This window comes from Equus caballus, chromosome 1 (genome assembly GCF_041296265.1).
Source record: "Equus caballus isolate H_3958 breed thoroughbred chromosome 1, TB-T2T, whole genome shotgun sequence".
Classification (NCBI taxonomy): Eukaryota; Metazoa; Chordata; class Mammalia; order Perissodactyla; family Equidae; genus Equus; species Equus caballus.
Window position 1 is genome coordinate 136,346,340 of NC_091684.1, and position 72,089 is coordinate 136,418,428.

Sequence of the window (72,089 nt, forward strand, 5' to 3'; positions counted from 1 at the left end):
CTGATTCACTTCACCCCCTGTGTGTCACACTCTGGGAACCAGCCACAGCATGTCCCCCTCAGAGACATCAGCACCAGTCAGCCAGCGAGCCTCCTCCGAGCTTGAAGTCTCAGCTCCGCAGAGTTTCTTCTCCAGGCCCCTGGGTTCTAACAACCCCAATCTCTTTCTTTGTTCCCTCCCCAAGGGCGGTAGCTGCTTTTATGTAGTTACTATCTCTGTGTGTCCTCAATGACTCCTTTCTGCCTTCCCAGCCCTCCAACCCTTTTGAATCAATTCTCTATATTAAAATCTCTCTGTAAAAATAACTGTGGGAGCTGTTTTCTGACTGACTGCCATGGATGGCATAGGGAAAAGTAACCCCCATCCCCTGTGAGCCTATCACAGTCAGAGCTTTAGGTAAAACCCATGTGGCTTTAGGTATTCATTTATTCATTCAACAAACGTGTTTATACCATAATCCCTATGTAGTATATGTATTATGAAGGATTTCATTTTATACATATATGCACACACATACATAAATACTTTTTATACTTTTTTAGATCTGCATAGAACATAACTAGGAGATACACAAAAAGTGGATGACTGTGATCCATTCCAGGAATTAGGAATTGGAAGTATTAAGTTGGAAAGAATATTTTTCACATAGCCTTCTGCGTTTTTACAACAAGCCACTGTTACTCTCATATTTTGAAAAATGGACTAACATTCCCATATTCAGTGCCACCTGAGTGCCAGGCGGAGGGAAGCCCTGCAGGTAAACACCTGTCGTGCCTCAGTCATCCTCTCCCTGCCCAGCCCAGACCAGCAGTGCCCCGTATCTGGGTCTCCCCATCTCCTTGTCTACAGATTCAGAGGAACATTCTTGGAAGATCAGGAGCCGACGGGAGAATCTCCAGACGGTGGGAGCAGCCCCCGGGCAGCATGGTGAGACCACACTGAAAGAGTGGGACGAGGAAACACTAAGATAGGGGATCCTTGGTGACGTCATGTGCGTGGGATAGAAACCTAGAAGCAAAGAAAGTTGGCTAGGAAGGGACCTTACAGTGGGTAGAGGACACTTGGGTTGCACCTCTGCAGGCAACCCCAAAACCTCGTCACTCCCACACCTTGTGGAGTAGCCACACTGTGTGAGCAGAGGTGACTCAGCTCAGCTCTAGGGGTGGGCCTGGGCATTCCAAACCAACTGCTGCCATCCTACCAACAAGCCCCCTGCCTTGGGGACTGGTCCGGTAACTTAGACTTAAGCCAGTCAGCTGGAAATCCTGGATTTTCATTCGGTGACTGTGAGAAGTAGCACTCTTTCCAGGTGAGATGGTGGCAATACCTAACTTCCCCAGGGCAGGCTCTGACCCACCAGAACCAGTGCAGGCTCAATCAGGACAAACATGGATCTGAGCCATCAGTTTGGCAACTGTGCTTAATGCCTTAGATAGCCTGCCTTCCTCTCCCTGGCTGTGAAGCATGTGGAACTGTGGTTGCAGTTGCTGCTGGCAGCTCTTTTGTGACATGAAGCAAGCCACTCGAAGATTAAAAGGCTACCCAGGAGAAGACTGAAAGAGGAGCACTGGTCAGACTGTGCCAAGGCCTACACCCCTTTACTGTTTAATCCTGTTTGTGTGAGGTTTCTAGACCTCGTGACTGACAGGTCTTTTGGTTGGTCAGTTGGTCAGCTTTGCATCCTCTCATCTATTTCCTCACTCTACACACGGTTAAACTAAGGTCCAGGGCAGGGAAGCGCCTCCTCTAAACTCTTGCAGCACCAGGACCCCCATCTTTTCTCTGTCAGACCAGCGTGCTTATAATAAACCATAAAACCTCTTATACCACACTGTCGACAGCAACAGGGATGCAGTAAACATTTGTTGAATGAATTAATTACTGGACATGAACGGGATCAGAGGGAAGTGCTGGCAGGAACAGGGAGGAGCAAGGGTTTGGAACGAAGGAGCGATGACATGGAGGGGGACAACGAGGAGAAACGCCCCAGGGTTTCTTCTATTTCAGTCACAGGACACACTTGCAGCACAAAAGGCTTCAGGATACTCTAGGCTTTCTGTGGATAAATCCCCACTTCCTACCATGTTCAGAAACAATAAATGTCCAGGCACGGAGAGCTTTGAAGTTAATTATAAAAAGGATGGAAAGGGGTCCACAAAGACCTGAGAGTGCCAGATCCAGTCAGGGCCTTGTGGTTGGGGACGGGGCGGGGGCCAGGGTGCTGCGCCCTAATGCCCCTCCGAACAAGAGGATTGGAAAGACTGTCGCAGCGCCATCAGAACACGCCGTCGTCCTAGCCTCTGAATTCACGTGCCTTTAGGAAGCACAGGGCCTGTTCCTGGTGGTGGAAGATGCGGGTGGACTGTCACAGAGCCCTGGGGTCCAGGCTGCCCACTGCTCAGTGGCTTTGTGATATCTGGCAAGATAATATCTTCGTCCCAGAAACTTACTTTTCCTTAGATGTAAAATGGAAATAAAACAGGCCCACTCTAGCTTATCTTAGGGCCGGATGTTTCAACATTCAGAAACGTTGGACTTTAGAAAAGTTGTATGGCGCATAACAGTATGTTATGTAACACCCAGCAGGCTCTGGGGAATGCTCTGTAATCAAACACTAATACTTCTAAAGGGAAACATAAATATTTACAGTAAACGGGATAATTAAGACCATAGATAACCTCACGTCACTTCAGTCCAGGATTTGCCACCGAGTGAATTACAAAAATCTTTTGGTTGTCAGAGCGTTTTGGATTTTTGGAGTCAGGAGTGAGGGATCAAGGACCTGACCAGCGCCTACGTCATCAGCCTGTCGAGACTTGAATGAGATAGAGCCCCCACCTAGCCCCCAGGGGCCACGTTTCATCAGGCGAGAACAGGCAAGGCAAGTGCACAGTCAGTGGCAGCGGGCTGCCTCAGGCCGGCTTCCTCTGTCTCCACAATAGGGGGTTTCCGGAGTTCCCAGGGCTTCCTAGAAACCCAAGTTGGGACCCCTTCAGAGCCCACACAGGGGGACGGCGTGCTCACTGGAATAGGTTCTCAGGCTGATAGCTCTGAGCTGAGACAGCCCAGCGCTCCCGCCGTGAAAGCCTGCCTCAGCTACCGCTCCTGCAAGCTCCCCCGTGAACCTGAGGCCGGGGAGGCGACCCTAGACAGGACGGAAGGGGAAGCCGCTGGCTCTGCTCTCTGCCTCTTACTAGCTCCATGGCCATTATGAACCAGAGAGAGAAGAACCCACTTTCATCCCCCTCCTAAAACACACTGGCAATCCTCTTGGCAGTGCCCTCCACTCTGTTCTGCCTCCGATGGCATGGGTGGCACTGAGAGGAGAGAGCACTCAGCTCTAGGCCCGGCTGCTGGAATTACCCATTGTTTTTAACGTCGGACAGTCCAGTGCTCTGCTGCCGTAATTCACACTACCCTGTGCTCTGTTCCAGTGGAGCATCTCTTCTGCACGTGTTCATTGCTCAGCCGTTTGGCAGTTGTACTCCCTTCAACGGCCCGGCCCCTGGGTTTCCCTGTAGAAGTGTAGCCCCCTCCAGGTGCATCTGTCCAGCTAGGGTAGAGCAGAACTCTCCCCTCCATTGTTTTGCATACTATGCTTCTCTTCATCCAACCTCATGATTGGGCCCTGAGCATGATGCGCGTCCACAGTAACGCCCCAAGCTGCCATTCCCCTGCAGATGTCTAATCGTGCTATATGGAAATATCATGGTGGCACAGCTAATGGGGACCCATTTTAAGTTTGAGGGCGAAGGTCCTCCATCACACAGCAGGTCAGGATAAGGACGACACAGCAGAGGGAATGCAGTGAGCCTTCGGGAGCTGCAGCCTCACACAGGCACAGTGCCCGGTGCAGGGTAGACGTGAGAGCCCTCAGAGAGGTTACCTAAGGCTGCTCTTTGAGCCAGAGCGTGCACAGACTAGAACTCTCTGCACTCAACGCTGAGGCCCATCAGCTGCCCAGGGCAGCTCTGTGAGCAGGGCTGGGACGAGGGGGAGGCAGGTGAGGCACAGAGGGAGCAAAAGTCAAGGAGGCTCTCCCTCTCTGGGCCCCTGCTCATGCACGGCCCTGGGGGAGAACGCCTCCTCAAGCTTTGCACCTGGGCCACTGTGTTTGCCTCGCCCTGTCCCAGCCCAGCGTGGGAGACAGGGACCAGGCAGGGCTCCCAGCTAAAGGGACAGTCCCCTTGTCCACGAGGTCCAAGGTTATCCCAGCTCTGAGTTGGGGGAAGTGCTGACTGAGACTGGAGCCTATTTTCCCTTGAGGTATCTGTGGGTCTAAATCCAGCATACTAGTCATTCACAGCATTCGGTCATTCACAGCATTCGGTCATTCACAGCAAGCCCTTTGGTGTCTTTACGATGTCCTGTGTCAATTAACAGGAGACAAAAACCAATGTAGCTATTTTAAACAGAAAGGGATTTAATTCGAGGATTAAAAAATGATAACAGGAGGGGCTGGAGAAGCTGCAGGCTTCCAGGGACGTCTCCCGACACCACAGACTGACCACCAGGGGCGCTGCTGCCTCGGACCCAGCCAGGCAGGCAGAGAATCAGGGGCTCAGTGTGTTCAAGGACACAGCCCATCGCTCCAGTGCTGGGATCAGGAGCCAGAATCACAAAGCCATCACCACTGCTTTTCTCAGCTCCAATAAGGCAGGAGCTTGGATGCTGAAACACTGGCAGGTGGGCCAGCCCCACACCTCCCGACCTTGTTTGCCCACAGAACTCAGCTGAGAGCAATAGGAAGGTGGCCTTGGCCTCACTTCTGCTTCCAAATCTCAGCTTGATGGCATCTAATTGGCAGAACTAAACTCACCAGCAGGACTGTAGCTGCAAGGGAGTCTGAGAAATGTCACTGTCACATTTCTGAACTTTGGAGTTCAGGAAGGCACCCTGGACGGAGGTGAGAATGGACACCGAGGGCCAGTGGAGGATGCCCAACTCGAGCCCCAGTTAAAAGGCCCCACAGGGGCGCAAGTGAGGAGAAGCGAGGAGAACTCAACCACAGCCTTAGAGTCGAGGATATGCTGCTGAGCACAGGCTAACCCGGGCAGGGACCCCTCCTGGGGAGCTCTGCCTTCACCGCTGCTCACCCTGCCGAGCCAGGCCAAGGTGACTCGCTGACAGTCCCCTGAGCACCCACAGGAGAACAAGGCAGCCAGAGCAGCAGGAGACTAAATCACGCCTCCCTTTGCTGGATCCCAGACTCTGGAATCTCCAGAGACTGAAACTGTCAGTATGTGATGAGTCTCCGGAATCCCCCCCCCCGGAATTTTTAGCATCACTGCTGCAGCTGCGTCTGGAATCTCCACTTAGTGAATGCGTCTGCCTCGAATTCTGTGCCTCGTTTCACCTGAGTGCTTTTCCAGTATCTCCAGCACCAAGGTTTGGAAACAAGTTGACAACTGGTCTAATCATTTGGTGGCGTGTGTACGGCGTCCTGGCTGCAGCTGGAGTTCCCCGGCCCCTTTACAATCTAGCTCAGTGCAGCCGCAACCCCGAATCCTTGCCTCATGGGTGTGCAGGCACTCCCCCAAGAATTCGCCGGGTTCCCGGGTCGGGGCCTAAGACCCCAGCACTACCTCTGCCTGCAGCCGCCCTCCCCCAGCCCGCAGCCCCACACCTCTTCCCAGGCCGCACAAACCAGCTCCCCAGAGCGGCAGACTGGAGAGATGTCCTAACATGGTCCTGAGGACACTGCGTGACAAACACCCCAGAGCCACCTCTCATTCTTTTGTTTTTTAACTTAGAAAAGTGGCAAAGTAGTACAGAGCCGCACTGATTCCTAAAGCCCCTTCCACTTCCCCCACCACGTTTCTGGTGGGCTCTGCCCCCCCACAAAGCAGCCCAGCCTCTCACCGTCTCACCAGCCACTCTGTCCTCCGGCCTCTCTGTCTGTATTTTTTGTCTTCTTTCTATTTTTTTCCTACTCCCCCTTCTCAGGAGCAAAAGTTAACATTTTTTCATTTTCTCCAGCAGATCAGCTTGTTACCTGGGGGTCCAGCTCACAACTCTGCCTTCAGAGTCTCTCTCTCGAGGCCACTGGCTCATCAAGGAAACTGCTCAAAGATGGAGCCTATGCCACAGGGAATTTTGGTGCCAGTCATTAGGGCAGTAAATGTTTCGAGTCATTACATGTGTGTACAAATTTATACATGTATATAAATATTTTACCTACAGCTATAAACTCATGAATCTCAACGTCTTTGTATACAGACAAACCCCACCTAAGCAGTTCTTTGGGTCAATGATTTAACTGATTTGCTAATACTCAGATCTTCATAAGGCTGTAGAATGACTTGCCCTCCCCTCTGCGGTTCCCGTCCTCGCCCTCCCCTTACATTTCCACAGGTGCAGCTTCCAGCCCAGGTGTGCCACACAACACGGTAGGTGTAAGTTAACAGTCATCATCATGAGAAGCCAGCAGCACAGCAGTTCCTGGCTCCATGTGTGTTCTCAGGAGCACAGAGGCTGTGTCTCATAAGGGCTGTGAGAGCCGGCCTCTCACTGGCTTGGACTTGTGCTTTCTTCTAGATGAGTTGGTCAAGATGGGGACGTTAGGGGCTGGCCCAGTGGTGCAGCAGTTACGTTCATGCACTCCACTTCAGCCGCCTGGGGTTCGCTGGTTCAGATCCGGGGCATGGACCTATACACCGCTTTTCAAGCCATGCTGTGGCAGTGTCCCACGTATAAAGGAGAGGAAGATGGAAAGAGATGTAAGCTCAGAGCCAATCTTCCTCAGCAAAAAGAGGAGGGTTGGTGGGAGATGTTAACTAAGGATGTTAGCTAATCTTCCTCAAAAAAGAAAAAAGAAAAGATAGGGATGTTAAATGAATCAAGCAGATGTATGTCGATGCTGTGAAGAAAGGTACCAGTACTCCATGTCTTCACAAATAGTGCCCCAAATCTCCTGTCCTCAGGTGTACATCTCTGCCAGGATCTCACAACCTCAGCGTATTTGGGCCAGATAATTTGGGCTGTCCTGTGTATTGTGGGATGTTTAGCAGCATCCCTGGCCACTACTCACTTGATGCCAGCAGCATCAAGACAACCAAAAATGTCTCCAGACATTGCCAAATGTCCCCTGGGAAGAAAATTGGCCTCTAGTTGAGGAACAGTGCTCTGTGTCTCCATAGATACACATTGTGTACACAAAAATGTATACGTACATACAAACAATTAAATATTTATATGTCCTTATTCTAAGTTGGCATCTGGTATAAACTTTTCATTCAATCAGCATACGCACAAAACAGAAATGTGACATATTTTCTTCCTTTCTCTTAAAAATTAATGTCATCTGTGATAATAGTGACATTTGCGAAGATTAAATAAATATAATCATCTTACGTCTTTCTGTAAAGTTGGCCTTTACCTTAACCAGGAGAAGGGGTCTTTTGGATCCTTAATTTATCCCCCATGGTCCTTCCTACTGTGACTCCAGACCCCTTGAGCTCTGAGAACCCAGGTGGACGAATCCAGCGTCCAGTACCATCTACATTTGTCTCTCCCTGGCCGCAACATCCCAGAGATCCCTGTGCAAACCAATTCAAAATGGAAAAGAAGACAAGTTGAAGTCCAGTACATCCCCAATTACACACGATTACTTTCTAAATCAGCCCCAGTGCAGTGTATTAGTCAGGACAGGATGGGCTCCAGTGCAATAACAAATACCCATCTTATAGATGAGGAAAGTGAGGCTCAAAGATTAAGACTTCTCTAAACTGCAACAACTAAGTGACAGAACTGGGACTAGAATCTGGGTACCCTGACTCCAAAATTGGTTCTTCCTGGTCCACTGCAAGAGCTTCCGAACCCTCAGGGAGCAGAGAACATCACTGATGCCACGCACGGCAGGATGGTCATGCTTCCCACACCTCTGCAGCTTTCGTCAAAGGTGATTTGCCTCAAGAAAGATTAGGATTATTATATCAAGAATGTGAAATGCAATGAGAAAAGAAACAGTCAACCCTTTTCATTTCAAAATAGATTTTGATACTCACAGGAGAGACAAGTTCTTGAAAGCTAAGGCTTTTGATTTGCGGGAACTGTTTTTTAAGTTCTAAATGCTTAATTTTTATCATCAGAAGGAAAACTCTGAAGGAATCAAGGCATAAAGTGTAGATTGGAAGAAGGGTAGATGGAAGGCAGACTGCCATACTGTCCGAGATGAGCTATGGATGTGCAAGGCGGGGCAGAGACAGCAGGAGGGGCCCTGCTGATGTGCGAGGCTGGGAGAAGGAGCCACGTTCCTGAGTCCTCTTGAGGTTCAGATCTCAGTGGGAGAGGGCGTAACAGAAGCAGAGTCTGAGAAATGAGAAGGGAGAGGCCTTGGGATGACAGCAAACCTCAGAGAGGGACACTTGTCTGGTGAAGGAGCCCAGACTCTCTGGGTCCCCCTCCCCCCAGGCTGATGCAGAGACTGGATGGGCATTTCCATAGCTACAGAGAGTAGAGGGGCCTCCCAGGGCACTCTTCACAACAGGAGAGGATCAGATAATGACACAGTCATGTCTCAGCTCATGTCAACAAGGAAGGGGACAACTGTCCAAAGACCAGGCTAGATGGCAAATTTCAGCAGACACCAGTGGGAATAGATGCTGACAAGTGTGCCTCACTGGAGCAAGGATGAGCAATGGATGACAGTAAGGATGGAGAACAACATATCCAGTAAATATCCAGAGCCTCATTTTAATTGGACTAGCCGGTGTCACATGCCCAAGCCCACTGAACCCATCACTGTGGCTGGTGGCTGGAGGAGCACATATTCTGATTGGACGAGGCTTGGGTTATAGGATCCACTCCAAGAGCTGAGGTTGAGTCTCCACCAGACCTTGTGGACCGAAGAGGGAAGCAGTGGAATCCTAAATAAAATTGGGGCTGTAATTAGAAGGGAAAATGGATCCTAGGGAGATGGACAAGTGTCCATGAAAGAAGGTATTTGGAAAAGTCTCAGAGGGGATGCAAATATTATGGTTGCTTAGCAAGCATGCATTCTCATTGTCCTCCTCAGGTTCATATTGTCCCTAATCAGAAGGGGAGCAGGTGCTTCACTCCATTTTCCATCGCAACACCGAGAGATAGAGTGGGGAAAAATATCTATCTGTCAGATTTGCCCAGAGGAAAAGTTATGTTCCTCCACAGGCCGACTTCCCTTTTAAGCTGAGCCAGCTGAGGACAGACGCATCCTGTGTGACTGTGGGCTGTGACACCAGCCTGCCCGGCTTTGCACACGAAGCCTTTGGTTAGGAAACCTGGACTGGAGGCCTGCTTCGGTCAGTGCTGAAGCTGCCACGGTGTGATTTTGGGGACGCCTGCTCTACAACCCCAAGAGGAAAGAAAAAGGGCAAGAAGGCAGAGCCCACATCTCCCTCTCCAGATTGCCTGGCTCACGCCCTTTCATCACCCAGCCAGTGTCCTAATCACTGAGGCTCAGGGAGATGAGCAAAGTAAACTAAGGACACACCACTGGCACCAGAACTAGGCTCTGAACCCACAGTTATGCAGTTCTCTTTCCACAGCTGCTATTGCCCGGGGCGTCATCCAGCCCCTGAATGTCAACCCTACTCAGTTTTATGAAACGCTGCGGAGGCGCCCCCTCACTCCACAGCAGGCACATGCAGATGAGGAAAAAGAAGCTAGGGCAGGCTACCCATGGTCACACAACTGAGTAGTGGAGACAGGTGGTCCCAGGAGAACCCCATGCTTCTCCTGACTCGTGGCCCAGGGCTCTGTCCTCTGTCCATGCTTGTCCAGCATGCCTGGCACTGCATCCCGAGTGGGCAAAACATCCAGGGCACTGGTCTGGAAGCAGACATGAAGCCATGAGCCAGGTGTTTGGCATTTCTATGCCCTCCTCACAGTGTCTGAGCCCAGGGCTTTCACACAGAAGTCTGAATGGCTGTCTTCTTGGAAGACTGAACCTGGTCTACCCTCTTGCTACCTATCACGTGGTCCATGGACCAGCACCATTAGTATCACCTGGGCCCTTTTAGAAATGCAACGTCTCAGGCCCTTCCCAGGATCAAGATCCTCAGGGGCTTCTGGCACATATTTAAGTTTGAGAATTGCTGGTCTACATACCTTCTGAGCACTGGGACATTTTCCTGCACTTTGCTGCTGCCATAAATACCCTCACTACCTCCTAAGGGGTTTACATTTGGGGGCTCCCAAAATACACCTGGCCCTTGTGTCCGCGAAGGTGCTACTGGCTCCCCAGTTTCCAAGGAGGTGAGTTAGGAAGGCCGTGGCCTTTGTTCCATCAACAGCCAGAGGAGGAGGTTCGCGGAGGCCTCTCGGATGTTCCTGCTTCCGTTCCTCCCTCATCTCCTGGCACATGCTGCCTGCTTGCCTCTCCCCTTCAAGACTGTGTGCGTAACAAACCCACACGTGAACCCATAAAGGGAAGTTGGGGAGGGAGGCCTGCCTTGCCAGGGCCCAGCCTCCGCGTTTTTATGGATCAGAGGAGATCTGCTTCCCCACTTTCGCTGTGGCGCTTCCCCGCCAGGGCAATTTGATTATTTTTTTAAATAGATGTCAGCCCTTATTTTCTGATAAATGGTAAAATACTGGTTTCTCTTCTTTTTCCTCTTTCTTAACTGAGTTCCTAACAACTGGTACATGCATTTATAGAGAAAAGCAGGTGTCAGTCATACTAAATCTTGGTGAAAAATAAGAAATAAAATAGAAAAACTTTCATCTTCTCACTAGTTAGCACAAAACTGTCATGGTGAGAATACCTTCTATCCTCAGCAGAGGAACGTTCCATCCCCGCCATGAGTCCATGAGGATGTGCGCAGACGTGTGTTGACATTACTTGGTGGGGGGTGGGCGGTGGGAGGAGGCAGCCCCGTTTGACCATATGTGCTATCACCAAAAAAATTAAAATTAATAGCAAAGCAAAACAAAGCAGGGTGCCCCTCATCGTTTCTTTATTTTTTGTTGATGGGATTTAACATCAAATACTGCTGACCCAGCTGAAATCTGCAGAATTTGAAGTCGACATCAGATCCACATGCGCCATATTTTTGACTTGCAAATGCCTTCCAAGAATAGCTGGAGTGTCCTTATCGAGCCGGCTTGCGAGGCATCCGCGCTGCGCGCCGTCTGCTCCGGCGCTGTATAATTCATGGACTTGCCTGACGAAGTTAGTGAGGGATCGAAACCGTGACCGGCCTGTGACCCCCAGCTGAAACTTCCATTCTTTTAAAACGAACAAGAGAAAGCTGAAACCTGCCCACCACTCAGCCCTGTCCTGCAAGGACGCCCAATCTGCCTTCCTTTTAGCCAGGTCCCAGGGCCATCTGTCCTCACGGACTCTGGGGCCATCGGATTCAGGGACAGAAGACTTAGTCCCATCTTAGTCTCGTCCTACGCGGGGCCATGATTTGCCATCTCTGCTGACGATGGGCCAGCTCAGAAAACAAGCCTGCAGGCCCACGGTATCTGGAGTTGAGTTTCATTGTTAGCAAGAAGGACATGCCCAGGCATGATCATTGTCCCCATGGTTACCATGAGCTCTTCCAGCCAGGCAGGCCTGGCCTGAGCATCTCATTTAAGACATACAGCCAAGTAGGAATTATTATCCCATTGTACAGAGGAGGAAACTGTGGAACAGAGGCTGGCCTAAAGGCACACAGATAATGACAAGAAAGGCCTGGATTCAAACCCAGTTCTGCTGGGCTCCAAAGCCTGTATTTTAGTCAGTGGTCCCCGAAGAGGGTGCTGGACAGCCCCCAGGCTGGGCATAGCCAGTGGTACATGGGGAGAAAGCACACAAATGTTATTTACATTTTAAAATCTCATTTCGAAACATCTGTATTTATACATTTTCCTTCTTTATACAATATATTATTATATTTGAATGTGCATAATGAATAAACAAATACGCACACATATACCAGTGACCGCGTGATCTATTCTTTTCCTGAGAGTGAGGCAGAAGTTGAAAACTGTGGAGATGGCCTCTCTTGGCTGCTCCCCGTACTGACCCTGCCAGCGCTCCAAAAAGGGGCTCCAGGCAGCCCTAGCCAGCCCTCTCTCCTCAGGACCCTTTCTGAGAGCCTCATCTGAGACTCCATTAGCATCACGCTGACATCTGCAGCCTCCCCACCCGGCCTGGCAAATGAAGAAATTGAAGCATAGGAAATCCGAAGACCACTTCTAGTTTGCAGTGCGCCCTCGTCCGGCCAGCGTGGTGCCTCCCTGGGCCTCAGCTCCTCATCTGTTGGCAGGAAGGGCTTTATTACGGCGCCTTGCACCCTCAGGAGCTGTGGTCCTGAGTCGGGAGCCCGAGGCTCCATTACCAGGGGGAAATGTGCCCCCCTTGTGCCCAGTTTCATAAGCCTGATCCAACTGTAGGACAGGGAGGCATGCTCCTGCTGCCGTCCCTCCAGCCAGCTGTGTCCTCTTGACTGTGACGCCTCCTTTTCTGGGCCTCCATGCTTTCACCCACGTGGGGAGCGGCCCGGGTGCTGCTGCAGGTCATCCAGTTAATCTAACGAGCTAGGATCACGAACACCTTGGAAAGTCAGAGAACTTTCTAAATAAGCCTCATATGGCTCCACTCCGGTCATCATTTGTCCAGCGTGGCGGGATGACAGGGCTCCCATTCTTTAGAAGATAGTCACCGAGCGCCTTCAGTGTAGACACAGACTAAACATCCACAGTCTTGGCGTGGCGGGGGGGGGGGGTCCCACTGTAGCGATGGAGACAGAACAGAAGCAGGAAACAATCTTAATAAGGATCCTGCTGGAGATCCGTGCTTGGGAGATCATAAAAGAGGGCCTGGGGAAGGAGGCCGGCAGGAGCTGGGTGGTCATGATAAGAAAGTCCCCTGCGTAAAAATCAGGTTCAGAGCATTCCTAGCAGAAGCCCGGAGGAGAGAACGCCCTTGGTTTACTCAGTGGGACAGAAAAGGGCCAAGAGTAGTTGGAGCAGAGGGAACAGCACAGCAGGGGAGGCCGGGGAAAGGGACGGGAACAGATATATCCACAGATGGTCCTGCGCTGCATTTGCCATGGGGGGAGGAAACTCTGTGCCCCCTCCTCACCTCTCCCCAGGGGATAATTCAGTGCAAAGAAGAAAACCCACAGCTCTGAGGACTCCTGCCTCAGACAGGCCCAAACTCGGCTTTGAGAGGTCTGCTTGGTTTGAGCCCTTGCCACTTAAGACTGAAGGTTGGGGGAACTCGCTGCAAGCTCAGCTCCTGTGGACAAGCCCCCACCCCAGCTCCTGATGGCTGACTTGGGCTGCACCCCGTCTCCCTCCCCCAGCTTTCTCCTCCATCACAACTGGGGTCTGGCAGCTGACACTTTGGTGATTGGGACATGACAGCCACTTCTCCATGGCTGGGCTCTGCTCCCCTCGGCAACCGCCCGCTCCGCCTTGGCTGTGCAGCCGGGAGCTCATCTCTCAGGACTCCTCCCCAGGGCTCCTCCCAGCTCAGGGCAAGCCCAGGGAGGCCAACGCCTTCTTCTCCACTGAGCTCCTTGCCTCCCTCTGGGCATCTGGAGGCGCCAGGGAAGCTGGCCTCGGCTCTCAGGATTAACAGTCTGGAGGCGGGCCAGGGGCACACTTGGAGTGCCATTTTCACAGCTGCCACCCACAGCTAGCGACACAAAGACAAACAGGCCCCCGTGTGCCCCTCAGCTAGATCCAGGCCCCTGCATACACTGGGCCAGGGAGAGGCAGGCTTCCTCCTGGATGGGAGGGCCTGCTTGTAGCTGGGCATAGGGGGCCACCCCCGGAGATGCCCCGGGAAATGAGCGAGCTGATGAGAGCCAATGCTGCTTCAGCCTGTGCACCCCTATGTGCCAGGTTCCAGGCGCTCGACACTCCTAACTCGTCACCTCCCCCGAACTTCACACTGTGAGCCTGAGACTGGGGGTTGTTACCATCCCCATTTTGTAGATGAGGAAGCTGAGGGTCTGAGAGATGAACTAAGAGCCCGAGGTCACTATGCGAGGAAGTGGCAGTTGGGGGATCGACCGCCTGCCTGCTCAGCGCCCCATGCTGCCTCTACTCCATGCCTGCCTTCTCCAGGCCTTGAGTCCTTGCTGACTGTCCCCCTGGGCCAAGCCCTGGTCAGCTGCAGGGCGCGCACACAAGGACAGGATTTCTATAGTCCATGGACTTAGAGCTGAATCACAGAGACAAGACAGCCCCAGGAGATGATTCTAGAATAACAGACTATAGGACTGAATAAGGGAGAAAAGCACAGTGAATGTGGCAGTCATACAGGGTTTGGCCCTGAGCCCCCCCGCACCTCAGTTGCCTCCTCTGTAGAATGAGCCCTCACAGGGCGTCCCTGAGGATCCCGGCAGCACCTGCACAGCGCTCAGCAAGGAGTGGGTGTTTTCTGAATGCTCCCTTGCTCCCTTCGTCCCCTTCTTTTCTTTTTCAAGCCCTGAGAACAAGTGCAGTAAGACCTTGGGAAGGGAAACCCTCCATGGGGCCTTCCTGGAGGAGCTGGGCCCCGGCCTCCACTGGCCCTTTGCCTCTGATCTCAGCACACATGAAGGCATAATTATTTGCCAAGTGTGTCCCTGTTCTGAGCTTCAGTTTTCTCATCTGGAAAACAGGGAAAATCATAACTACTTTGTAGAAAGTCATGCACGTAAATGTGACCAGCAGAGTGTCATGGAATAGAACTGGGAGTTAGGAGCTCAGAGATTTGGGCTCCAGGCAGAGCTCTGCTGCTACGGTGTAACCCCGGGAGGTCATGTCTCGTCTCTAAGACTTCATTTTCTCTTCTGTAAAATGGGAATATTCAGTCACTGGGTGAGTCAGCAGCCTCTCTGGGATCCCTGCTTCCTCTGGGGTTAAGCAGCCTGCTGGTAGATCTCCAAGGTTCCCTCTTGAGTCTAAAGCCCCCCAAGGCTTGGGTTCTAAGCTAGGGCCCACCTTGTCCCCATGTCCTCCCCACCAGCATGCCAGCCAAGACCCTGCAGCCGAGGGGAACAGTGTTCATGTCCAGGGTGGGGAAGGAAATGCCTCTGGGCTGTATGCTCTTCCCAGATGGCCTTTGAGAGAAACAAGAGGAGAGACAGAGAGCAAAGAGGAAGAAATTCACCGTGAAAAAAATCACAAGACGGGTATCAAATTCTCCCAGCTAGCTGATGGCAGGGCAGCCTGTCACCTACAGAGGTGCCTTAGAGCACTTCCTGCCTGGGCCAGGGGTAGGGCTGGCCAGGATGCTGGTGGAGACCAGCCCCAGCCATGTACGGTGCTCTGACCACACACCTGCTCACAGGTAAGGTGAGTATTATTTCTGACCAATGGTCAGGGGCCGCTGGCAGGTGACAAAGCCTGGTGAGGAGCCACAAAAGGGCCCTGGACTCCAAAGCATGGAAAGTCTCCCCACCCTTGGGTTTCTCACTTCCTGGGGTACGTTACTCAATAACCGCCACCCCCAACTCAGTGGCCAGCTAAACCCCATCCTTCCTAGAAGACAGGGGTCTGCTACTCACATGCCTTCCACGGGGCTTCAGGGGGGTGAGGTTCATGGCTTGGGGTGCCCAGCTTTGAGAACCTCCTGCTACCCGGGGGCTCCTCAGAGCAGGGGGGCTGGAGAATCGCAGCGGAATCTCCCTGGTCTGCAGAAGGGAGATCTGTTTCCTAGGGAGCTTCGTCCAGTGCACCCTCCCCAGCATCCCTGCCAGGACGGTCCAGCAGGAGGAGGGGAAAGGCCGCAGAAGGACAGCAGCAGAGGGCTGGGCAGGAGCCAGCTGGGGCGGCAGGGGACAGACCAGGGGCAGAGCCAGCCGATGGGGCTGCACGCCCCAGCCCGACTCCCGTCTCTCTCTCTCCCCTTCCTCCCTTCCTTCCCCTCCTCCACAGACATTAACTGAGCACCTGCTGTGTGCCAGCCCTGTCCGAGTCACTGCGCACACGGCATAAGTGAGACAGGCGTGGCTCCCTCGTGCTCGCACTGCAGGCTCCAGCCGCTCTCCTGCTGAAGCAGAGAGACCTGCAGAGCGTAACAGCAGAAAGGGCTCCTGAGCTCATGAGCCCGACCACCACCCCCATTTCACAGATATGGTCACTGAGGGCCAGGAAGGAGCCTGGCTCATGGGCACGCCTCTTGGGACCAAGCCTCCTGCCTTCCAGGGCTGAGAGGGTGCGTGGACTCCATCCAGTGGATGTCCCTGGGGCACATGCGTGCATCCAGCACTGTGTCAGACTGTGGGGACATGTGATGAGTCAGGCCTGATCTGCGGGTGGGGGTGCACACACACAGAGCTGACTCACTTAGCTGGCTGGTGCAGGGCCTGAGGAGGGCGTGGGCAGAGAAGCCGGGCACCCTTGCCTGGGGGCTGCCCCAGCCAAACTCGAGGGCTGCCCAACAACCTTTCACACTGTCGAGGGCACCAGCCACCAGAGGCCGGGGACCATTCACTCACTTCCCCCCACTGCATGTTGATGTGGAGCCGGGAGCTGCTGGGGCTGGGGCTGGCCTCTGCTTGTGAATCATTGGCTCCTGAGTTGAGAGAGTGTGAAAGAGGAGGAGGCTGGGACCCAAGACCCTTGCCTGAGCTGCTGGGCTTGTCCACTCTCTGCCCCTGCCTGGCTCTCTCCCACCTGTTCCCTGGTACCCTCACAGCAGCACCATCCGGGGCTTCAGTTATTCAGGGACCAAAGGAATAGAACACAACAGTGGAATTCCAGAACTGCAGGGCAAAAGAAGGGGCTCAGGATACCGCAAGTCTTGCAAGATCATCCCTCACATGAGCATCCCAGAGTTGAGGCCCAGAGAGGTACAGCAACTTGTCCAAAATCATACAGCAAGAAGAGGCAGCACTCTGCCTGGTGCCCACGTCTCTGCAATCATCTCAGACTCCATCCACTCTTCCAAGCGAGTGGCCCCCCCGCTGGTTCCACTCCCGGACTGGATGTCCAGGCCTGGTGTTCCCACAACTCCGAGAGAGCGCCTGGTGGGGGGTGTGGTGCAGAGGGGAGGAGGAGAAAACAGAAAGTGCCAGCTGATTCATATTCTAAATGTCATGTTATTCCAGGCGCATTCTCGCTTTGCCACCACCTTCATCCACCCCCCAGCTTGCCATCTTGAGGACCGGCTGCAGAGCGGCTTGGTGGGGGGAGGGCTGCAAGACCGTGGTCTAGGGGGGCTGCGTTTCTGCCCTGCCCCCTGAATGAGCCATCGGGTGAGCACTGTGTCGGGAGCCCGGAGACCTGGGTCCCAACCCTGGCTCTGGAATTGGTTGCTGTGGGACGCAGAGCCTGTCTGTCCTTCCTCTGTAAACTCTCCTATGCAAAATGGGGGTGGGGGCCTGTGGTCCCCAAGACCAGCTGCATATCAGTATTGCCTCAAAACCAAACCAAACAAAACAAAACAGATCCTTGGGCTGCACCCTGGAGATGCGGAGTCGGAGGCGAGTGTAGGAATCTGTATTTAAAGCTCCACCCTGGTGATTCTGGGGCAACCAGTCAACCGAGGGCTCTTGGAAAGCTCCAGCTGTGTGTTTCCATTCAGAGTCTAATTCGTCTTCAGTACTCATTCACCTCCTCCAAGATGCCCTCCTTGATCTATCCACTCTGTCGGCCACCTCCAGTCCTTGTCACTCCTGGCCCTGCCTTCCTCATGCTCACCTGCTGCTCCCAAAAGGCATCTAGTCACTCGTGTGCGTGTGCGCACATGTGTGTGTCCTACGTGAGCTCCGCAAGGCCACCCTCCCACGCAGCCTAGAGGAAGCCCCTGAGCACCGGAGCCAGCTAGCCCCAAGTTCAAAGCTGGACTCTGGGCCCAAGGTTGGGTGCCCCTGGGGAAGTGACCTTACCTCTCCAAGCCTCCATCTCCACACCTCTTAGATGACCCAGACAGACATGACCTCACTGGGCCAAGGCGGGGGTCCCCTGAGGTGAAGTGTGAGGGCACCCGGCGGGGAGGGAGGAGGCCAGAGGCTGAGAAATGACGGCGGGGTCAGCGGCAGCATGCTCCCAGAGGGCCCCCGACTCCCTGGTTGCTGTGGGAGCTTTGGACGCCTGCCACCCCACATGGACCTGTAGGCGGAGGACTTGGGCAGGCGTGGGTCCTCAGCAAAGAAAGGTGTCGCTCAGGTCCCTGCAGGACCTGCCAAGTGACCCCAGGTATCATCCCCACAGGAAACAGAATTCCCCCCAGATGGTTCAACTGAAGAGACAGGAATGGAGGGACCATTGACATAGGTGGGCGGGGTTAAGGGAATCCAAAGGAAGTGAGTCCCCTAGAGACCAGTGATGGCAGGCAGCTGTCAGCACCCCAAACCTACAGAGGTAGGGGCAGGGGCATTGCCAGAGCCCGGTGGAGCTGCAGCCATGGAAGAGGGGCCGCCCCCAAGAGCGGCAGCCACAGAGGCGGGAGCCGTTCCCAGAGCGGGGCCACACAGCAGGGAGAAGCAGGGAAGAAACAGCCTGCATCTCTCCTCCCCCACTCCCATCTCATTCTGGTACCTTCCATTGGCCAAACCCAGGCGGCAGCCAGAGGCATCAGCAGCCCCCAGGTCCGCTCCTGGGGCTCAGAGCGGGGCAGATGAGACAGAGAGTTTTGCCTGGCAGGTTGCAGGAAGGGGGGAAACAGAGACTCATCAGCGTCGCAGGCAGCCTGGCAGGCCCCCAGCGCCTCCACGCTCCCCCTTCTCCACTCTGCAGGCGGGGGAGGGGAGGGCACCCCACATCCATCAAGGACACTGCTTTAGCTCCATCTCTGCCACAAACACACAGGGTGACATCAGGAAGTCACCTCTCCTCTCCGGGCCTCAGTCTCCTCACGTGTAAACTGTAGGGGCTAAATAGCTGTCCTGGGCTGCCCCTTCCAGTCCTCACCTGAGATCTTCCTCCCCTGCCTTTTCTAGAAGGGAGAGAGCCCCACTCAACAGGAAAGCGGGCTTGGAGAAGAAGGAAGCTTAGCAAATGGAAAATTAATTCTGGGCGGTAAAGAGCAGAGGCTGTTGTTTGTGATGTATGACTTACTCTTTGTGTCAAACTGTGTACTGTGAATATCAGTGGGATGGCAAGAAAACCGAGATCTATTACTTAGAGTTTAATCTGTTCTCCGTGTTGGAGCAGGGAGAGGGAGGGGGGAAGAGGACTACAGCTTTAATCACAGGCCCAGCTCGAGATGTCAAGCTGCTCTCGGGCGTGTTAGTAAAATGATGTCGTATTACAGGCTTCCCAGACAGCACCCCACACTGCAGCTTTATCTGCCAAGCCGTAAATTAGCACACCTACTTTACGCTCTTCAGGTAAAACCAGTAATTTAGCTGAAAAATACTCACACACGCACACGGAGCTTGGGAGGGGGGAATGCTTAGGAGAGGGGGCTGCTCCCCTTGAGCAAGGAAGAGCTAGGAATGTGCAAACCGGGATGAAAATGACACCTCGGCTGCGCCTCCCGTCATCCACGCGTGGGCTCCCTGTGCAAGCCCCGAGCCGGCCCACCTTCCTTTCTACCTGCCTCGGTGCCTCCCGTCTCTACCGCCCCTTTTCACCATGAACCGTAAATTACATGCTGACACCTTTAATTTGTGCAAAGTATGCCTGGCTGCGCCTGGCACCAGCAGCCGGCTGCTATAATAAGGTCAATCTATATTCATTGTCGCAGCACTTGATGGGCCAGATAACACAGGGAGGCAGCGCTGTGGTGGCTTCTCCAGGCTGGGGGGGCGGGGTGGGGGTGCCCGCTGCCGCTCATGGCGGGCTGGCACCAGTTGGTTCATCACTTATGCATGGCATGAGCGATGTTATGATTTAGCTAATCACCATCAGTTATTCATCCTACTGCTGCCTGGAGACCACCACTGTGCATGCCTGCCTGAGGAGCCGGAGAGGAAGTCCCCCACCCTTGAATGCCTAGAAAGACCACCCGGTAAGTGTGACTGTCCTTTCTGGGTAGAGGCCCAGGAGATTTATGGCCCAGGATTTTGGACCCCAGCCTTGTGGAGGAGCACTAACGTGGTGTGTCTGCATCCTGAGGCCCAGCCGGGGACTGGCATCTCTGTGCTGTCCTGGGCATTAGGTCATGGAGTTCTGGATTCTGATCCCAGCACTGCCTCTTGCAAGTTGTGAGAGCTTTGCCAGATCACTTAACCTCTCTGGGCCACAGATTCTTCATCTGTAGAATGGAGAAACAATTCTGTTCCTGGCAGGGAGAGTGTAAGGACACGAAATAATATATGAATATAGTTACCAGCGTGTCGGCACATAGTAGGCGCTCAGTCAATGGCAGGTCCTACTGTCAGAGCCCTAGTGGATCCATTACATGTGTTGTTGGATGAATGTCTGTTTTCAATGGAGAAGTCAGACCCAAAAAACTCCTAAGGAGTGTGGCTGGGACCCGTGGGTGAGCCCGTTTTGAAACAGACCCCACTGGCATGGGGCTGTGTTGAGACAGGTCTCAGATCCAGAAATGCTGAAGCTGGAGAAGACTCAAGAAACATCTAATCCATGCTGGGGAGCATCAGAGAGGCAGAGAGAAGCCAGGTTTTCAGCCTGGAACAGGCTGGAGGCAAAAGATGAAGGAGAAGCGGTCCCAGCTAATAGAATTGAAGGGACTCGGGAGATTGCTCAGCCCAACCCTTCATGCTAGAGATGGGGGAATGGAAGGCGAAGAAGGAGCTCACCGGTTCCAGGGGGCCCAGCCAGTGGGGGCCCAGCCAGTGGGGGCCCAGCCAGTGAGGCCCAGCCAGTGGGGGCCCAGCCAGTGAGGCCCCAGCCAGTGGGGGCCCAGCCAGTGGGGGCCCAGCCAGTGAGGCCCAGCCAGTGGGGGCCCAGCCAGTGGGGGCCCAGCCAGTGAGGCCCCAGCCAGCCTCCTGCCTTCACAGCTCTTCCCACTGTCTCACGGCACCACCCGAGGAAGAAACAGGTGACCTCAGCCTCCCGGGACTGCCCTTGGGCTCACTAGGCACCTTCTCCCCTCTTTGTGGCATTTAATCAGGGGCGCACAACGTGTGTTCCCAGCTTTGCCCACAGCCGTGTGAGTGGTGGGAGGCACAGGGCTGAATCCTAAGGCCTTTGGCTGATCCTCAGTTTCCTTGTTTGCACAATGGAGCCCATAGCATCTGCCCCTCAGGGCTGATGAGAAGATCAAGTTAGCCCACCTGTGTGAAGCACGGGGTGCCAGGGCGGCCAGATAAAGGGTCCTTTCCCTCCAGTCAACAAGCTTAGAGTCTAAAGAGGGGTGACTGGGTGGACACCAGGCTAAGGGGTCACCTAAGTCCCGCTACACAGAAGCAGCCAAGTGAAATAGTAAATTCTGTGACCTGGAACAGACTCAGCAAATATGCTACTCACCCTACCGCCACACCTGTGTTCACACTGTCCCCTCCCCCAGGGAACGCCCTGCCCTTCTCACCCTCTCCAGGTCCAACCCATCCTCCCAGGTCCTAGTCAGATCCTGCTTCCTCCAAAGAGCCCTTTCTCCATCCTCGGAGTCAGGAATGCCTTTCCTGCCTGCAGGGCCCCCCCTCCACACTGCACGTGGGCTCACTGCCCACCAGTGATTTGGCCCCAGGTTAGAAGCACTGGGTAGGTGAGCCATTACTTAAGAGCTAAGCAGCCTGAGACCTCTCTGAGTCTCCACCAGCTCATCTGCAAAATGGATAGGCAAAGGCAGCATGGAGAGGTCCTGGTGGCCCCAGGCATCACATTCATAGGCAAGGCTTCCAGCAAAATTTTGGCTCTATAATAAGGGACCATAGGGCCAGGCCAATGGGCATCTCCATGGAAACCATTGCCACTAGGTTGAATTCTCCCCATCTCGATAGGCTAAGAGTCTGAATCCATTTAAAGAAATGCAAATATTCTGGCCCACCTGGGCTTGTGCCCTGAGTTTTCTTGCTATGGCAGGGTGAAATCACCTGCCCACCCCTGGTGAGCCTGAGCCTGCCCAGCCTCTGGCCAGCCCTCTTGCTCCTGCCCCGCGCCCTACCCCCAGAGTCCAGCCCAGAGCTGCATCTCCACACATCCCTCCGTGTAGCACAATTACCCACACGCCTGTGCCACGTGCCTGCCAAGCCACGGCACTTCCAGTGCTCAATTGCCCTCGAAATGGGTTTCATCTCTTACCTATAAAACTTAGGCAGCACGGAGGGCGGGGCCTTCCAGCAAGCAAGGCCGTCAACCTCCCACCACCAACTGGTGGGTTCGCCTGGCTGGACCCTCCACGCCCATGAGCCCCGAGAGTGACTGGAGAGTTCCTGCCTGACCAGGCCTGGGGCTGGGCCCACTCCCACAGCCCATAGCATCCTTATGGTCTATTAGCAAGTGACAGTGATGCCATTTTGCTGCTGAGAAGCCAGAAGCTAGAGGGTTGTAGGGCTAGCGCCTTCTTTCACAGAGCGGGGTCTGAGCCTCCCTCAGAAACCGAGGGGTCCAGCCCCACGGGCACCCGCACTCAGCACCAAGAACTCAGGCCTGTCATCGCAAACACCCCATTTCCCCAACATCCTTTCTGAACTTCTTACCCTAACTGACACCTGGCTGTCCCCTGACACACCACTTCTCACCGCCTCCCAAGGGGAGGCTGTTTTCTCCACACCCCACCTCCCACAGCCCACAGCCCCTGGGGCTGGGAGGTGGGGTGGGGGAACTCCTAGCTCCCTATTGACTTCTGAAAACGCTTCCCCTCCCTTCCTCTTCAAAAGCCCCAGCTCCCCTGAATTCCACGTCCAGAGACTTTCTCCCTCAACACCATCCTTGTTGCCGGGGAACCTCTGCCTCCCTGGGCCGCACCCCTCATTCATTGCAGACTTAACTGACAGTCTCACCCTCTGTCTTCCTCTCCACCCCCATGCTGTCATTATTTTGGGTGACTTAAACATCCACTTTGAGGATCCATCCAACATTGGGTCCTCTTTGTTCCTCCACCTGGCTGGCTCCAACCATCCATTTGCCACCTGCTCCCATGGGCATCACCCTTGACCTTCCCACCATGGAAACTGAACCGTCCATATGATCTCCACCTCAAGCATCCCGCTGGGTGACCACCTGCCACCTATTGTCCTTCCAGATTATAGTCCTGCCTCCTTGCACCCTCCAGCCTCCTGCCACCACCATCTCAGAATCAGTACCCTCTACTGCCCTCGCATCCATCTTTCACTTTCTTTCCTCTTTCTCTCTTCTTCATACTTAGAAGCCATGCCCAACCTTGGTTAAATCCAACTGCCTACCTACTCGGTGCCTGCACCCTGGCAGCACAACACGGCTGGAGAAGAAACAAACTACTTCCCTCTAATTCCACAGCCTCCAATCTCAGTCGGGCCCCGTCACGCTCAGCAGCACTGAACAGTTGTCTGGTGGCCTCGCTGCACACTTTATCATTCTCCCAAATTAGTGTCTCTTCCTTTCTCCTCTCCATACACCCCTCACTGCCCCCACCCTCACTGGCCTCATGCTTTGTTCAGAAGATAGTACCAATTAGAAAGAACTCTCTCATCTTCCCGTGAGGAAACCCAGCAACACTCCCATATCTGCAGCCACTCTCTCCTCCCTCCCGCTCAACGGATGACAGTCACTGCTCCGCCCAAGGCCACCCCCTCCATGTGGGCCTGGGTCCCTTCTCTCTCACCTACTCAAGGACCTGGGTGCCTCCTCTCTCTGCATCCCCATCTTCTCCCTCTCCACCCAGTCACCCATGGCAGGATGCAACGTCCAGGATCTCCTATAATAAACAACAAACTCCATTCATCTCACATCTCTCCCCAGCTCTCATCATGTTTTCCTGCTCCCCTTCACTGCAGGCCATGTTTAAAAGATGGTCTACAGCTCCTGTCTCCACTTTCTCACTGGGCATTCTGTCCCCACAGCTAGAGATGTGCATGGGCACCCCCAGGTCAAGAACTGATGGGCAGTGGGACATGGCTAACATCTGAAAGGAGGAAGGAAGGGCAGCTCAGGGGGAGAAGAAAAACCCCTAACTGTGAAGGGCCTCAGAGGCCACATAAAGAAGTTGGCCATTTCCTGTGGCAGTCTTCATATTTGTGTTGTGGACAGGCTATTCTGGCAGCACTGGGGGTGGGTGGGCTGGAGGTCAAGAGAGGAGACCAGTTGGGAGGACAGGGAAGTGATCCAGGTGAGAAACAAGGAAGGCTTGAATTAGGCCAGACAGTGGAGACAGAGAGGCCACAGATGCTGAAGACAGAGAGAGAGAGTAGAATCATCAGCAGGACTAATGGACTAATTAGCATTTCCAGCATCAGGCAAGTTCAGGTACTGACCTTTCCCTCTGCCCGGGACACTCTCCCCTGGGGTTCCATGCTCTTTTTTATCACCGGGGGCCTTCCTATGGTGAAAATGACCAGACTGGGTGACTGTCTCTCCCCGTCGGCTGTGACCACTCACTGCCAATGACCTCTCAGCTCCGCACTCCCGCTGCAGCACCCGCCTCCGTTGCTGTGCGTGGTAGGCACTCAGCACACACTCAAGGAAAGGGTGGACAGTGCAGTGGTGAGGATGGGCTGGAGGGGAGCAGAGGGCCAGTTTGTGGAGGTGGAATGCCAGCCTCAGAACTCGGATTTTATCCCACAGGGACCACGGAGGCGCGAGAGCGTTTTAAGTACAGAAGTGACACGGCCAGCTCTGTGTATGAGATAAATCCATCTTACAGCTGTGGAAGATGAATTCGAATAGGGCAAGACTAGAGGAAGGGGACCAGTCCAGAGTTAGTTCTGATACTCCAGGCAAGGGAGGATGAGGCCAGATCCTGGAAAGAGGAAAGGGAAATGAGAAGAAGGATCTGCTTTAGAAATACCAAGGAGGTAAGATTGGCAAGCTAGGCTGATAAACTGGAATGTGGTTAATTGGTGGGTGGCTTAGGCAGCTGGGTAGATGGTGTCAGTCGCTAAGATGGGGTGGTGGGCGGGAGTGACGTAATGAACTCCACTTTAGCCATGTTGAGTTTAAGGTAACTGTGGAGCATTCTGGGGAGAAATGCACCAGACTGGCAGTTGGATATGTGAGTGTGATGCCCAGGATGGGGCCCAGGACTAGAAATAGAGTTCAGGAGCCATGAGCAAGGAGAGGCTGTGACTGCCATGGCATGAAGATCAGGGAGTCACCTGGAAAGGTCGTGTTGAGGGAGAAGAGTAGCAGCTCAGGATAGAGCCATGGAAAATGCCCACCTTTGAGGGTCAGTAGAGGGAAAGGACCCTACAAAGCAACAGAGGAGGGGTCGGCCCCGTGGCCGAGTGGTTAAGCTCGCACACTCCACTTCAGCGGCCTGGGGTTTCACCAGTTTGGATCCTGGACACAGATATGGCACCGCTCATCAAGCCATGCTGAGGTGGGGTCCCACATAGCACAATCAGAAGGATCCACACCTAGAGTATGCACCTAGGTACTGGGGAGCTTTGGGGAGAAGAAGAAAAAAAAGAGGAAGACTGGCAATAGATGTTAGCGCAGGTGCCAATCTTTTAAAAAAATAAAAAGAGAGAAAGAGGACAAAAGAAAATGGGTAAACCAAGACAGAGTGGTATCCCAGATGCTGGGGAAGAAGGTTCAGGAAGGACTGGTGGTCAGTGGGGTGAATATCAGTGGCAGATCAGAGAAGGGCTAAAGGTCTCCACGGGATTTGGCAACATAGAGATCACTGGTGTCCCTTGCAAAAGCAGGTCCCATGGAACGGAGGGAAGAGGGTGGAGGGAGTCACGTTGCTCTGGGCTGAGGAATGAGTTAGGAGTAAGAAAGGAGAGGCAGCTGGATTAGTTAGTTAATGGCCATTTGTTATAATTGTTACTATGCCTTCTTCCAAAAAACAGCAATTTCTCAACTGTAAAATAAAGATTACAATGTATCAAAAGATATGACATATTTAAAGACCCTGGAACTGTGGCAGGCACACAGTGCTACTCAATACAGGTTAGGTGCACTTGCTTCTTCTAGTAATAGACATGTAGCCAATAAAGCTGTTAAAATAGAAAATTAAAAATCACATGCAAATATATAGATGAGAGAATTGAAAGCAGGGACCCGAACAGATACCTGTCCACCCATGCCCATAGCAGCATTATTCACAACAGCCAAAAGGTGGAAGCAACCCAAGTGTCCATCAGCTGATGAATGGATAAACAAAATGTGGTCTATACACACAGTGGAATATTATTCAGCATTAAAAAGGGGGGAAATGCTGACACCTGCTACAACATAGATGGCCCTTGAGGACATTTCATTAAGTGCAATAAGTTAGTCATAAAAGAGCAAATACGATATGATTGCACTTAGGTGAGGTAGCTGGAGTCATCAGATTCATAGAGACAGAGAGTAGGATGGTGCTTGCCGAGGGCAGAGGGGAGTCGAGAAAGGGGAGCTAGTATTCAACCGGTATGGAGTTTCAGTTTGGGGTGACGAAAAAAATTCTGGAGACAAATGATGGTGATGGTTGCACAACAACATGAATGTACTTAATGCCACTGAGCTGTACACTTAAAAGTGGTTAAAATGGTAAGTTTTATGTTATATATATTTTACCATAAAAAATGTGCAAGGGAAAAGAAAAATATATATTACAAGGTGGGCTAATAAAATTACTAGGATTGAGCATTTTCTTATGTTCTGAGCTTCCTGGTAACCAAGACAAAAGGGAAACTTTTGAGTCTTTTAATAAATGGAAAAATATTACTATTTCAAGAGAGCTCAAATCCATCACCCCATCCCTGGCCAGGACTGGATTATAACAGGCATTTGCCCTAGAGATTCTTACAAGAGGCATTAATAGCATAAAGGACAATGCAGAAGACCAATGATGTACAGAGACACATTCATACGTAACCATTTCTGGTGGTGATTCTTGAAGAAACATGAGAGAAAAGTCAATAAAACTAACTCAGAAAAGGCTTTCTGGTGGAAGTGAAGTTGATAAGGTCTAGATGTGAAGATTTCCAGGATGGGACTCAGAATTCCCAAAAGAGCGTGTTCTCTTAGTGGTGCCTGTAGGATTTCCAGGGGGCAGTTGGCAATTTGCTCCCAAGCTCAGTGAGGGGGTCTGGTTAGAGGTGGGGATCTGAGCGTCATCAGCACAGAGATGGTGTCCAAAGCTGAGGGCGAGACCAGGGGGAGTGTGGAGTCCTAGGAAATGCTGCCTCTAAACCCCTCTTTCCCCAGGGCCCACTCAAGAGCCGGGGCAGCTGGCAGTGCAGGAGCAAGAACTCCCATCCTCCGACTCTCTGCCAGTGTACGCCACTGTCCAGGGCACTCCTCTGTCCACAAGAAAGAACACAGGGCTGGACATCAGAAGACCTGGTGAGAATCTCATGGTCTCACTTCCAGCATCACGACCTTGGACAACCGTGTAGGTTGTCAGGATCTTCATCTGTAAGTGGTGATAAAATCTAACAGTCCCTTCTCCTCTTCCTCATGAGGTTGCTGGGAGCGGAAGGATGGCCTGAGAGGGCTTTAGCGCTTGCCCACCCCGTCTCCCCGCTCCCCCTCAACATCTCAAACAGATGTCAGTCCAAATGGAAACAGTGGGCTCGCTGGGCAAAAGCTGCTCAGAAAGACTCCTTCCTGGTTCACTGCCCCGAGGCCCATCTCCATGGATAGCCACTGCCCTTTTAGTTGAGAGATTGACCGTAATGAGCCACATGACAGCAGAATGCCACCTACAAAGCACTGGCACATGGGGGTGACTGTGACTCTGGGCCTCAGAGTCAATTCCAGCTATAGAGGCAATAGCAATGCCCTTCGCCAAGTCAGGGAGCCTGGGAGGGCGGGCAGGGGCACGAGAAGATGGTGTCTGCAATTCAAGCACGCTGCATGTGATGAGCCTGTGGACTTTTCAGGTGGAGAGGCCCAGGAGTCAGTTGCATGTAGAGGTCCCAAACCCCTGGTAGATCTTGGAGAACGAGAGAAATTTGATAATCATCAGCATATAGGCAGAAGTGGAAATCAAGAGTGGGACCCTTTCAAAGGGAAGCTTGGAACCAAAAATGTTAAAGACTTTAATAGTGAGATGACTATTGGGCATTAAGAAGAGGCTGGGGAAGATCTGAGAAGATTTGGAGGTTTCTACTCATGCCAGAATTGGCATCCACCCAGTTGCCCGAGCCCACATGGATTGGACCCTCACTGTGCACGACTCAGGGCTCTTGACAGAAGAGTACGCAGAGAGCAGCCCGGCATTAGGTTGGAAGGGCCTGCTGGCCAGACCCTTTCAGACACATCATCTCTTAAAACCACAGCCTGAATGGCTGCGCTCGGCAATCATGTGTTTAAAAAGCAATAATACTAAATGCTTTTCCGTTTCCCCTTTGAGAGACCATGTATGATAAATGATAGGCAATTTCATGGTTGGAGTTTCAATTTCCGAAAATATTAGTGCTATTCCCCAAGCTCCACTTCCGAGATAAATTCTTTTTGGCAGCCTCTTCCGTTGTCTCCTAATTCCCTGATTCTGAATATATTTGGAGGTCTGGTGTAAATGGCATCAGCTCAGCCCCAGCCCCCACCTGTCTGGTCTGCTCTGGAGAGGGTGTTACCCACTTTCCGCTCTTTCAGGTGCTTTCTGCATTTGCTTCAAGTCAATGGGTATTCATTAAGCATCTTCTATGCTCTCAGCCCTACGCTGTGTTCTTACGGTGGGTGTAAGGGAGCTACAATCAATCATTTGATTAACAAACATCGATCGTGTATCTAGTCCCTTCAAGCTCAAAGCAACAGCAATAACTCTCCAGTGCCTAATACCTCATGCTTGTTCCACACTGTCCCCATTCCACTATTGGGGAGACTGAGTCTCAGAGCTAACCTAGTAAAATCGGGATGCGGACAGGGACAAGGTGGAAGAAAGTGAGCATTTACTGAGCAGCTACAATGGGTCAGGCGCTGGGCTGGATGCTTGTCCCATCCTCCACATGGGAGTCTAAGTTCTTTATCTTCACAAACTCAAGGTAGGTGCTATCATCCCCACTTTACAGATGTGGGAACTGAGGCTCAGCTTACCCAGGGTTCTCATCCCACTGGACCACACTGCCTCTCCTGACATCAGCAGGCTGGATAGTGTCCCAACGGTCATCTCCAGACCATGGGAGTTTCCTTGTTTGGAAACATCACAGCACCAAGTCAATGAGTAGAAGGAGACTAACCGACCTTTGTCCCGCTATCCCCATTACCCAGCAGCCTCTGCCCTAACCCTAGGCTCACTCGGAAGTTTCCCAGGCTGGTGTCCTCCATGTGCCACCACTCAGGCCCATTCCCTGCCTTCTCTCACACTGTCACCCTCTCTTCCTAACCAAACCCTCCCATCATGGGTCAGCTTACCTCCCTATGACCACCCGCCCCCCACCATTCACTCACCCTTTAGAGGGGCCATCTCATGCCCAGGGTGACATTTCTTTCTCTTATACTCTTATGAATCCCCATCAAAAGACTGAGAACAAAGCAGGTATTCCAAAAATCTTGAGGAAAGCACTGGGGTAAAATGGAATGGAATGGGGAAAAATGAGATTAAATCTCTCAGAATAGAGTAAATGGAATGAATTATAACAGAATGTAATGGACTAGAACCAAGAAGAATAGTATGGTACAGACAGAAAGAAGTAGGATGGAAAAAAACAGAATAGAATAGAACAGTATGGAACAGAATAGAACCAGATGGAACAGGATGAAACAGATTAAAATAGAATGGGACAGATTAGACCATTCTATTAGAATAGAATAGGAATGGAACAGGATACAAAAGACTAGAACAGGATAGAACAGGATTCAACAGACTGGAACAGGGTGGAACAGACTCGAACGGGTCTGAACAGAACAGAGCGCAATAGAATAACAGGGCTGTAGCCAAATCTTACATAACTGGATGAAATAAAATTCACTCCATTTATTCAACAAATATTTATTGAGTGCTAATCTGTGCTAGGTAAGAAAAAAATACAGTCCCTGCCTTCCTAGGACACACTGTCTGGTGAAAAGGACAAAAAAAAAAGACATAAGCAAATACTCATAAATCCATAATTACAAATTATAAGCTTCCATGAAATACCATGAAAGAATGGACAGCTGGCCATGATTAAAAACGATAGGATGGAGGTAATCACATTAATAATAAGTTCAGGAAAGCTGAGACCTAAAAATGTGGGGGAGCCAGAGATAACTTGAAGAATCAGGGAAGAGCATTCTAGGCAGAGGGAACAGCATCCACAGAGGCACTGAGGCAAGTGTCTGGCCTGTTCAGGGAAGTGACAGAAATCCAGTGTGAACAGAGTTCAGGGAGCATGGCCTAGGGTGACAGGAGAGAAGGGGGAGGGGCAGGCAGGGAACCGGACGTCAAAAGGCCTACGGGGGGAGAGTGGTCTGGATTTCATTCCAAGTGGCTGAGAAGCCACTAAAGGGAGGAACAGGAACTCCAGTGTGTTTCCTACCTCCTCCCTGGCTGGTGTGAAGGGACGAATTAGGGCAGGGAGACCATTCAGGCATCTACTGCGGTCGTCCAGGTAGTGATGGTGGTGGCTTGGAGCAGAGTGGCAGTGGCACCAGAGTGGGAGAGAGGCCGCCAACTGTGTTGTAAACACGACCGAAGGATTTGCCAATGCTTTGGACATGGGGCTGGCAGGATGGGAGATCAGAAGGAGCCACTGGGGGCTGGTGTTTCCATTTCTTCAGATGAGGCTAAGGAGAAGAAGGAAAATCAAGTTTCCTTTTGGAAATCCTAAGGTTCAGACACCTGGGTCACATCCAAATAGAGACATCAAGATGTGAAGATGCGAGCCTGGAGCTCTGTGGAGGGTCTGGGCTGGAGCGATAAATCGAGGAGCTGTCAGTGTATGAATTCTGTGTAATGCCTTGGGGTTGGAGGAAATCGTCCACGCAGTAGTGCAAGGCACACTTCATCAAAGTGGTTCCAGGGACTACTGGCATCAGAATCCCCCGCGTGCTTGTTGATCACACAAATTTCTGGGCCTCCAGGCCACCGAGGCAGATCTCTGGCAATGGGGCTCAGGAGTCTGCATGTTTAGCAATCACTCGGAGCACTTGGATACCGTCTCACATCTGAAACACCAGGCTAGGGAGAGAACAGCAGAGGGCAGAGCCCCATCATCGAGAAATGTGGACATCTACACATCAGGAAGGAGAAACTGGCAAAGGAGACAGAGAAATAGGAGGGAATCAGGAGAGGGTGGCGTCTCAGAGGCCAAGAGAGAAGGGGGTCTCGGGGCCAGGTGAGGAACTGAGCCTGACTCACTAAGTGGGACGAGCACAGGAACGTGCCCTTGAGATGTGGCAACCTGTACACCTCCAGGGAAGCGCTGGGCTAAACCCGAGTGGAGTGGGTCAGAGGAGGACACCTAGACAACAAGGTGGAAGACTGGAATGGACAACAAGCAAGATCCAAACCAACGAAACATCTGGGGAGAGATCTTCAAGCGTATTTCACACCTGATTTTATCCTCTCTGGTACTGGCTCCCAGAGTCCTCTGGCGAGGAAAGTAGATGTACCGGTGTCAGACGTTTCTCCACACATCCCAGGACGGCTTCCTTTGCCCATCCTCCTACCACCAGGCTCAGCCCCCTCAGATGTCCCTCTCCTCTGGAGCCCGCGCTGCTGAGATCTTCCAGCTGCCCCGTCCCCCTCCCCGGGCATGCTCCCAGCCTGTGTCTCTCTCCACTCCTCCCAGAGCAGTTTGCAGGCTGCAGCCAAGTGATGTGGGTGCTAAAGGACCCCTGCTACCCGGTCCTCAGGGCTGACCTCCAAGGAGTGAGCTGCGAAGGCTGCAATTTCTTGCAAACAAGCAGGGTGGAGAGGCAGCTCCTTTTGGGTGAGAAGGGCTTCTTGGCCTCGCACAGACCATCCTGACTGCCCGCCAGGCGGCCGCCCTGATTCTCAATGGGGGTAAGGCGATGAAATGGGCACCTTTCTAAAGACACATTCAACTTCATGTTAGACTTTCATATTCATAAAACGGAAACCAAAAACCTATCGCTTTCATAACACGGACCTCAGAAAGTGAGTGAACAACATTTCCTTGTTGGTGAGGCTAATGAAAACAAAAAGAGATTTTCAACTGAGGACAAACCCCTGGGGGATCTCTCAGAACTAAAGTTGGTGAGATGTTTGTGTTTTTCAAAAGGTTAAATAATATTGGAAGGCAGTAACGGGAGCCAGGCCCACCCTTGCTTCCCCTAGGAGGGAATCTGATTCTGTTACAAGCGTGCTTTCTCGCCCCACGCCTGTGCGGGGCCACACACACCTCGGAAGACCTGCCATCCATCTGGAGGCAAATTCCTGGCAAGGAACAGCCTGGAGAGACTTCACAGACGTCCCTGAGCCTCTCAAGAAGGATCTGCGGCAGCAGAGGGATTTTCCCCAGGAGAGCAAATGACAACACAGCGCCTGTTTGTTTTCGATGCAGGAAGGAGCCGGGAACATCTGTTCCAAGAAGCCACTTGAAAGATAATCAGGCGGCAGTGTTGGCAAAACAGCTGTGTGGCAGGCGGAGAAGGGGGTGGCCAGGAGCTGGGAGGGTGGGGGTGTCGGGGGAGGGAGCCAAGCGAGGGGCAGCGCCCTGGAACTCTGCTGCAGCCTGGGAAGCACCACCCACTCCCCCAAACCCATCAGAGCCCGGAGGGCCCCTCTGCCTGGCTGAGAGCAGCTCACCCTGGGACCACTCTGCTGAGAGCCCCAACTGTCCTCATGGAGAGCTGCTGGGTCTATTCCACGTTGGATGGGAATGACTATGTTCAATTTTTCCTGAACCTGTGATCCTGGAAAACAGTGAGGTTAAAGAAATCCCCCAACCCCTTTGTGTTCTGGAAAAGGCTCACGGCCACTGTAGTTCATTACCAGCCTTCCCCACGTGACTTAGGCAGGACTCACGATGACCCCTTGCTTGCCTATGACACAGCAGACCCAGACCCTCCAAATTCCCATGCTTTGTCTTATAAATGATTAGCTGAACTGTTTTGTCCCCACTAATCGAATGGGACAATATGCTTGTTAACTAAAGGGGTTAAGTTTCTCTTGCTCACCTAGGCCTCTGAATTTGAACCCACCCTCAGCCCGAGCCAGCATTCAACCCCTCCTTACAGCCCTCTGGAGAACAGGCTAGCCTCAGGGTAACACATTCTCCCACCTACCGTCCCTTTGAATAAAGTCCTCTCTTACCAAAGGCTGCATTTGCTTTCTATTGACAAGAATGGAAGGCCCTCTGAGTTACCTCCTGCAGTAAGGCTGGCCTCAGGGCCTGAGATGCCACCACAAGAGTCACTCTTTGGGAATAAGAGCTGGGATGAAACCTCAGAAGACTCAGGATTCTGTCTGCCACTTACCTAGGGAACAAAGAAGCACATGAGGACTCCACAGCTGAGACTGGGGACCGAGCTCTGCAGGGCCTGGTCTGCCAGACGCCATGCCGGGCCAGGCGGGGCGGGGCCCCTCAGCACCAGCACCTGCTCACTTTCCCGCTCCAGCCTCAGAGCAAGACCCCGGGGACTCCTGGTGCAGGGGGTCCCTGTAAGCCTGCAAGGCCATCAGACAGCAAAGGAAAACCCCAGCAGGGTGTCACACCCAGGCTCTCACAGGGAAGAGGTCCCAGACAGGGAAGCAGCCCACAGCACTGGAAAACCTTTCTGCAATCACAGCTTCGAGAAAGGCCCTTTCAGAGTAAAACAAAACAACAATAGTAACAAAAGAAGCAACAAAAACATGACAGCCCATTGGCAAACACCCCTGAACCGTGCCTTGACTGTGTTCCTAACCAGCAGGATGTCAGGGGCAGGCTCTGGCAGGGAGGACACTGCCCTGCACACCTTGACCGGGATCCCAGGGCGCTGCAGGTGGGGGCGGCAACTCAGTCGAGTCTGAAATGAAATGCACTCAGAGGCTGGTGTGATGGGGACATATTGCTCTTTTCTGGCATTTCTGGGTCAGCTCACCACCATTCACGTACACAGCACCGATTGCATTGATTAAATTTATGTGTGTGTCCTGTCTTAGTTTGGTCCTCCCAGAAGTAGACGCTGAGACCAGGATTTGAGGGAGGGTAGTTCGTTGGAGAGAGAATCGCAGGAGGCACCAGGAAGGGAGTGTGGGAGGGAGACAGGGAAGGGCAGGCGGCCGGTGCAGCCTGTGCCGGTGGGCAGGTGACGCTGTGAGCATCCGCTTCTCATGTGGGAAGTAGCCAGACAGCTCCTGATCGTCCAGAATCGACCCACACCCCAAGTCCGCAAGTCTCCCCTCCTGCATGGAGCCTCTCCCCATGGACGTGTCCCAGATTGTCCGAAAAGGAAGGGTCATTTAGGACTCTGGTTTTCAAGCTGTATTCCCCATGGAATGCCAGGACTTCTGGAAAGTACTTCAAAGCTACTGGGGGTAGGGGCTAGTGGTCAGGGCTGCAGCCTCCACCCTCATTCTAGCTGGAATCCAGTTTCTCTGCTTAAAATAGTGGTCTTCCACTTAGAACATTTTTTGAAGGGCTCAGCAGCTTCAAAGTAAAGATCGCATCTACTTCTGCTTCCAGGAAGATGATGTGGCTGTGCTTTTTCCTATTCCTCCTGAAAAGTGCAGCTACATCCCGGACATTCTATGTAAAGCAAATTTAGAAAGACTCCGAAAGGTGGATAGAAGGCAGATCCGTCAGGGATCTCAGGACCCAAGGAACTACACGCTGAGTTCCTTGGATTTTCTTTGTGCTTCATACATCTCAGACTTGGAGCTGAAGAAGTCAACAACCCAGAATCTCCAACAGGTGCAGACAAAAAAACAGTCGCAACAAAAGCCTGCGCCCTCTAGCCAAAGAGCAGGGGCAACCTAGCAAGACAGAGAACATCTAAACAATAACCCCTCTCCTCCAGCCAAACACCACAGAAAAAAAGCTGTGGCCCCCTCCCCACCCATACGAGCAAAGGTCAAGTGGGAAGCCCAGACTTCCACCTTACTTAGCAGTAACAAGGCCTTCCCCACCCCCTCCCAGTTGGGTATGGTGTTAGAGGAGGCCAGTGGAGAGTCAGGACTTTTACCTTCACTCAGTGGTAACAAGGCCACCCACATGCCAGTGTCAGTGGAGACTGACAGAACTCCCAACCCCACCCAACGACAATGAGGGGATCCCCTCACATGTTAAAGGAGGCTGAGTGGAGAACCTGCGTTTCAACCTCCACTTTGCAGTAATGAGGCAGTGCTCTCCCCACGCACTCCCCAGCTGGAGTGGTGTCAAAAAAACCCAGCTAAACCAGAAGGGTCTAAAATAAGATCCAGAGTCTCATAACACAATACAAAAATATCCAGCTTTTAATAAAAAGTCACTCGTCATACCAAGAAGGAAGACCTCAAACCAAGTGAAAAAAGACAAGCAATAGATGCCAACACTGAGATGACAAGATGTGAGAATTATCTGACAAGATTTAAAGCAGCCGTGATAAAATGCTTCAATGAGCAATGAACACGCTTGAAACAAATGAAAAAATAGACAGTCTCAGCAAAGAAATAGAAGACATGAAGAAGAAAAAAAATGTAAATTTTAGAACTGAAAAATACAATAACCAAAATTTTAACACTCAGTGAATGGACTCAACACCAGAATGGAGGAGCCAGAGGAAACAAATAGTGAACTGAAAGATAGAATAATAGAAAGTACTCAGTCTGAAAAGCAAAGAGAAAATAAACTAAAAAATAAATAAATAAACACAGACTCAGAGGCCTGTAGGACCATAACAAAAGATCTAACTTCATGTCATTTCAGTCTCAGAAGGGAAGAGAAAGAGGGCAGGACTGAAAAAGTACTAGAAGAAATAATGGCTGAAAACTTCCCAAATCTTAGTGAAACCTAAACGGGACAAAACCAAAGAAATCTATACCAGGATTTCTGGAAACTAAAGACAAAGCAAAAATCTTTAAAGCAGCCAGAGAAAAATGACACCTTAGCTATGGATCAAAAACTATTTAAATGATAGCAGACTGCTCATCAGAAACCACAGAGGCCAGAAGAAATGGCACAATATTTTTCAAGTGCTGAAAGAAAAGAAGCGTCAATCTAGAATCTTACACTCAGCAGAAATATCCTTCAGAAATGAAGATATTCATAGATTAAGGAAAACTAAGAGAATTTGTATCCAACACACATACCCTAAAAGAATAACTAAAGGAAGTTCTTTAATAAAGAGGATGATTTAAAAAAAAAAAAAAAAAAAGGAAACCTGGAACATCAGGAAGGAATAAAGAAGATGGTAAGCATAAATATGGGTAAAAAAATAGACTTTCCTTCTGTTATTGAATTTTCTAAATTATGTTTGATGGTTGAAGAAACAATTACAACACTGTGGAATGTGGTTTTAAATTGCTGTAGGGGAAACAGTTAAGACAATTTGAAATGGGGGATAGTAAGGAAACAAAAAAGGAGGTAAGTTTTCTACACATTACTTGGATGAGTAAAATGGTGACACCAGTAGATTGTGATAAGTTACATATATATAATGTAATACATAGAGCAACCACTAAAATGCCATACAAAGAGACACACCCAAAACACTATAGAGAAATCAAAATGGAATTCCAAAAAATGTTCAAGTAACCCACAGAAAAGCAAACAAACAGAAAACAGAAAAACAAAAGACAGAGACAAGAAACAGAAAACAAAATCACAAACTTAAGCTTTGATATATCCATAATTAAATTAAATGCAAATTGTCAATATACATCAATGAAAGGCAGAGGGCATTAAAAATCACCACCCAACTAACTGCTGCCACAACACATTCACTTCAAATATGACATAGGCACATTGATAGTAAAAGATATGCGACATAAACATCAATCAAAGGAAAGCAGGAGTGGCTATGTTAGTAATCAGTTAAAGCAGACTTCAGAGTAAAGAAAATTACCAGAGACAAAGAGGGACATTATATAATGATAAAAGGGTCAATCCACCAAGACCTAGAAATCCTAAATGTAAATTCATCAAGCAACAGTGATGCCAAATATGTGAAGCATAAGCAGACAGAACTAAAAGCAGGCATAGTCAAATCCACAATCAGAATTAGAGACTTAAGTACCCCTCTCTCAACAATTCATACACAACTGGAAAGAAAACATGCAAGGATATAGAAGAACTCAACACCATCAACCAACATGTTCTCATCAACATTTATAGAACATTCTGCCCAACAACAGTAGACTACACATTATTTTCAAGTGCCTATGGAACACATACCAAGATAGACCATATCCTGAGCTATAAAACAAACCTCAAATTTAAAACAATTGAAATCATACAGAGTGTGTTCTCCAATCACAAATGAATCAAACTAGAAATCAATAACGGGAAAATCTCCCACCACTTGGAAACTAAAGACCACACTTTTAAATAACTGATGGGTCAAAGAGGAAGTCTCAAGAGAAATTAGAAAACACATGGAACTGAATAAAAATAAAAATACAACCCATCACAATTTGTGGGAGACAGCTAAACTCATGCTGAAGGGAAATTTATAGCACTAAGTACATACTTCAGCAAAAAGGAAAAATATTGAATCAATAATCTAAGCTCCTACCTCAAGAACCTCAAAAAAGAAGAGTAAAATAAACCCAAAGCAAACAGAAAGGAGGAAATAACAAAAATAAGAGAAAATTTGGTGAAATTGAAAACTGAAAAGCAATAGAGAAAATGAATGAAACAAAGAGCTGGTTCTTTGAAAAGATCAATAGAATCGACTAATTTCTAGAAAAACTCACAAAGGAAAAAAAAAAGAGAGAAAACGCAAATTACCAAAATCAAAAATGAAACAGGAAATATCACTACAGACCCTGCAGACATCAAAAGTATAAAAGGGCATACTGTGACAAGTCTACACATAGAAATGTGACAGCTTAGATGAAACTGACAAACTCCTTAAAAGATAAACTGTCATAATTCATCTAATATAAACTAGATCATTTGAATAGTCCTATAACCTATAATTATTCAAGAAAATTGAATTCATAATTTTTTTTAATTCCCAAGAAAGAAACCTCCAGACCCAGATGGGTTCACAGGAGAATTTTACGAAATGTTTACAGAAGAATTGACAGCAATTCTACACAATCTCTGCCACAAAATGGAAGAGGAGAGAACACTTCCCAATACTTTTACGAAACCAGTATTACTCTCATACCAAAACCAGACAAACATACAATTATCCCTCATGAATATAGATGCAAAAACCCTTAATAAAGTATTAGTGAATAGAATTCATCAATATATAAAAGGAATTATATGCCATGACCAAATGGGATTTATTCCAGAGATGCATATTGATTCAATATTTAAAAATTATTCAATGTAACCAACCATATTAACAGATTAAATAAGAAAATCACATGATCATATCAATTGATGCAGAGAAAGCATTTGATCAAATTTTTTTTTTTTTTAAAGATTGGCACCTAGGCTAACAACTGTTGCCAATCTTCCTTTTTTTTTTTTTTTTTAAGGATTGGTACCTGGGCTAACAACTGTTGCCAATCTTTTTTTTTTTTTTCTGCTTTATTTCCCAACCACCACCCCCGCCAGTACATAGTTGTATATCTTAGTTGCAGGTCCTTCTAGTTGTGGGACGTGGGACGCCACCTCAACATGGCCTGACGAGTGGCGCCATGTCTGCACCCAGGATCCAAACCCTGGACTGCCGCAGTGGAGCATGCGAACTTAACCACTCGGCCACAGAGCCAGCTCTGATCAAATTTAACAACCACTCACAATAAAAATTTCTCAGAAAAATAGGAACGGAAGGATATCTTCCTCAATTTGATCAAAAGTGTCAACAAAATGTGTTCAACTAACATTATATTTAATGGTGACAGATCAAATCCTTTCTCTGTAAGACTGAGAACAGGCAAGGTTATCTGTGCTCACCACTCTTACTCAGCATAGTTCTGAAAGTTTCAGCCAGTGCAACAAGGCAAGAAAAAGGAAATCAAAAGCAGACAGATAAGAAAAGAAAAACGGCCCCAATGTGCAGATAACATGATGGTCTACATAGAAAATCTCTAGGACTCTACTAAAAAAAGAAGAAACTTCTAGAACTAATGAGTAACTTTGTTTCACAGGGTACCAGATAAACATACAAAAATCTATTGTGACATAATGGAGCTATTGTAATCCATTGTGACAGCAATGAACACATGGACACCAAAATTAAAAATACGGTACCACTTACAGTTGCTCCCAAAAGGGGGATACTTGGGTATAAATTTAACAAAACATATACAGGAGTTGTATGCTGAAAGCTATACAATACTGATGAAGGAAATCAAAGATCTAAATAAATGGAGAAACACTGGATGATGGAGATGTACACGGCTAGGAAGACCCAACACAGTAAAACTGTCAGTTTTTCCAAACCGATATACAAATTTAACACAATTCCTATCAAAATCCCAGCAAGACTTTTTGTGGACAAGATTATTCTAAAATTTGTATGGAAAGGCAAAGAACTAAAATAGCTAAAACAACTTTGAAAAAGAAGAATATAAGTAGGAGGAATCAGTCTACCAGATTTCAGACTTAGATAGTCACCATAATCAAGAGGGTGTAGTAACGGCAGAGGGATAGACACATAGATCAATAGAACAGAAGAGAGTACCCAGAAATAGACCCACACAAATATGCCCGACTGATTCTGACAAAGGTGCAAAGCAATTCGATGGAGTAAAGATAGCCTTTTCAACAACTGTTGCTGGAGCAATTGGACGTCCATAGGCTTGCTGGGCCTGCTTCCAGACTCTCCTGTGTTTTTATAGAATCTAGATAATGGCTGAAGCAAAGAGAACATGGTAAGAAGCGCGTGTGGATAAGCTGTTCTACAAAATTAAAGGGGCTGAGGGAAGGAGAGGGAAAAGAAGAGACGCAGAAAAGATGGGTATTGGAAAGAGCTTTGGTGGGACATTGAGAAGTGTATCTAGACGGGGAGAGGCCATAAGGGTGGCACATAGATGTCCAATTGGCAGTGGGGAGGCTTTTCTTTGAAATTTTAGGGATTAAAAAATAACATGACAAGCAGGTACTTTAGGAGAGCCAGTTGGATAGGGATGTGCAGAACAGATTGATGGGAGAGCGACCCAGCACCTGGTACAAGTTGTGCCCCTGGCACAGGGTCTGGCACACACAGAGTATATTCCTAGTAACTATTTCATTGATGGCTGGCCCTAGAGTCCACTGGGGTGGGCTCGAGTTAAGGCAAGAGAATCAGAAGAGGAGAATTGACAGAAATGAATGTGGGGCCCTTGGAGAGAAGGACAAGACAACTGGACCACGAGATTTGAGGCGCTGGAGCTGGGCGAGACCTTTTGCTGCAATAAAGAAGCCAGAAGGGAGACCAGGAGTGGACGGATGACCACAGTTGGGAGGCTTCAGAGCTTCTGATGCTGTTGGACTGTTTGAGTAAAGCTGTCCAGTGGGCAGACGGACATGGGGTGCTGGGGTCCAAGAGGCAGCTTTGGGCATCCTTCCCATCAAGGTGACTTAGAGCAATGGACGCAGAATGAGAAAGGTCTTGGCAGACCACGAAGCCCCCTTTGCTGTCTGTGGAGAGAGAAAGAGAAGTTTCCAGTCCTGGACCCATGTCCTTCCAGCAACCATACCTCCTCCCACAGCCCTTCCAGCCCCAGGAGAACAAGGCCCCCACCAAGGCCAAATGAAAAGGTTCCTCGTGACGTCTGGCATGCCTACCTTGCTTCCTGACTCTCTCTGGCCTTTATACCCCTTAGCTCAGCTGCCCCCTGCCTTTTTCCTTCCCCCTCCCTGAACCTTTCCTCCTCCATTTTACTCCCTTTCCTCTCTGCTGCCTTTATCTTCCTCCCTCATCCCCATCTCTTTTCTCTCCTTTTTTCATCCTGTTATTTTCTCTCTTCTCTTTCTCTCTCCCCATCTCTCTCTTTTTCTTCTCATCTTTCTTTCTGCCTCTCTTTTCCAATCCTCTCTTCATTTCTCTGCCTCTCTGTTTCTGCCTCCCTCTCTCTATGCTCACACACACTTACAAGAACATATGAATTTTTAAGAGACCAAGAACTCAGGGAGACTCATGGAAAGGGCTCTAGCTGACTGGCATCAGCGGGCCTCCTTGGCCACCTTCAGTGAGTGATATATTACGGAAATACATTAAGGGCCCGTCCTGCTGACAGCAAGCTAAGGTACTATGTCAAGGTACCAGCCCTAGGATGATGAACATCCCCCATAGATCAGGACACCATCACTCTGATTACACTCCAGTGCTGCATGTCAGAGTGCTGCGGGGGCGTGATGGACGGCGGGGATCCATCACCAGCTGATGGCCCATTCCCAGCACAACACTCATATCCAGGAGATGATTTAGGGGCAGAGCCGGGATCCCTCCCAAGATGCAAACACAGCAAAAGTGGATTCTTTCCTTTCTACTAAAGGGAGAAGTTTAAGGAGAGAAACACTTGTAGAGTATAGCTTCAAGGTCAAGGATTTGGGAATCAGACAGATGCCTCCACCTAGCTGTATGAACTTGGGGTTAATTTTCCTCCTTTCCTGAGGCCATTGCCTTGTATGTCAAATGAGGTAATAATACTAGCCTCCCAGGATTAAAGTGAGGCTCAAATGGCATAACACAGATAAAAGATGCAGCACAGAGCCAGGCTCAAGGTCCTGAGACCACCAGCCCGACCTGCTCCGTGTGCACACAGCAGGAGCTGTAAGCCCCGGCCTCCACCAGGCTGCAGCCTCCCGCTCATTCTCTTCTCCTGCTCCACCTGGACCTCCTTCTGTCTTCTTCCCTTCCTGATGGTTCTGAGGCCAGAGAGGGAGGTCCTGAGGCCACCCAGCCTATCCTTCAGGATTGCCCATCAATCCACGTCCCCACCCATTCTTCATTCAGTCCATAGGTGTTGAGCACCCGCTAGGTGCCAGACCCTGTTCTAGTCCCTGGGGACACAGAAATGAATGAAACAGAGGAAAACCCCTGCCAGCATGTGCCAACGTTATTGAGTCCGTCCATCAGTTAATTTGTCTGTCTGTGGGCAGTAGCCCTGGCCAAGGGCCCTGTGAGCCCCACCCTGAGCCAGACTGACTCTGAGATGACTGTGACTTTTAACTGTGAGGTTCAAAGAAAATCTCATCTTGACAGCTTTTGAAGGGACCGTAGCTATTGCCACATCTGATCCCAGGGAGCTGTAGCCCCGAGGTGGGTGGTGAGTTGCCGAAGGTCACGCAGGGAGCATGAGGTTGAGCCAGGGCTGGAACTCAACACAGGCCCAGAACTTTAAACGTACCTTTGGATCTTAATGAACACCAGTCCAATCCCTCCCCTTAGAGGTAAAGGAGCCACTTGATTTCTGCCCTTGGGAATCCAGCCTCCCTGGAGAGAGAAGAAACAGGTGCATGAAAAAGGAGAACTTACATTATGTTCACATGGGACATCTCATTCTTCCCCACGCAGCCCTGAGATTCAAGCATTATGATCCCATTTTATATGTGAGGGGACTGAGGATAAGAAGTTAAGTAACAGCCCACATCAATTTCATCTCTCCTCCACACTGGATACGAAAGAGTAGAAAATGAGATTTGCTACACATACACATGTGCACACACACACACACACAGCTTTGATTATTTTTTATTTTATTTTATTCTTTTGAGGAAGATTGGCCCTGAGCTAACATCTGCCACCAATCCTCCTCTTTTCGCTGAGGAAGACTGGCCCTAAGCTAACATCAGTGCCCATCATCCTCTTCTTTATATGTGGGACGCCTGCCACAGCATAGCTTGGGGATCAGCGTGTGCGTCCGCACCCAGGATCTGAACCAGCGAACCCCAGGCTGCCAAAGCGGAATGTGTGCACTTAACCGCTGTACCACCCAATTATTTTTTAATTTTTAACATTCCATTGTAAGCATTTTACCATGTTATTAGATATTTTTGATACAGGCTTTTAAAAATGCATTCTACAACATAAATGTACTCTATTTTATCAATCCTTTGTTGTCCTATGTCTCAATTATTTCCAATATTTAGGTCTGATAAAGAATGTTGTGATGAACATTCTAATTCTGTCTCCAGTGTTTTCTCAACAGTGGATTCCTAGAAATAGAACTATTGAGTCAAAAAATGCGAAAATGTTGAAATTCTTCCAGACAGATTGTGCCAATTTGTGTTCTAATTTCATCACATGGTCGCTAACATTTATTTCATCATCATCATCATCATCAATCTTAACAATTGGACAGGTTAAAACAGGATCTTGTTTTATTTGCATTTCTTTGGCAAACAGTAAAATTAAACATTTTTTCATATGTTAGCCATTTGCATGTTTTATTTTGTGAATCTTCTTTGCCAATTTGTCTACTGGGATGTTAGTCCTTTTTTTAGACTTCGTAAGAACTCTTAATATGCTGAGGCTATTAACCTTTTGCCATCTGTCGTAAATATTTTTCTCAATTTGTCATTTACTTTTCTATTTTTACAGTTTCTTTTTTAATATGTCTTTGGAAGTTCTGTGTAGGTAATTTCCTTTGTGATTTCTTCAATTGCTTTTAAGCTTAGATAGGTGTTACCCACTCTAAGATAATTTAAATATTCACCAACGTTTTCTTTTATTGTTGTGGGGTTTCTAATGTTTGGTGCTATAATTCATCTGAAATTTACTTGAGAAAGAGATAAAGATCTAAAATGATTGTCTCCCAAGCAGTCGATTTTCTCAACACCAATTGTTAACCCAACCCTTTCCAGTGATTTTTGAGCCTTCTCTTTCCCTCATTTTGCGTTCACGCCCACAGTAAGGTGGGTTTGACATTATCACTACGTGCTGTGATGCTGGTTGGTTCTTGAGTCAGCACCGTGCTGTACACTTACGGGAGCTTCAAAAGGCATCTCAATATTCTTGAAGCAAATCACGTCTTCTTGTTCTTTCAAACATTTCTTGGCTATTTTTAGCTTGTTATTCTTTCGGGTTCATTTTAGAGTTGTCTTGTCAAATTACCAAAAGTTTCCATTGAGATTTTGATCATATTTTTATTTTATTAGATCTACGTATTAATTTAGGAAAGACTAATGTCTTTTCATTGTTCCTTTCTCCCAACCAAAAACATGTTATGTTTCTCCTCTCATTCAAATCTTCTCTTACACAAAACTAATGCAGTTTTGTGGTTTTCTTCATGAAAGCCCCATCCCCTTCTCCTCGAGAATCATTCAGAGGTATGTTATGTTCTTGTTTCCTCTTATCTTCAAACTGGACGTTGTGGGTATAGAAGAAATGGATTGAGTTTCGTATGTTTATCTTGTGTTTCGGGGCAAGAATATACTCAGCAGCAATGTTCCCAATGATCATTCACAAGAAAAGTGGTGAGAACAGCAGAAGAGCTGTGCTCCCCAGGTTCAACCCTTTCCTCACTCTGGGCGTGAGGACAACCAGGAGGCACAGGGGTGCCCGGTCCTCCAGTCATCCTCAGGCACGAGACACAGGGCAGGGCGTCCACAGGTGCAGGACAAAGTGCAGGTAGGAGAGGAGACGGCAGTGATGAAAGAACCGTCTGAACAGAGAAGCACCCATGGATTAGCTGCTACCAGGAGTGTGTAGCTTTGGGAAGAGGAAAGAATGTCTAGAGAGAATTTCTGGAAAACTTTCTATGTAGTGGGATGTGTAAAACCTCTGGCATAGCAAGCCCTCTTAAGAAAGCCTGCAGTAAAGATCCACACGATTCTTCAAGGTTCCTAGAGGCAAATGTAGCTTTCCTTTTAGTATAACTCTGTATCCAGACTGAGTCACACGGATCCTGCGATTCTTAGGGTTACCATTCCTTTGGCCACTTTGGCAAGCTCTATTATAAATTCTAAGAGTTTCTCTATTGAGTCTCCTTGTTTTCTAGATATATGATTATATAACCTAAAATCCATCATAATGTTTTCTTATTTTCAGGAGTCAAGGTGCTTTTTTTCCCTAATTTATAAAATTTTGCCTTGGCTAGAAGTTCCAGAAAAGTGTTTAAAAAATATTGCTGACAGAGGATATCTTTGTCTTATTCCTATTTTAAGATAGGCTCTCTGTATCAGGTTCAGGAAATATCTTCTATCCCAGGTTGTCTGAGTTGTGTGTGTGCGGGTTTTGCTCCCCAAGAGCGGGTATCTCTGTGGTCATTTCAGTGGAAGACGGGAAGGGGCCATTCTTTGACAGTTGCTGCCATCACAGCTACGGCTATGCCTGTGATGGCGGCTGCTCCTTTGTCTCTCTGCAAAAGAGAAACAGCCATCTGGAAAGGCAGTCGAGTTTGTGATTAACCTCTGGAAGTTGGTCCTTCTGTGGCACTTTTGTTCTGAGGAATCCGGATATTTATCCCAAGTATTTTTGGCAAGAAACAGCCGAAGCCCTAGGGAGGATTAAGCAGACGCCACTGGCTTTTTCATCCTCCTGTTCCTGTTTTCTCTCCTTTTCTCGTCCCCCTTTTTTCTCTTCTCTCTTGCTCTCCCTCCGTTGTTTCTTCCCCCATCTCCTCCTTTCCCCCTCTTCTCTTTTCTGCCCCCCACCCCCAGGCTCCCTTTAACTCCACCACGTCCCTACCTATTTCCTTGTCTTCCCTCTGTGTCAACTTCTTATCTTCCTCCTTCGTCTTTCACACCTTTTCCTCCCTTCTCCCTCCTCCCCTTTCTCATCTCTCTACCTCTTTCTCCTTTTCCACCGACAGTTCACCTTATTCTCTCTCTCTTTCCTACAAGAAAACCCAATTAAAAAGGATTGCCAAAGGCTAAAAGATGCAAAGGCCATATTATTACCCTCTCAGAGCAGAGCCCACATTTCTCCCTGAGGCTGGAGGGAAGGATGCTGAGAGCTGCTGCCGCCTCACACTTCAGGGTCAACAGACACAACGCCAAACAATCAGGTACAGAGGGACCCGAGGCAGGTTCTGACACGGTCTCCTGAACATCGACCTCCCCCTCTCTCTCACACACACACCCCCATACACCTGGCCTGACCCCGCCATCCTCAGCCTATGCCCCCCTCAACTTCACCTTCACAAATCCTCCCCGACCTCCCAATCTGAGTTCAAATCCCACCTCTTCTGAGAAGCCTTCCCTGACTGTCCCATTTATCAGAAACTTTCTTTGTCTAAACTCCTAGAGAGCCACAGGATTCTAGCACTGCAGGAAGCTAAAACTCAGCTAGCCCAGTGTCTACCCAACCAGCACACACCTCCGGGACTTCGGGAAGCTAAATGACTTGCGTAAACAAGTCGTACCTATTAGTCCTTAAGGATCATAACACATAAAAATATATCCTCTGTGACGGGGAAATCACGTGTTACACTCTTTCCCATAGTTTCAGTGAAAGTATAAGCCTCTCAAAGTCAAGAATCACAACTTAGCATGCTTTTTATCCCCTAAAGTGGCCAACATCAGCTGAACACGTAGTGAACACTCAACAAAGACTTGAAGGAATGTATGAATGAACAGGGTGAACAACCGAACGAGTGGGGTGAACAACTGAATAAATGGGGCAGCATGTAAACAAATGAGTGATTCAGGGAGGGAGGGAGTGAAGGAATGACTGTAGGCACACATCATTGTGGTGTTGTTTTAATAACTCAGGCAGGGTAAGAAGTGCCAAGGAGATGTCTGTAGTCATGTCTCCCTTTTCAAGGAAGGAGAATCTGAAATGGGGCTGAGGACAGGCTGAGGTCGGGAGGTGTTGGGGCAGAGAGCAAAGAGCACTGGATTTAGAATCCAAAGACCTGGGTTAGGCCCCACACGTGCCTCTCACATGACATCGCAATGGTCACTCCTCTGCCCCCCTCTCAGTGTTGTGTGAGATCAGTTGAGATCACGGGTAGGAAAGCATTTGGCAAACTCTGAAGTCTTGTACATATACTTTATTGTGCCTTTTAATCTCGGTATGAGGCCGAAGGAAGTTGATGGTGGCAGGCCGTGTCTGTGTGTGAGCAGGGACGAGGGCCGCACGGTTGACCAAGAAGGCCCATATCCACCTTGGTGCTGCCTGGGTCACAAGCTGGCTGCTCTCTGACCCTCAGACACTGAGGACGAGAAAAGACACTGAAGGGTCACGGAGCACACAGGCTGACCAGGGACTTGCTCCCGAGAAGGGCTGCAGGCAGGAAAGGCTTTCAGCCACTGTGTACCAGCCACCCGGGCCAAGCCCTCCACTCCACCCACACCCCCGTGGACCGTGGAACTTTCAGCATCTGCATTTTGCTGAAGCACACATTATACACCCTCATGAAAGAGCGCATTGGGCAGAGGAAATGGAAACCGTGGGGCCTGATTCACACTTACCAGTACTCAGAAAGTCCCCAAAACAGTCTCCACAATGGGGACTTGCCCACCCATCCAGCTGCCCTAGCTGCCTCGTGATGGATGTCCCAATTTGCTTATGGTGACCGCGTGGAAGGACAGCCATGTGGAGGCCTGTGGGACAGCCCCCCTCACTGCAGCCTCGAAGGCTCACATTTCACCAGAGCCTTGAAGCCCAGATGTCAGCTACCACAGAGGTTTGCAAGTACTTTTTAAACAATAGAAATCTTTCTTCAGGGGCCGGCCCTGTGACCCAGTGGTTGAGTTCACGTGCTCTGCTTTGCTGGCCCAGGGTTTCACTGGTTCGGATCCTGGGCACGGACATGGCACCGCTCATCGGGCCATGCTGGGGCGGCGTCCCACATGCCACAACTAAAAGGACCTACAACTAGAATATACAACTCTGTACTGAGGGGCTCTGGGGAGAACAAGAAGAAAAAAAAAAGAAGATTGGAAACAGATGTTAGCTCAGGGCCAATCTTTAAAAAAAAAAAAAAAAAAAAAACGAAATCTTTCTTCAGTTAGAAGCCCTTAAGAAACCCCAGTCATTAGAACAGATATAAATGGAGCTGCCTCCAGTAGGACGGGGGGTGAAAAGGCCTGAATCCCCTCTTCCCAACACACACACGTATTTGGAGTCAAGTGTGCCATCCCTGGAAGGCCCCTGAGACATTTCTACAAGTTGCTAGGACAGTACTGAGCACAGACCTCTTCCTAAGGGTGGGTGAACTGAGGCCCAAAGGAAAGACAACTCTGGGCCAAGGGCAAGCAGCATATTAACGGCAGAAGTAGGGCTGGAATCGCTCCATCTGCCACCTCAAGAGCAGTGCCAAGCAGTGCCGAGGCAGCAGTGCTCATGGGAACTAACTTCTGAGTCAGGGTGGGGGGAGGAAGAAGCACTAATAGTAGTCGTCAGGCAGTCTGCTTAGACAACACGGTCTCACCCAAAGCCTGCTCCGAATCGTGACACTTGTAAAAGTACATTGGGGTCCTGGGTTACTCATAGAATCAGTTAATCAATGGGAGCAGGAAAGCCAGGGCCCAAGGTTCTAACTTCTGCTCTTCGTCTCACCCTCCAGAGACCTTGGGCCAATGACTGTCTGACTTGACTTTGACTCATGATCTTCGGGATCCCTTCCAGCTTCTGTACCCCACATACAGGTAATGAGGTGAAGCTTTGTCACCTACAGCTGTACCAGAATTCCTCTAAGGGGCAAAAGGTCTCTATTTGGGGAGACACCTTAAAGAGCAGATGGGGAGGCCTGAAGGTGTGGGTGTGTGCCAGCTCCAAGGCCACGGGGGCAAGGCCCAACCTGCTCTGCAGGAAATGAAGAAAGGAATTGGGGATTGCTCAAAATGGGAAAGGGAGAAGGGAGAGAGAGAATCAGAGAGGGGGCGGGGAATGGGGAAGCAGAAGATGGTGCAAAGCTGTAACTACCTGGAGTGAAAGGCGAGAGAGAAGCATCCAGTGACGGGGTGGCCAGAAGGGCATTTTAAGAATGGAAACACCTAATGTTCAACCTGAAGTTGTCTGCATTGCTGTGACGTAAATCCTTCCTTCATTCCCACCCCCGCCCCACCATGTATCTTCAAATAAATCTGCCTCACCCACGAACGCTTTGTGCCAGTGAGTTGTTCTATGGAAAATGAGAAGAAGCAGGGCTTCCCGTCTGGGTCCATGTGCTGTGAGCCGAAGAGAGGAGGTGTGAACGCAAGAGCCAGAGTCAGCAAGAGCCAAAAGACCGTGGATCCCCTCGAGGGTCTCGGAAATCGTGGGGTCCCTGGATCTCCAGGGGGGAGGAACTTGGGAAGTCTAAGCCAATCTCATGGGGATCTCAAGAGGCAGAAAAGAGCCCCCCCCCCATAACAGATTAGCTGATTTCAATCAGATGAAATGCTTATGTTGAACCTACTGTGTGTCCAAGCATGAGCTCTGGTCTGTGGGAACTCAGAGAAGAGGCAGTGGTGCTCACATTTTAGTATGCATAAGCAGGACCCTGGGAGCTTGTTAAAGATGAAGGTTCCCAGGCCCCAGGCCTCAGATTCAGATTCAAAGGGACTTTGACAGATACCGGGAGGAGGTGGTGACATGATCCCAGCCCTCAAGGAACTTACAATGCCACGGACTACTTTAGAAACAGGATTCACCAGCAGGCCTCTGGCCATGTTGCGGCCACTGCCAGTGCCTGTTGGTCAAGAGCCCCCAGGCCCAGCACAGAGCAACCAATCTCAGCCTCGAGCCTTGGGATCTGAGCTCCATTACCACTACTGTCACTGACACAGCAGTTCTCCTCTGCTAATGCTAGCCCTCGGGAATGCTGTACCTTCTAGATGGAAAAACTCATACACTTGAGCTCTGAAACCCAGAGTGCATGCCTGATCTCACGTCCCCAGTGTCCCAGCCTGTTTCCAGAATCTGACTCCTCTCCTACCCGGACCAATGATTCCACCTGTCCTTCGCTGCCTCAGCTGGCCCCTCTGGAGTAACCGTGGACAGCATGCTTTACAGCTCTTCTTCTAGGACTTTCCTTGGACACAGTCCAGTTGAGGGAAATAAGACAAAGAGTGTTAGAAGACAGAGAGAAGGATTTCTCCGACACAGCCAAGCATTGCCTGGGATGCTGCAGCCAGACAGAGATCGAAGCATCAGGAGGCACACCCAGGAAGTCAGCCACTGGGTTTCTGAGGAGGTCTTCAAAAGGAAGCAAAATGGAATGAAAAGAAACGAAGTTTCATTCATTCATCGAACAGACATGTGCTGAGGCCCTTCTGCAGAGGGACACAAGCATAAACGAGCTCAACCTTTTTCTTAAGGAATATACCATCTAGTAGGGGTGGAATTGGTCCTTGAAGGGAGACAAGATGCTGAATAGTCGAAAGTTGAAAGGGCATTCAACAGGGGAAATAGCTTAAGCAAAAGCTTACAATGCCACTGAAAAAAAATGGAAGCAAATGGCTGGCCCAAGAGCCAGTCGGTTGACCACCCTGAGTACAAGAGAAGTATATGGAAATATAGTCTAACTTGACAGACCCTCCTGTGCTCTGAGCTGGCCTGGGCTGGGTGCTGGGAACACAAAGGTGAATTAGCCAACCTCTGCCCTCAATCGCCAGAGCCTATATTGCCATTCTAGAAAGTGCAAGGGAGGCACATGGCGGACGTCTGCTCTCACAGAGCGTTGCAGAGGATCAGCATGGGTTACACAGCAAACCCAGGCAGCCTCACCTCCTGAGTGACAGGAAGGGTCAGCTGCCACTGTAAAGATAGCCAGCAGGAAGGGCTCTGGCCGCTTCACAGGAGATGAAATTTAGTTTGGGGAGATAACCTCCCAGCGCTGCAATTAAGTCCTTGGCTTTGCCTGGGGGAGGCAGAGCCTTAATGAAAACAGCCCAAGAAAAACAAATAGCAGGGTGGGCTACTGAAGACATGATAGCCGAAATGTACAAACATAAAGCACCAATTAAGGCGGGGGGGGGGGGCCGGGGGAGGGCAGTGGGGGGACCTAGTTGAGAAGCAACGCTTTCTCCGCAAAGTGACCCTGGTCAGAGGAGGCCAGGGGGAGCCCCTGCATGGATTTGTGCACGAAGTCTTCTCAGGTCAGGGCTGGGGAACCCTGGAGGGGTTTATCACCTTCTATTTTTGTCGCCTTTTTTTTTTTTTTATTTTTGCCTTTTTAGTTCTCAGTAAGGTCTGAAAAGTCAAGATGGTTCTAGGTGATAATGTTTTAAGCCAAAAAGACAGGCTGAGATCACCAGCCAGCATGAAGAACCACTTGGTGTTGGGGCGAGGAGCTTTGGAGGAAGATGCCCTGACCTGGGAGCCAGAGAAAGTCTGCCCCCAGATCCTGCTCCAACAAGCTGTGTGACCTTGGGCAACTCCCTTCCCGGCTCTGGGCCCACTCCTCGGTTAGCCACCTTCCTCTCCATGCTGGGCCTGGATCCATAACTATAAAAATAAGAAATTATTGCTTTTAAGGAAGTAGAGGTTGAGGGAGAAGAGCAAGAGCTGACGCTGTGGGCAAAGCTTCTGCAGTCCAGAAGCAGATCCTGGTTGTAACCAGAGGCTGTTAGAAAACGGGGTGATGGCAGATGGACGTTCCCAGGGTGGTTCCCCTAGAAACAAACTGTGTGGAGCGGGGCATGCATTTCATTTAGTTTGTCAGTAGGGCTCGGTCTCCAGCTCCCACCCACTGGCCTGAGGCTGAAATAACAAAACCCTCTGTGTGTGCTGACCGCTCGGCTGGGACCCTCCTGAGTGCCCTGGGAGACGCTGAAGGAGCAAAAATCAGAGCAGGAAGAGCGATACGTGCAGCTTTTCTTCCATTCAGGGAGAAGGAGGAGAGAGATCCCAGGGCGTTCTCTCCATCCCTTTGCCAGTGGATACAGCCACGCACTGCATAACAAGGTTTCTATCAACAACAGACTGCACATACGACAGCGGTCCCATAAGACTGGTACCATATGGCCTAGGTGTGTTGTAGGCTCTACCATCTAGGTTTGTGTAAGTCACTCTGTGTTGTTCCCACAATGACAAAATTGCCTTGTGAGACATTTTTCAGAATGTATTCCCGTCCTTAAACAATGCATGACTGTAGTTAAAATAAACAAAACACTCATTTTGGGGTTCCCGAGGTCATCTTAGAGCTAGTGGAACAGAGCCTTCCCCATGGGCTCACCTTCCCCATGGGCTCGCCTGCCCCTGTCCAGCTTTCCAGGCTCACCAACATTTACTGAGCCCCTCAACCTGCCTTCTCAGGCCTCGACCCCAAATCCACCATAAGTTAGATTTTTCTCAAAACAAAACATTCCCAAAGACTGGACAAAGGTCAGGAATGCTTGCTTTTGAAAAGTCTTCCTATTGTTTCTCTCCGTTACCTTGTTTTCTGTCCTTGCCAGAGCCGAAAGCTTGATCTGCTTTGAGGGGGTCTGGGTGATAGCCAAGTCTGGTAGTGACCAACTGTCAAGCCAGCAGGGCCACGCCTCCATGAGTGACGTCACAAGGTCTCTTCCCTGTGGTAAATGCAGAGCTTTGGGCCCAGGGGTCCAGAGATAGGTGCGAGAGAATTCAACTGGCTGTGAGGACACAAGGTCTGATTCTGTGGAGGAAGGAGGGAACTCCTCCCCATGAGGGCCAGCCCCCTCCCCTCGGGAGAACAGAGCTGACCCGTGGCCCGAGGGAGCGTGCCCCAGATGTAGACTGAAAGGTAGCCCAAGTAGGCATCTCCGAACTCAAAAATATATTTAAAAGTAATAATGTAGGTGAAACTAGCAGACATACAAAACATGTTTGGGAGAAAGAGTGAGAGTGATCAAGAAAGGGAGAAGAGAGAGGAAGGAGGGAAGGATGGAAGAGAGAAAAGGAGGGAGCCAGTCACTTCATTTCCTGAAGTCTCAGTGTCCTCGTCAGTCAAATGGGGACACTATCACCAGCATCAGGCTTGCTGTGGGAATCAGAAGGCACAACTTCTGTGAAAACCCCAATACACAGCTGGTACTCCAAAATATTGAACAGATGAAGGAAGCACCCAGTGACACACAGCTCATAACGGACAGAGCCGGGAGTGGAGCCCAGGGAAGTGTGCCTCTAAAAAGTCCTTTCCACACCACACTGCCACACCCCGACCTTCTTAGAGATAATGTCTAACACTTAGTCACATGATCTTTTCCGACAACGCGGTGACTCCCACCCAGAGGTGCTCAGAATTCCCCACAGACCCTAAATAATGACCCAGGGAAAACCCAGCTCATGCTGGGATTCACCACAGGAAATAACCTGCTGAGAGATTGGAGGAGGGGGTGGGGGGAGACTGGTGAACCCCAGGTTTCTCTTCAGGCTGATGCTGCCTAATAACTTCAGGCCACAGAGGTACTTTGATTCAGTGCCTGGATTGCTTCCCAATCTCCATCACATCGGCCACACCCCAAGTTCTACACAGGTTCCCATGGGTTCTCCTTTTTCCTTTAAAGCATCTCAGTGCCAGTGCAAGGACTCCCCCAGGCCTCCCTTGTATCATCAGCCAGGAGCCGGAAAGCAGAGCCTGTGGTCACTCAGGGCCACCCATGTTAGGCAGGGAGCCCCGGGCCCAGCTCTGGGAGAAGCTGGGAGTTATGATCAGATTTCGGAGTCCATCCCTCTGCAGTTCTAGTTTGTCCTACTACATGCACGAGGAAACAAGATTTTCCAATCAAGGTAGGAATTAATGTAATTTGTCTAATTCCCAGGACACAACTTTAGTTTCTTTTAAAACATGTGGTCCAGACAATGAGGGTTCCTTCCCCTTCGCTAAACAAAGAGATCAGAGTGACCTGGAAGCTTCCTGGGATGAGGGATGAGGGTGTGTTTGCTGAGCGCATCCATGTCGCAGGCACTGGGTCTTTAGATCTATTCAATCCTCAAGACCATCTCAAGGCCAGGAGAGGTAGGACTTTGTCTTTTTCTGGTGAAAAAACTGAAATTCCAAGAGTATAAATGACTTATCCAGGGACCCACCAGATTCCAACTTACGACTATTTACATTCAAAGTTGGTCATAGCGCCATTGCTTTCTCTCTGAGTTTTTAAAGTCTCCCCGAACAAGAACCAACCTCCTCTCTCTTTGCCCAAGAGCATGGTGCTCCTCAACTCTTCCAGATCTGAAGTCCTCTGCCAGCTACGCACTTAATCAAAAACAGATGGCGTGCTCCTGGGTTTGTTTTCAAGACCCCTGTTGAGGAGCGAATGTTGAAGTCAACAATCAGGATTGAAGAAACTTTCAATGTTTTTATTAAAGTTTGTCAAAATTGATGGGCCGGTTAGCAGCCAAGCATCAGTCCAGGCCCCTGCCAGGCATGTTGCAGGATTCAAATGAAGCCCAAGATGATGTTCTTAACTGGCCTGAGTGGTTAGATAAGACATAGGAAACAGTAGAGAACAATGTGTGACAGATTTTAATCAAGGGTGCAGAAGCTTGGCTCCACCTGTGCATGACATCAGGCAAGTGTTTTAATCTCTCTGAGGCTCCATTTCCTCATCTGCGAAATGGGAACAATGATGCTCTCTTCTAACAGAGTTATGGAGAGGATTAAGAGAGGCAATCACAATAAGCCGCGTAGCACAGTGCCAGCAGAACAAGCTCTTAATAAATGCTCGTTAATGTCGTTGTTGCAAGGGAGGTTGGGAACTAACATTCATTCAACAGTTCCTATGCCTCGATGACCATTCCAAACAACTTTCAATCCTTAGTCTAGTTGGTCCTCTATCACTATCTTCATTTTCTAGATGAGAAAACTAAGATTTGGGGACTTGTCACATGATTATTTACTAGCAAAGTAAAGATTTGGAGCTAGGTCTGTTTGTAGATATTAGGACAAATAGGAACAGATCAAATCAAACAAACAAGTATTTTTTTCTTAACGTTGTTGGGCCCCTAGAATCTCTAGGATGTTCTGGACCAGGCTGGACAATAGAACATTCTGTGATGATGGAAGTGTTCTAAGGAGCACGGGCCAACACCGTAGGGCACTTGAAATGCGGCTAGTGTGACCCAGGAACTGAATTTTTAATCTTAGTTAACTTAAGTTTAAGTAGCCTCACATGGCTGGTGGCTGGCGTACTGGACAGCAGAGGACCAGACTACAGGTCTGGCACCTTCTGCACCCTTATCCAGGCCCCCTCCCCGTTGTCCCGATGGCTCCCTGGTGGTGACTCACTTGCTCAGGTCCCCCGGCCCTGCACTCCCAACTCACATCCCATTTCAATTGCTGTCTCAGCCCCTTGGTTTTGGTGACACTCCCTACCCCCTCGCCCTAACTCCTCCTCTGAGTGTGACCTTCAGCTTCTCTCTGCTAGCCCCGGAGCTCATATTGACCTCTGCTGCCTTGATAGCCAAGAGAATGTGAGCATCTTGACTGGCATTTGCAAGACAGAGTTGTCAGAGCAGCTGCTGCTCCCTTAGCTGAAGGGATGCAGAATTCTTTAATGGAATCATGCATTCAGACATCTAGAACCACGCTAATACCGTAAAAGAGAGGTGAAAAAACTCTGACTATATTTCTCAAATTGAAAAAAAAAAAAAGAACGACTGCTTTGGCTGAAATTTTGCCAAGATAGCGTGATAACAAAAAGATTTGCACTTCATTTGCTCCCCTTGTTTATTTGCTGAGTGTCAGGGTGACAGCACTTTGATCTGTGGCAGTGTTTTGTGAAGATTTTCTGTTGCTTAGCCTTTCTTCACAGGTAATTGATAACATTAATTACCTAAATAGATCTAAAATTTCAAGGTTAAATGCAATTGCTGACTTGTTTGTATTTTTTTCTGCCATCCTAATTAATTCATGGGGATGAAAAGTCCACTGTGAAGAACACACAGATGGTGAAAAATAAATGTTCCAGTGACCCATTAAAAACATTACCAATTAAACTACTGCTTTGTGAAAATCGTTAACAAGTGAAATTGACAAAATTTAAAGCATCCATATATTTGCCAGGGGAGTACAGAATGGTCCAGCTTGTCCGCGTGTCTTTCTGCAGAATGCTATCTGTTCATTTTGTTTTTGACAATTCCTGGCCCTGCACCTTAAGCAGAACATTCTTTCTCCAAATTAAAACCAATTAAAAACTGTTTAAGGAACACTCTGTGACAATAATGTTTAACAGAATTTACAATACTCACTGCGGAAACAAGGCGGCGGAAGTCGCGACCCCTGTCGATGATGCTGCCAGCACCAAGTCACAACAGAGACTGTCGACGTTTGCTTCTAATTCTCAAATTTGTCTGTGTTGACTGAACATTCCTTGGTGCTGACATGTTTTACTTTAGAGTATAACTTTTGAAGTTTGTTTAAATAGTTGCTTTTTGGTTATATCAAGAAAGAATGATATTCAGTAATTAAGACAGTTTCTTATTTTATTGTACATGGGGAAGGTGTCACATTAAACTACTTCGAACCCATGTTTATAGGTTATGCCGTTGCATTGAAGGTGAATCTAAAATGGTTATATTTGTGCAATGAATAGCAAAAACTAAACCATTACAGTTCTTTAGAAGGGCAAAAGGGAGAAATTGAGAGCTCCATCTGTGCTATGCACCTTACCATGCATTTTACTACATAATTAATTTTCATCTTCCCAACAACTTTGAAAGGCAAGAATGTTTATCATCTTCTTTTTACAAGTGAGGGGACCTTCACTCAGGGAGGTTAAGTAACTTGTTCAAGGTCAAGTAATGTGGCTAGATTCCAAGCTGGGTCTGTCTGGCTCCAACACCCTCGTAAGGTCAAAGAGGGCTCTTTCCCATGAACCCAGGATCATGGGATGTTTCCGCCCTGCCTTAATGACCATCTGAAATGGTGGAGCTGGGGGCCACCCAGGCAGAACTTGACCTTCTGATGGGATCTGAGGGCACATTTGGCACCAGTCCAATCCCTTGGCCCAGCTCCAAGAGTTGCCCCATTTGCATTGAGGGCACCTGCAACATTAGCTCCACAATTAGGCTTGTGAGCTAGGTGCGCGAAGGGCCAGCCCGGCGCAGGGGAAAGACTTGCGCGTGTGAGTCCTAGCTCTATCAAATATAGACCCTGGGCTAGGCACCAAAACCCATTGTACCTGCAAAAAACTTTTTTAAAAGATGGATGGCAGGGGTGGGAAAGAATCTATCCAACATCAAAAGGCTGTCTGGAGGAATAAATTAAATGATCTGTGAAAAATCCTTGGAAAGGAGCATATACACAGAAGGTGCTTAACGAATGTCGGTTGCGTGTGAAAGCTATTAAGCCTGCAGTGAAGGGGCACTGCCCCAGGTTCAGAGAGCTGCCTTAGATCCTTGCTGTTCAAAGTGCAGCCCGTACACCAACAGCATCGCCACCACCTGGGAGATTGCTAGAAATGCTGAATATTGGGCTCTACCCCAGTAGACATACTGATTCCCCAGTAGCAGACATACTGATTCAGAATCCACGTTTTTAACAAGGTTCAAGTATGCACATTCACATTTGAGAAGCACTGCTTTAGATCTCCTGGTCTGGCTCTCTAGGTCTCGACCTCCAGACAGGAGGTTAGCATGATTCACTTCTCAATTATCCCTTATCACAAAAACAGAATTGAAAGGGCCCTTGAAGATCATCTAATCCAGGAATGATCAATCCATGGCGTAGGTGCTGCCATTTCCTTCCCAGCGACCAGGGCAGACATTGCTAATCAATCAGGGAAATCTTTTTCACTGAGCTCAGAAGCAGCTACATTATCCTCCACAATGCGCTCCAGGAGCACACTGTCTCTCAGAGTTGATATGAATGTGAAACCTACTTACTACCCCCACCATGCTTTATTCATAGATGGACCCTATCTCCAGTTTGAGCCTGTTTTCCCAGCTTTCCACACAATTTGACATTTATCCCATACAAAAGTCTTCAATAAATTATATGGTTACACTGATTAAACAGAAACTGAGTGCCACTGAGGTTAAATGACATCCCCCAAAGTACAGAATCCTATGCTTCTGTCTCAGCTTTTCTCATTTTGTCATGATCTCTCTCTATTCCATCATTCACATCAACATTTTATTTATTTTTTTAAGATTTTTTTTTTAATTTTTCCTTTTTCTCCCAAAGCCCCCTAGTACATAGTCGTGTATTTTTAGTTGTGGGTCCTTCTGGTTGTGGCATGTGGGACAGCACCTCAGCATGGCTTGATGAGTGGTGCCATGTCCGCACCCAGGATTCCAACTGGCAAAACCCTGGGCTGCTGAAGCAGAGCGTGCGAACTTAACCACTCAGCCACGGGGCCGGCCCCCACATCAACGTTTTAGACCAACGGAGGGAAGACTTGAAACCTCACAAAGAACCTAAGACATTACCCTGATGCATTCAAAAGCCGAGATAGAAAGACAGCAGAAAGTTTTCTTAAATGCTCTGAGACCTTGAACCACGCTTCCGTGCACCCTGGCAACTCAAGCTGTCTCCTGCTGGGAGCCAGAACCAGCATCTTCGCCACCAGGAAAGGATGGCATGCCGAGCCAGCCTCACTCCTGTGGTTTCACCCAGTTTCTAGCCGCCTGCCTCAAATGCTATGTACAGACAGTTCCAAAATAAGTTTCTGAACTTAATTTTTGTTCACATGTAATAGGAAACTGATGTCCCTACTAAGCTGTTGTGCCAATTAGCCAGCAGGAAGAGGCCCACGTTTCTGGAAGGCAAATCATTAAGAACTGGAATAGAGGGTAGGCATATATACCGGCTGGATTCAATTTTAAGTGAAAATTAATGGCAAATTCTTGTAACCACATTAAGGGCCATTGTCGTCCAATTGAAATCAGTTAAACATGAAAACAGTATGAAAACCATCTTGAGTTCATGGAATGTAAATATTTGTCTATATTTTTTGCCAGTGCCCCAGAAAGACTAGGAGACGTTGGCAGATTGGTGTTCTATAAACACGCTCACAAAGGGGAAAAAATAAGGAAACTGATTCTTGTTGGGTTAAACTATTTGTCAACTTTTCCATTTCCTCAGTCAGAAGATAATTAAACAGTAAGCAGATGTCGGAATCTGATTGGTTCGAGGGAAAATTGCTCAATGCCTTACAGTACTTGTAATATTTGTGTACTCTCTGCAGACAACCCTTGGGTTGGTGCAAGAAGCAGAAAGTTACCCAGTTAGTCTCTCTTTCCATCAAGGCAGAGGCTCTCTGGACAGATCTATCTACGTAGGGTCACTCTTGATGTCAAGAAGCAAGAAAGTTCTGGAACAATGCTCTGGGGGTATCGGAGCAGAGAGAAGTGTGGCTTTTCAGAAGAAGGGAGAGGGAAAGAGAAAGAGAGAGGAGGAGACAGGGAAGAGAGGATGGAGAAGATGGAGATGAGGAAAGGAGAGAGCTGAAAAAAGGAGAGAAAAAGAACGGGAGACAATTCAGGGGAAGGCTGTGTTTGTGGAGGGAGGGGTGAAAACTATGAATAAATAAAGTGTGAAAAATATGAATGTCTTGAAACTGTAAAACATGATACAACTGCTTTAATTTTTCATAAAAGAGCAGAGGGAAGTTGGGTGAAAGAGAGTTGAGGCCAAGCGAGGTCTCGGTGGGTGAGGGCGAGCTCTTCTCTCCGTCTCGTGTTGCGCTCCACGTAGGGGTCCCACAGCAGTGCTGCTCCACGTCCAGTGTGTTTCAGAGTTTAGTAAAACGGCTCTTTCAGACTCTACCGTAGAGCCCTTCCGTTAAAACACACACACACACTCACTCACACACACACTCACTCACACACACCCTGCTCTCTGTGGGATTCAAATATGTGTCCAGGGAGCCAGGTGAGGAACCAGCTTGAGAAACAAACAGCACACTGTGTTGCTAACTTCAATTCACTGAAAACTTAGCAAAACGCATTGTTGGCGGCCTCTCCCTTCAGAAGGAATTTCCTCCCCAGAGATGGTCAACCATCCCTTGCAAACAGACCCTCTTTACAGTATCTCAGTAGTTACCATACTCATGGCCACATGGCCAGGAAGACTTAAACTCAGATTCCTATTGTGTAATTTATTAGGTAGTCTGTTCCAAAGAACCAATTTACTAATGAACTGTGGGATTCACACTTACTCTGGTCTCATCTCTGACACTACATGACTGTGTGGTCTCAAACCAGCACCAACCCTCCCTGGACTTGCACTTGCCTATCTGTGAAACTAAGCTGGACAGCTTGAACCTAAGAATCTTTCTACTTGTGACATTCAAATTTCTCATAACTTACCCATCAGAAATCTAAGGTATGGAGTATAATCTCCCTCCCCTTTCCCTCCCCCTCCAGATTCCTCTCTGCCCCCCAGCCATCTGCTGCCTGCCCTGGGGGGATCTTCAGGGACTACTTAAAGGGCTCCTTGACCTCTGGTTCTGCATGGCCTCAGCCAACAGCAAGCCCGTCAGGAGATCAGAAAGAGGCGGCTGTGGCCAGAGAGCTCACCCCAGGCTGCTTGCATCTCTCCAGGGAGGTCTCCAGCCCTGAGTCTTCTCTATGGCACTCTATCCCTGCAGGTTTTGTTGACAGCTTCCTCTCCTCGTTTCTTAGGGTCTAGGGGTGGTGATAGCTCTACTGTGACTAGCTCCGGGTGACTGTATTATCCCTTGCGGGTCTCCCACTCCCAGACAACACTTTGGTAAGTGATGCTTTGTGAATAATCCCTCCTTAGTGGGGGAAGTTATGGGTGGTCAGTCAAGGGAGAATGAATGGGTGGTCCTATGGGGCTGGGACCAGGAGGACCTCCAAGAGAGGAGGCAGGCCTCTGCAGGGTTGGACTTAGCCTGTCTGGAAGAACAGGAAGTTTAGCTAGGTAACGAGGGGGTGGGAGAGGGCATTTTAACCAAGAGGGTGGTGTGGAGGACGCCATGACGCCTATCTGTCTGGAGGGAAGAGCTTGGTAAAGAAGGAATGAGAGCCACAGTTGGAAAAGCCAACGAAGGCCAGATTGTAGGGAGCTTGGGGGCAAGAGTGAAGCCTGAGACCTTGTTCCAGGGAAGATGGGAGACTTCAGATGGTTCTTGAGCAGGGGAACAGCCCAACCGCACTGAGCTATTTTAGGAACGTTAATCTAACAGCGGGGAGCAGACGGTAGTGTCACCAATGGGGGAGCCCTCTGCAAAAGGCACACGGGGTGATGCTAAAAGTGACTCACTCATCCCCCGTTTCTCCTAGCAGTGGGGGCATAAGCAGGGCAGTGTCACCCCCGAAGCAATCTCACACTCGTGCCAGCCTCAAAAGAGCAGAGTGAAGTGCATCGCATCCTGAAGATGTAAGGGAAAACACATTCTTGGAAGAGCTCTCCTCTTAAAGCCGTCCACCCACAGCCCCCAGAATAAGGGATAGGCAATCTGTTTCTCCTGGCATCTGATTCAAAATGCTCCTGAGGCCAAGAGGCCCTAAAAGAATACCTCTGCTTGTACGCGCCAGAACAGCCCAACAGGGACCATCTGTCTCAGGATGGGCCCAATGTGGGGGCAGAAACAGTAGCCCCCAAAGGGGTTCTATTTCAGAGTTTGCAGGAAAGCATCCTGTGAATATCCCCAGCCACTGACTGGAGAGCTCTCTTTAGCTCTCTGCTTAGTTCTTTGCTAAATAGAAACCCCTCGGGTGGTGGGGGCCACTCTCTGAGAGGTTCTCTGTCACTGACATCTTAGTGTGGACATGTGGGGGAGTGGAAGGAGTCCAAGGTTTCTGATCTCCTGAGACAATGCAGACCCAGTAAGCAACAGAAAGGATAAAGGGATGCGGATTCAAGAGAGACAGACCCCTCAAACTACCTCCAAAACTTCTGCTGCAGATTAGCCATGTATCTCCTCCTTGAAAAGGTTGCTGTTAGTCCCAGGTGGGCCCAGGACTCCAGGGCCTACCCTAAGGTCCACTTCCCTGACCACCCGCTGGAGATGTGAGGGTGATTGTAGTGTCCAAGGTGGGGCACAACGGACTAGGGAGGAAGCAGTTGGAGAGCTTGGATGAAAACAGCAGAGGGCTAAGATGCAAGCTCTGGAACACTCAAATCTTTAGAGTTCCAGTAGAAGAGACAGAGCCAGCAAAAGACGAGGGATCAGTGAGTCAGAAGGAAAACCAGAAGGTGAGCGTCACAAAAGCCAGGAGGAGGAAGTGGTCAGACACCTCCAATGCTCATGGGGAGCTAGTATCATGACGACAATTACGGAGGTCACTGATGATCTTGACAAGAGTGGTTTCGGTGGAGTGCAGGAAACAGAAGACTGATTTCAGGATCTCACCTACCTTCTGAGGTAGATATGTTTACCCCATTTTCTAGACAAGGAAGCTGAAGCTGAGAGAGATGATCTGACTTCCCCAAAGCCTAGCTACCCATTAGACTGCTCCCCTGCTGCCCAGGATCTGGGGCCATTGATGGGATGTTGCAGACGAGGTTGATGCTGACGTTGGTCATGTTGACAGTGATGTGAATGGTGATGTTGATGGCAATGTTGATGATGATGGTGAGGGTGACAGTGATGCTCTTGGCGGTTGTTCAGATGGGGAAGTTGACAATAGTTGTGATGTGAAAATTGATTGGTCTGTGCAATCAGACAGATCCAGATCTATATCCCAGCTAGTCAGCAACACTTAAGCTTTTCAACCTGTGAGCCTCAGTGTCCCTAGCTGTAAAACGGAGATAATATTGCCTGCCTCAGAGGACAGTTATGAGAATGACATGGGTGGGAAAGTACCTTGAAGCACCTGGCTCCTTGTAGGCCCTCAATAAATATTTGTTTAATTCATTTGTCTCCAGGGCCAAGTTAGGGAGTACCTGGACATCACAGCATACACCTGAGCTTCCCTAGCTAGACCCACCCCTCCCAGTGTAACTGCACTCCCCAACCAGAGGCAGCTTCAACCTCAAGGTCAATCAGGGCCATCCTGGTGACCGCTTGCTTTCTAAGCACACCACTTGATGCCCACAGCTTGCTCTGGCGATGCCGCTCTGCCAGGAGCCCCACCCTCACAGCTGTCCCCCTGGCAGATGAAGGCCCAAGAGACGCTAAAAGGAAGAGGGATGGGAGAGGAACAAACACTTACTGAGGACTATTATACGTCCAGCTCTCTGCTCTCATTCACCTGGGAGAGAGGGAGTGTAGGCTTATGAGTCTGGGCTTTGGAATCAGACGTGCCTGGAATTAAGTACCTCCCCTCCTTCAAGTCTTTACTCAGAGCAGCTTCTTCACGAGGCCTCCCCTGACCGTGCTACTCAGACAGCGCCCTCACCCTGAGAACTTCCCTCTCACCCTCTCCTGCTCTGTTTGCTCCACTTCCAACTGTCTCCATGTTTTTCTTATGAATAAATTTGTCTGTCTTCTTCCACTGGAATGTAGTTCCAAAGGGCCAAGACTATTACCTGTTTTGTTCACCAATGCCTCCTAGCACCTAAAATAGTGCTGGCACCTAGAACGCGCTCACTAACCCTTTGTAGAGTGAATGAAGGACCAGCTCAACCCCACAGCAACACAAGCAACACAAGGAGCTTACCCATAACTGAAGTTGAACCAAGTCTGTCTGGCTCCCAAACCAGGGCCCTTTGCGTACCAACAAATTCACATTTCTCCCCAGTCACAGCCCCTCCACCGGATCCCGCCCCACATCCCCAGAGCCTTTCATTTTGAAGCCTCCCTCCGCGTGAGTGCATTGAAGGATTTCAGGGCCAGGCTGCTGTCCGAGGAAGGCTGAGTGCTTCCTGCACCCAAGGGCCTCTCAGGCCCAGCTCAGGCACCTTGTACAACGAGAGGAAGGCATGCTTGAGGTAAAGCAGAGAGAACGGCCCGTCCCACCCCCGCCTGGCTTGAGGGAAGCCCTTTCGTCTAAATGCTCCGTGGTGGATTCCAGGTCCAAGGGGCAGGAGGCAGGTCTGCTCCGTGTTTGCTCCGAGGGGTCCACCTACTGGGAAAATGCAGGTAAGTCAAACAAGGCTGTTTGTTCTCCCAGTACAGCAAACAAAACACAGAGCTCATTCTCCTCCAAGGCCTCCCGCTGGGCCCGAGAGGCATGATTAAAGTAATGGGAAGACAAATATTTTCCTGGAGAAAATGATAAAACTTGAGGCAGTAAAAGCAAACAGCATCTTCAAAAGGGCAGCTGTGGAGTTGGCATTGGGAAGATTCTGGAAGGGGGAAGCTTGTGGCCTGTGGGCTCCTGGCTTGGAAAGATGGGCTGAGGGAAGTGGGGGAGCTGCTCAAAGCCACCAGCGCATCAGGTGTAGGGGCAGCTGTGTTATTCATCCCCCACCCCCCCCCCCCGCCCCCGCCATTAGGATTAGCATTATTGTTATTGAGGTAGAAAGAATTCAGGCCACGTGGTCCAGAAGAGGCCACCACTTGAGCTGAGAGCCAGACATGCTTGGGCTTGAATTCTATTTATTCATTCATTCATTCATTCACTCATGTGGCCGGTCAGTGAGCCCTTTCACATGTGTATACTGAGCGCTTACTGCACAGCAGGCTCTCGCCGGTGCTGTGGGGTCCTGAGTAAGTCCTCTATCCCCTCTGAGCCTCCAAGCTCTCATCTGTAAAACAGGCTGGTGCAGGATTGTTGGGAAGATAAAAAGTAATATTCAAAAGGGACTTAGCACAGGATCTGGCTCATGACTGGCTCTCCAGGACGGTCACCTCAGGTGCCTCCTCCAGCCGCGTGTCTGGCTTTATCTCCAGCTCCTCCCTCCTGTCTCCCTAGGCCCCAGCCAGGGGTCCTCACTGTCCCGCCTGCCTAGGCTGCATTCACTTGGGCTTCTTGGCCTTTTCTGTGCTGGTCTCCCCACCTCCAGTGCCTTTCCTACCAAGTAATTTCCACTCGGTGGTCCCACAGGGACCCCAAATCAAACAGGCTCCTGATCAGCCTCTTCATTCCACTGTCCCCCTAAACCTAGTCCTCCTGTTCATTTCCACCAAGGCACCTCCATCCCACCTGGGCCCTTCCAGAAAGGTGGGAGGCCCTGTGGACCCTCTTTCCCATTGCCCCAGCACAGCAGCTGTCTGGAGGGTCACGCAGCCTTAACTCAGGCTCCTGCTGGTCCCAGCTTGCCTTGCTTGCTCAGGACCTGACTGGGCATCCACTTCCCTCCTTCTCTTTTTGGCCTCCTATGTCCTACTGAGTCCTTAAACGCCCCCTTAAGCACTTCTTCTTCCATGAAGCCCTCTCTGACCCCCTCAGGCTCAATTACCTGTCTTCCCTGTGCTCCTTCCCAGAGCACCTGGACGCAATTTGGCCAGCCCATCGTCCTGTCCCGTCTGGACCCGCCTCTCGCTTTCATGGTGAGCTCCTCCAGGCCCAGGGACATGGCACATTTATCTCGGTGTCCTCGGGGTTTAGCCAAGGGCTTGGCACTTGGAGACTCGAGAAAGGTTTGTGGTGCGTGACTCAGGGCTAGGCCCTCGAGCTGAGACCAGAGGCGGGGGCTCTGACAACATGAGACAAGTGGATTCACCCTACCAACTGTGGGGAGGAAGGAAGAAAGGGGGTGTCAAGGATAGCTGCCAAGAGGAGGAAATGCATGTGCTGAGATGGAAAGAAGAGGGAAAGTTTGCCAGAGAGATGGATTGGAAAGAGGTTCCCAGGCAGAGGGAAAAGGATGTGCAAAGCCTGGGAGGAAGCTCTGATGGCCCCTGAGAGGTGCAGATGACTGTAGCAAAGAGATCTCTGAAGGTCTCTCCGGACCTTTTCCTACAGGGATGGAAAGGCCCTGGGGGGTCCTGAGTTGAGGTAGGGCATGACCACACTGTGTTTTGGAAAGACACTGTGGAGTACGCTGTGGATGGACAAGAGGGTGAAGAGATGTCACACTCTCGGTTAGATGGCCAGTGCCAAGGTCCGCGGGAGAGATGCAGGAGCAGGTGTGGCAAGGAGGATGGAGAGAAGCAGATGGATGCTGCAGTGTTTGGGGGTGGAGTCAACACCAATTGGTGATGGATCGTGTGTGGAAGACAAGGGAGAGAGAGGGGTCAAGAATGACCCTGTGAATAAGTGAATCTTTGCTCAAAGTTCCCAGCCAACCCTCCCACAGTGATCTCTCACTTCCCCAAACTGAGACAAAAGTTCAAGCACTGAGCGCTGATTGGCCAGGCTTTGTCCTCCTCTTCCAGGAGCAGAGATCTCTGCCGGCCCACTCAGCTGTCAGCAAGTTCTTCTTTCACTGAAGTGAAAGGAGATCCCCTGCTACTTCCCCGAACTGGCCCTAGCTCTGCCCTAAGGTAAGGGGAAATGAGGGGTGAGAGGGGGCAGCGGAGAGGACCAGCATTCAGTGAGCTCTTCCTATGTTCAAGCAGAGGGGAGCACTCTACCTGTGAGCTCACTGACTCCGGCAATAATCTACAGCTAAAAGGGCAGAGCAGACTGCAGGGGTTCAAATGCCACTTCTGCTACCCTCTTCCTGTGATTCTGAGCAAATTACTTAATTACCCTGAATCTCAGTTTTTTCACCTAAAAACGGGGCTACTAATTATCCCTAATTCACTGGGTTGAGATTATGGGCGTAAAGCACTGATCGCCATTTGTATTATGGATTCAATACACGTTGCCTGTTTTTATTGTCCCATTTCACAGGTGAGGAGGCAGCGTGTGATCACGTGCCGGGGCTGGGATTCAGACCCAGGTCTCTCGGCACCAGGGCCAGTGCTCTTTCCTTCACCCCACCCACTGCCTGCAGCGCAACTAAGAGGCCGGTCCGCAGGAGTTGGCCAAATGAGGAGCCATCTGTGTACCAGAGTCAGCTGCCCTGGGAAGGGGTGTGCTGGCAACAGCTAGAGCTGAGCTGAGAGGAGTGGGATCGGGGATCCAGGGTGGATCTCAGATCCGCAGTCAGGCAAGAGGAACACTGTGGAGAACCTACTGTTTGCAAATCTTTGTGCCAAATCCTGTAGGAGACAAAGCAAGTCCTTCGCCCTTGAGGAAATTGCAAACTGCTCAAGAATATGAGACACACAAATATGAATCTGTTAACTGCCAGTAAATGGCTATATAGAGAAATCGACACCTATTGCATTTCATCTCGTTGTAATATTAGCCTAAACCATGAAAACCACAGTCCTAACAAATGTCAAGTCCCCGCGTTTGGATCCACAATGATTAGCTGCCCCAGGAGCATCGTGACTTGGCAACGGCCCATGTGAAAAAGATCCAGGGGTTTCAGGTGGCCCCAAAGCTTCATGTGAGACCACACAGGGCTGAGGCTGCTTCCGAAGCGAAGGCGATCCTGGGATGGGAGGTGGGGGTGTAAAGTTCAGGCCAACAGAGGTCACGGGCACGGGGCTCGGACTTCATTTGGAAAGTTACCAGCCCTGGGTGCCACATTTCACTAGGAACGCAAACCGAGAATGTCACCGAGAGGTGAGAAGGCAGAGAGCCGTGCCCCTTGAAGAGCTGTCTAAAGATAACAAGATCACAGGCCCGGACAGGGAAAGGGAAGGTGTGGTCGAGTGTGGGCGCCGTCTGCCAACACCTGTCATGTGTGACAGAGACGCAACAGACTCATGCCCACCCGTCAGCTCCACCACTTACTGGGTTGGGGGGCCTTGATTCCCCTGAACCTCAGTTTCCTTTATCTGAAAGATGGGAATAATGGAGTGTTTGTGAAAATTAAATGAGATGGCAGAGCTGGACACATCACAGTGCTCCATACAGCTCCGCCTCCTTCCTTGTCTGAGACCTCGGAGGCCTGTGCTGAGATACGAGAGCATACCTATCGGGGAGGGGAAGAGGCAGCCGCAGGCGCCCCTCAGCACATTTGCGGAGGGCAGAGGCCTGGTGAAACGGCCCAGCAGCCTTCAGGGGCCCCAGAAGGAGGTTCTGCAGAGGGGACTCAGGGAACCCAGGGTCACGATATAAGCACCAAGGACTGGGTGCTGCAAGTGAGGACGGGGCGCACCTGGGGCCCTCCAGGGTTCACTGAAGACAACCTGCCTGCTTCAGTGCTCCCCCAAGGGCCCATCGCTCCTCCCCACATTGCCCTCAGCTCATCCCCCTGACTCCATGGGAGCCCCCATCTCCAAGCTCTTGGTTTGGGTTCCCCAGGACTCAGACGCTAAACAGGGACATGGGTACATATAGTATAATTGAGAGGTGATCCAGGAAGTGAGCATGGGAGTAGGGGGCTGCAGGGAGTGAAGCAGGGAAGGGAAAAAAGCTAACCAAGTGCAATCAATGAGCAGGTCACCACTGTGGCCAACTGAGATGGAACTCTCTGGACCCCCTTGAGGAACTGAGTGGACTGAGCTCCCAGAGGCTGGGAGGCTGGGGCATTGATCCTCCAACTTGCATCCCTCATTGGTGAGGGTTGCCCTGGGGGCATTCGCTCACCTGCATTCCCAAGTTGTGCCTGTCTGCAGCTAAGCTGTCCCCAGGAAAGCCCTGAGGCAGAGGAGCAGAGACCAGCAGGCACTGTCACTGGGTTCCGGAAGAGTCCACAGCTGCAGGAGAATTCTGGCGAATCCAGAAGGTGTACAATTGGAGTCCATGAATTTGCTAGAGTCACCGCTGACCCACGCTGGCAGCCAATGGCCTATTCTCACAACTTCTCACTGCACTGCCCTGCATGCTTGCTTCCTGACCCCCACCAGACTGCCCACGGATGCCACCCCGGCGGTCTTCCTCCCTCTGCTCAGTCTCCTCCTTCTTGGGCACATTTGCTGGCTGCTTTCTTCTCTTGCCCTAAGTGCTGAGACCCTGGGGGTCCACTCCCGAGCCCTCTCCCTCCCTCCCTCTCCTTCAAGGTGCCTCACAGGTCTAACTGCATGAGACCCTCCTGGGAATGGGTTAAAATGCAGGTTCCCAGGCCTCGCCCCCAAACCTATTGAACCAGAATCTCTGGGAATGGAGCCCACAAATATGCCTTTTAACACGCTCCCAGAGTAGGGTGGCCAGATAAAATTCATGACGCCCAGAGGTGCATGCCATATTTGAGGCATACTCATATAAAAAAATTACTTGTTTATCTGAAATTCAAATTTAACTGGGCATCCTGTATTTTCATTTGCTAAATTTGCCAACCCCATGCTAAGGTGATTCTGATGTACCATAAAGTTCCAGAACTTTTTATCTACTCCCCCGGGGTACCTTATCCACACCCTCAATTTCAATTACCAACTACACATTAGTGACACAGATTTCCTTCTCGCCCAGACCTCTTCCTTGAATTCCTAGATCTGATGGCCCCCTGGACAGCTTGAATTTGGTGTGTTCCAAATAGAGCTCATTGTTCTCTACCTAAATCTCCCAAAGTCCCTTGCATCCATATGGTCGGCTGAATAATGGCTTTCCAAATACGTCCACGTCCTGATCCCCGGAACCTGTGAATGTTAATTTGTATGGTAAAAGGGAATTTGCAAATGTGATTAAATTAAGAACCTTGGGATGAAGATTAGCCTGGATTATCCCAGGGAGCCCTGGATATCCACCACCATCCCTATGAAAGAGATGCAGGAGGCTTAGCGTCAGACAGACGGTGACGCGATGATAGAAGCAGAGACTGGAGTGAGGCGTATTAGCAATAAAGGAAGGGGCCATGAGCCAAGGAATGCAGGCAGCCTCTAGAAGCTGGAAAAGGCACCTGGGAACAGACTGTCCCCTGGAGCCTCCAGAAGAAAGCAGCCCTGCCGACACCTTGACTTGAGCCTGGTGAAGCTGATTTTGGACTCTGGCCTCCAGAACAATGAGAAAATCAATTTGTGTTGTGTTAAGCCACTAGAGTTGTGGCAATCTGTTACAGCAGCGAAAAGAAATGAATACAGTCCCTCAGCTTCTTTCACATCTCCCTGCCTGGCTTCCATGCCCCATCCACCACAGTCTCCTCGTGACGGTCTCCCGCCTCCAGCCTCGCATGCTCCACAGCACCACCACAGCGGTCTTGCCCCTGCTTGTGCCCTTGGATGCCCCTCCATCAGTGAAGAAAAGTCCAGACCCATTGTCAGCTCGGCTTTCTGTGTTGGCCCCTCCCACCTTTCTCTCTTCTCATCTCCCTCCACTCTATGCCTTCAGACTGCTGGCTTCTGAACTCACCTCATGGTAAATAAGCCCCTGTTCCCCTTCTTTCTGACAAGAATGTCTTTCCCCAACTTTTGTTCTTCTCAAACTCCTATTCATACAGCAAAACCCAACTCAGATATAACTTCCTCCAGGAAGCTTTCCCTGGCTCTCTCCCTATCCCTAAAAGAGTTAATGAGAGCACACCTAACCTCACCCAGCCTGTACTCCTTGACCACATTCCCATTGTTGCGGTTCCCCCACTAGTCCTTGCCCCTACTAGACTCTGAGCTCCTTGAAGACTGCAACACTTTCTTGTTTGCTTTCGAATCCCCAGGACCTCAGAGATCTTCCACACACATTTGTTGAATTAGAGCAAAGAAAGCTTTCTCTCAGTGCCAACATCCTATGACTTTATGCTGCTGTGACTTCAGGCTTTCTGCAAATCAGCCATTCCCTACAAAGGAGCAGAAAGACAATTTTTTTTTCCATTGCTAGTTCCTGTTAATTCACTCAAGATAAATAAAAATTAATAGGCACTCATTTGTCATGTGGACTTAATAATCCAAAATTACATTTGTCTTGGCCCAGAGTGTTAATACATCTCATAATATTTGCAATTTACCAAGAAAAATTTAGTATCCAGTGTCTCTCTCACTTAAATGCATACACACCCACACGTGCAAATACTGGCCTGGGGTCTGCAGATACTGGGGAAGGAAGACGGAACAAAGCAGCGGACTCAGAATCCCCAGAGAAGGGCCCACCCAGACCAGCACACTGCTCCTCGTCATCAAAGTGTCCCCAGTCCTTCTGGCCAGAGCTACTCGGGGAAAAGATGATGAGGCTCATGGAAAATTGTAGTCAAAGGCACACAACTTTCTTTTTAGCTCCATTCCTAGATATTAAACCTGGAGGTCCCGCTCCTCTCCAAAGAAGTCTGGTCATTGACCTATACAAGCCCCCTGCGAAAGCGGCAGGAAAGAGAGAAAGGTCTTTTTCTTAGCACTTCACTCCCACAATCCTCTGCCACTTGCCAAGACTTTCTGGGCTGATAGGACGCTCCTCTGCCTCCTTCTGCCTGACGCTCTCCAGAACCCGGTCATTACCCACCCCATCGGCATGGCGCCCTGCGATCCCACAGTCCCCGTTGTGTCGAGTGGAGCTCTGTGTAATGTTTGAAGGAAGGACTCTGCTGCCAGAAGAACTTCAAAACCACAGGTTGGAATCAGATACCTCAAGTGTTTGAGTTTGATTCTAAAGCAAGAGGTATGATTTCGGAAGCAGGAAAGTGCATGAAGCTTTAGTCCACAGACAGTAGCCCACAGCCTTCCGCGTCCACTGACAGTTGAAGGGATTTCAGACAATCCTAGAGAGTGGCAGGGGTAGGAGGGTCGCGAAGTCTTAAGAGCAAGTTTGCCAGGGGTCAGCACGGTTTGGGAAAGGCAGTGGAGGGTTAGAAGGCCTGCAGATCTGAGCTCAGGCCCCAGCTCTGCCCGGCAGCAGCTGTGCTCGGCGTCTCACCCCCTCCTCCATGGTCTCCTCCGGAAATTGGGGTTCCCAGTCTCCCCTTCAGCATAGGGTCCTGACGAACTGCTCTGCCAATGAGACTCTCACGTGAGATCTGGAAGGCGAAGGAGAGGAGAGGCCATTCCTCTCCAAGGCGTTTGGAGGCAGACCCACGGGCAGATGTGAGGTTGGCAGCCCTTCCGGGCCAGCGCCTGTCCTCACCTGCTCACAGCTGTGGGCTGTTGGCACAGTTTCCTGGAGGTTCCACACAGCTTCCAGGCGAGCTCGAGAAGCATCCATTTTGGAAGCTGCAGGCTGACCTTCAGCGATGGCTCCCTGACCTTCACACCTCCACCCTTCCAGCAGCTGCATCAGCCTCTAATTCCCTGGATTAACACCTTCGGTACCTGGAACACACAGAATCGTTACAGCACCTCTCCAACCTTGGGCAAGTCATCCTACCTCTCCGAGGCAAAATGGGGTGATGAACACACATCCCACAAAGTGGTTGTGACGATTAAACAAGAGAACTCATGGACAGTGCCCAGCCCGGCCCGCCTGTCCTCCCCTACCTGGCCTCATGTTTCTGCCCTTTTACATGCCCCCCCGTCCCCAAAATGGCCATTTTACTTTATGGCTGGTTCTTTTTGAGGATCTTGTCAATGAGACTGACCCGCATGAAGTTCAGCAAACAGTTAGTATTAGGACCAATAATAAAATGGAAAAGATAGAGCCACAAAGAACGGGATAATAGAGAAGAAGAGACTGAACATTTGAGAGGGGAGCTGGTCCATGATGTTCCTGGCGGGGGTGGAGCCAGCACACAGAGGAGGGGGTGATGTGTGAAGCAGGAAGGACTCTCTTCCAGCAGGAACAGGAGGAAGGAGACCAGGAGGCTGTGGGCCCCACAGGTGTGC